At 44.7% G+C, this 72,089-nt stretch overlaps 1 protein-coding gene across 3 annotated transcripts; it reads right to left on the bottom strand.

Moving 5' to 3' along the window:
• Nucleotides 1–13,038: 13,038 nt before the first annotated feature.
• On the bottom strand, nucleotides 13,039–35,422 carry LOC142698910 (oocyte zinc finger protein XlCOF8.4-like). Of its 3 annotated transcripts, none has more exons than XM_075847933.1 (6): nucleotides 35,293–35,422; nucleotides 15,870–16,257; nucleotides 15,236–15,403; nucleotides 15,028–15,151; nucleotides 14,419–14,514; nucleotides 13,039–13,285 (listed from the first exon to the last, which is right to left on the bottom strand). In XM_075847933.1, exons 2-6 carry the CDS (start codon nucleotides 16,062–16,064, stop codon nucleotides 13,152–13,154), a joined length of 717 nt encoding a protein of 238 aa, XP_075704048.1. In that variant the 5' UTR covers nucleotides 16,065–16,257; nucleotides 35,293–35,422; the 3' UTR covers nucleotides 13,039–13,151. The 3 variants fall into 3 exon arrangements, with proteins under 3 accessions (XP_075704048.1, XP_075704047.1, XP_075704049.1); XM_075847932.1 differs by lacking the exon at nucleotides 35,293–35,422 and adding an exon at nucleotides 16,407–16,608; XM_075847934.1 differs by lacking the exons at nucleotides 14,419–14,514; nucleotides 35,293–35,422 and adding an exon at nucleotides 16,407–16,608.
• Between the last annotated feature and the right edge of the window lie 36,667 nt (nucleotides 35,423–72,089).

Raw genomic sequence — 72,089 nt, forward strand, 5'->3', positions numbered from 1 at the left:
ATATAGATATATGCCTGTGTGCTATCAGTATATAGATATATGGCTGTGTACTAATATATGCCTGTGTTCTATCAGTGTATAGATATATGCCTGTGTGCTATCAGTATATAGATATATGCCTGTGTGCTATCAGTATATAGATATATACCTGTGTACTATCAGTATATAGATATATGCCTGTGTACTATCAGTATATAGATATATGCCTGTGTACTATCAGTATATAGATATATGCCTGTGTACTATCAGTATATAGATATATGCCTGTGTACTATCAGTATATAGATATATGCCTGTGTACTATCAGTATATAGATATATGCCAGTGTACTATCAGTATATAGATATATGCCTGTGTGCTATCAGTGTATAGATATATGCCAGTGTACTATCAGTATATAGATATATGCCTGTGTACTATCAGTATATAGATATATGCCTGTGTGCTATCAGTATATAGATATAGGCCTGTGTACTATCAGTGTATAGATATATGCCTGTGTGCTATCAGTGTATAGATATATGCCTGTGTACTATCAGTATATAGATATATGCCTGTGTACTATCAGTATATAGATAAATGCCTGTGTATTATCAGTGTATAGATATATGCCTGTGTACTATCAGTATATAGATATATGCCTGTGTACTATCAGTATATAGATATATGCCTGTGTATTATCAGTGTATAGATATATGCCTGTGTGCTATCAGTATATAGATATATGCCTGTGTGCTATCAGTATATAGATATATACCTGTGTACTATCAGTATATAGATATATGCCTGTGTACTATCAGTATATAGATATATGCCTGTGTACTATCAGTATATAGATATATGCCTGTGTGCTATCAGTATATAGATATATGCCTGTGTACTATCAGTATATAGATATATGCCTGTGTACTATCAGTGTATAGATATATGCCTGTGTACTATCAGTATATAGATATATGCCTGTGTACTATCAGTATATAGATATATGCCTGTGTACTATCAGTATATAGATATATGCCTGTGTACTATCAGTATATAGATATATGCCTGTGTACTATCAGTATATAGATATATGCCTGTGTACTATCAGTATATAGATGTATGCCTGTGTACTATCAGTGTATAGATATATGCCTGTGTACTATCAGTATATAGATATATGCCTGTGTGCTATCAGTATATAGATATATGCCTGTGTGCTATCAGTATATATATATATGCCTGTGTACTATCAGTGTATAGATATATGCCTGTGTGCTATCAGTATATAGATATATGCCTGTGTGCTATCAGTATATAGATATATGCCTGTGTACTATCAGTGTATAGATATATGCCTGTGTACTATCAGTATATAGATATATGCCTCTGTACTATCAGTGTATAGATATATGCCTGTGTACTATCTGTATATAGATATACGGCTGTGTACTATCAGTATATAGATATACGCCTGTGTACTATCAGTATATAGATATACGCCTGTGTACTATCAGTATATAGATATACGCCTGTGTACTATCAGTATATAGATATATGCCTGTGTACTATTAGTATATAGATATATGCCTGTGTACTATCAGTATATAGATATATGCCTGTGTACTATCAGTATATAGATATATGCCTGTGTGCTATCAGTATATAGATATATGGCTGTGTACTAATATATGCCTGTGTTCTATCAGTGTATAGATATATGCCTGTGTGCTATCAGTATATAGATATATGCCTGTGTGCTATCAGTATATAGATATACGCCTGTGTACTATCAGTATATAGATATACGCCTGTGTACTATCAGTATATAGATATACGCCTGTGTACTATCAGTATATAGATATACGCCTGTGTACTATCAGTGTATAGATATATGCCTGTGTACTATCAGTGTATAGATATATGCCTGTGTACTATCAGTATATAGATATATGCCTGTGTACTATCAGTGTATAGATATATGCCTGTGTACTATCAGTATATAGATATATGCCTGTGTACTATCAGTATATAGATATATGGCTGTGTACTATCAGTATATAGATATATGCCTGTGTACTATCAGTGTATAGATATATGCCTGTGTACTATCAGTGTATAGATATATGCCTGTGTGCTATCAGTGTATAGATATATGCCTGTGTACTATCAGTATATAGATATATGCCTGTGTACTATCAGTATATAGATATATGCCTGTGTGCTATCAGTATATAGATATATGCCTGTGTGCTATCAGTATATAGATATATGCCTGTGTGCTATCAGTATATAGATATATGCCTGTGTACTATCAGTATATAGATATATGCCTGTGTACTATCAGTATATAGATATATGCCTGTGTGCTATCAGTATATAGATATATGCCTGTGTACTATCAGTATATAGATATATGCCTGTGTGCTATCAGTATATAGATATATGCCTGTGTGCTATCAGTATATAGATATATGCCTGTGTACTATCAGTATATAGATATATGCCTGTGTACTATCAGTATATAGATATATGCCTGTGTGCTATCAGTATATAGATATATGCCTGTGTACTATCAGTATATAGATATATGCCTGTGTACTATCAGTGTATAGATATATGCCTGTGTACTATCAGTATATAGATATATGCCTGTGTACTATCAGTATATAGATATATGCCTGTGTACTATCTGTATATAGATATATGCCTGTGTACTATCAGTATATAGATATACGCCTGTGTACTATCAGTATATAGATATACGCCTGTGTACTATCAGTATATAGATATACGCCTGTGTACTATCAGTATATAGATATATGCCTGTGTACTATTAGTATATAGATATATGCCTGTGTACTATCAGTATATAGATATATGCCTGTGTACTATCAGTATATAGATATATGCCTGTGTGCTATCAGTATATAGATATATGGCTGTGTACTAATATATGCCTGTGTTCTATCAGTGTATAGATATATGCCTGTGTGCTATCAGTATATAGATATATACCTGTGTACTATCAGTATATAGATATATGCCTGTGTACTATCAGTATATAGATATATGCCTGTGTACTATCAGTATATAGATATATGCCTGTGTACTATCAGTATATAGATATATGCCTGTGTACTATCAGTATATAGATATATGCCTGTGTATTATCAGTGTATAGATATATGCCTGTGTGCTATCAGTATATAGATATATGCCTGTGTACTATCAGTATATAGATATATGCCAGTGTACTATCAGTATATAGATATATGCCTGTGTGCTATCAGTGTATAGATATATGCCTGTGTACTATCAGTATATAGATATATGCCTGTGTACTATCAGTATATAGATATATGCCTGTGTGCTATCAGTATATAGATATAGGCCTGTGTGCTATCAGTGTATAGATATATGCCTGTGTGCTATCAGTGTATAGATATATGCCTGTGTACTATCAGTATATAGATATATGCCTGTGTACTATCAGTATATAGATATATGCCTGTGTATTATCAGTGTATAGATATATGCCTGTGTACTATCAGTATATAGATATATGCCTGTGTGCTATCAGTATATAGATATATGCCTGTGTACTATCAGTATATAGATATATGCCTGTGTATTATCAGTGTATAGATATATGCCTGTGTACTATCAGTATATAGATATATGCCTGTGTACTATCAGTATATAGATATATGCCTGTGTATTATCAGTGTATAGATATATGCCTGTGTACTATCAGTATATAGATATATGCTTGTGTGCTATCAGTATATAGATATATGCCTGTGTACTATCAGTATATAGATATATGCCTGTGTGCTATCAGTATATAGATATATGCCTGTGTGCTATCAGTATATAGATATATGCCTGTGTGCTATCAGTATATAGATATATGCCTGTGTACTATCAGTATATAGATATATGCCTGTGTACTATCAGTATATAGATATATACCTGTGTACTATCAGTATATAGATATATGCCTGTGTGCTATCAGTATATAGATATAGGCCTGTGTACTATCAGTATATAGATATATGCCTGTGTACTATCAGTATATAGATATATGCCTGTGTGCTATCAGTATATAGATATATGCCTGTGTGCTATCAGTATATAGATATATGCCTGTGTACTATCAGTATATAGATATATGCCTGTGTACTATCAGTATATAGATATATACCTGTGTACTATCAGTATATAGATATATGCCTGTGTGCTATCAGTATATAGATATAGGCCTGTGTACTATCAGTGTATAGATATATGCCTGTGTGCTATCAGTGTATAGATATATGCCTGTGTATTGTCAGTATATAGATATATGCCTGTGTACTATCAGTATATAGATATATGCCTGTGTGCTATCAGTATATAGATGTATGCCTGTGTACTATCAGTATATAGATATATGCCTGTGTACTATCAGTTTATAGATATATGCCTGTGTACTATCAGTATATAGATATATGCCTGTGTGCTATCAGTATATAGATATATGCCTGTGTGCTATCAGTATATAGATATAGGCCTGTGTACTATCAGTGTATAGATATATGCCTGTGTGCTATCAGTGTATAGATATATGCCTGTGTACTGTCAGTATATAGATATATGCCTGTGTACTATCAGTTTATAGATATATGCCTGTGTACTATCAGTATATAGATATATGCCTGTGTACTATCAGTATATAGATATATGCCTGTGTACTATCAGTATATAGATATATGTCTGTGTACTATCAGTATATAGATATATGCCTGTGTGCTATCAGTGTATAGATATATGCCTGTGTGCTATCAGTATATAGATATATGCCTGTGTACTATCAGTATATAGATATATGGCTGTGTACTATCAGTATATAGATATATGCCTGTGTGCTATCAGTATATAGATATATGCCTGTGTACTATCAGTATATAGATATATGCCTGTGTGCTATCAGTATATAGATATATGCCTGTGTACTATCAGTATATAGATATATGCCTGTGTACTATCAGTATATAGATATATGCCTGTGTACTATCAGTATATAGATATATGCCTGTGTACTATCAGTATATAGATATATGCCTGTGTACTATCAGTGTATAGATATATGCCTGTGTGCTATCAGTATATAGATATATGCCTGTGTGCTATCAGTATATAGATATATGCCTGTGTGCTATCAGTATATAGATATAGGCCTGTGTACTATCAGTGTATAGATATATGCCTGTGTACTATCAGTATATAGATATATGCCTGTGTACTATCAGTGTATAGATATATGCCTGTGTACTATCAGTATGTAGATATATGCCTGTGTACTATCAGTATATAGATATATGCCTGTGTACTATCAATATATAGATATATGCCTGTGTACTATCAGTATATAGATATATGCCTGTGTACTATCAGTATATAGATATATGCCTGTGTATTATCAGTGTATAGATATATGCCTGTGTACTATCAGTATATAGATATATGCCTGTGTACTATCAGTATATAGATATATGCCTGTGTATTATCAGTGTATAGATATATGCCTGTGTACTATCAGTATATAGATATATGCCTGTGTGCTATCAGTATATAGATATATGCTTGTGTGCTATCAGTATATAGATATAGGCCTGTGTACTATCAGTGTATAGATATATGCCTGTGTGCTATCAGTGTATAGATATATGCCTGTGTACTATCAGTATATAGATATATGCCTGTGTACTATCAGTATATAGATATATGCCTGTGTGCTATCAGTATATAGATATATGCCTGTGTGCTATCAGTATATAGATATATGCCTGTGTGCTATCAGTATATAGATATATGCCTGTGTACTATCAGTATATAGATATATGCCTGTGTACTATCAGTATATAGATATATGCCTGTGTGCTATCAGTATATAGATATATGCCTGTGTACTATCAGTATATAGATATATGCCTGTGTACTATCAGTGTATAGATATATGCCTGTGTACTATCAGTATATAGATATATGCCTGTGTACTATCAGTATATAGATATATGCCTGTGCAGGGCCGCCATCAGGGGGGTATTACTGGTACTCCCGTCAGGGGCCCGGCCACATGAATGAAGTAAAAGGGGCCCGCCGGGCTGCCGTCGCCCCCCCCCCCCCCTCGGACTGTTGCCCCCCCCTCGGACTGTTGCCCCCCCCCTCGCAACGCTCACGGGCCCCCCCCTCGCAACGCTCACGGGCCCCCCTCGCAACGCCCGCGGCACCCCCCTAGCGACACCCCCCTAGCGACACTCCCCTAGCAACACTCGCGGCAGCCCCTGCATACCTGTTGTAGCTTCACTGGAGGGGAAGATGCAGCATGTGCTGAAGCTGCGTGTGGAGATCCCGCCCCCCAGCTCCTCTACACTGCAGACCGGACCTGCAGGCTGGTGAGTATGTTCCCCTATCCATTCTGATTCCCATCCCCCTGACCCCATTTGTGGATTGTATAAAGTTGGTTAAAAAGTTTTTGGGTATTTTTTCGTTTTCCTAGCGCTTTTTTGCCGCGATTTTCGTAATCGCGGCAAAAATGGCGCAGTTTTGCCGCGATTATATAAAAATCGCGGCAAAACCGCGTGATTTGTGCCGCAATTACGAAAATTGCATAAAAAAAAGATACAAAACATGAAAAGTGCTGTTAGGCTATATTCTCACAGTGCGGTCAAGTCACGTTTTTTTTGCAAAAATTGTGGCAAAAAAATGGGATTTCACCGCACTGTGTAACTAGACTAAGGCCTTATTCAGACGGCCGCATTCGGTCCGTGACATACGGAGCGTGTATCGGCTGTATCTCACAGGCTGACCACAATTCATGGAACCGGACTCCTAGCATCATAGTTATCAGTGTTGCTGGGAGTCCCTGCCTCTCTGCGGGAATACTGTCCCATACTGTAATGATGCTTTCAGTACGGGACCGGGGACAGTATTCCCATGGGAAGGGAGGGACTATGATCATAGATAACTGTGATGCTAGAAACCCGGCTCCCTGAACTGTGGTCGGTCCGGGAAATATGGCCGATACACGGTCCTTATATCACAGACCGAACATGGACATCTGAATAAGCCACTTACTTGCCTCCTATTTTTGGTGCGGATTGTGCACCGAAAATTCACTACAAATGACAATATAAGGCCTTATTCACACGAACGTGTTATACGTCCGTGATACTTATTACGTCGCACGGACTTATGTTAGTGAATGGGGCCGTTCAGACTGTCAGTGAATTTCACGCAGCGTGTGTGCGCTGTGTAAAACTCACGACATGTCATATACTTGCCCGTGTTTCGCGCAGCACACACCCATTGAAGTCATTGGGTGCGTGCAAATCGTGCACGGCACACGGAAGCACTTCCGGGTGACGCGCGTGATTCGCGCTACACAGGGCCGCCATCAGGGGGTATTAGGGGTACTAGTGTAGGGGGCACGGCCAAACTTAATTGAAAGGGGGGTCCGGCAACTGCCGCGACTTGCCTTTGGTAGAAAAAAACAGGCCCCTGCAATGGGGCCTGTTCTTTTCACCAAAACAATGTCGTGAGCTGCGGGCCCCCCTCTCGTCAAACACCGCCGTGAGCTGCGGGCCCCCCTCTCATCACCGCCGCGAAACACCGCTTGCGCGCGCGAACGACCGCAAGCTCGCACCCGCGCGCGAACGACCGCAAGCTCGCACCCGCGCGCGTGCAGGACCGCAAGCTCGCACCCGCGCGCGTGCAGGACCGCAAGCGCGCGCCCACGCGCGAACGACCAGGCGCGCCGCCGAGAGGGAGGCGGTGCGCCCGCAACACAAGTCCGATCTACGGGGAAGGACAGCCACACAGGGACAGCGGCGCACAGTTTACTTACCTGCTGGCCTGCCTCCAACTCCGCCTCCTCGTCCGACTCCGCCTCCTCGTCGTCCGACTCCGCCTCCTCGTCGTCCTCCTCGTCCGACTCCGCCTCATCCTCCTTCTCCAGAGCGTAGCTGCGTAAGGCGAGGGGGAGGAGTCTAGTTGTTGCGCGGCGGCAGGAGTTCTACGATCCCCGCCATTTTCTGGAGCCTGGAGGTCAAGGACGACATCTGGACCGAAGACATCGCCTGAAGAGGACTGGAGTGGGAGCAGCTCTTCTGACACGGTGAGTAAAGTGTCTCAAAGTGCTGATCATGTATGGCCCTGCTCACACAGAGTATTTTGCAGGCCGAAAAAATCTGCCTCAAAATTCCTTAAAGAATTTTGAGGCAGATTTTGACCTGCCCACACTATCTTGCCGCGTTTTTTGCTGCGTTTTTTGCCCGCTGCGATTGAGGACAGCAGACAAAAAACGCAGCGAAAAATGCATTTTCTGCCTCCCATTGATTTAGATGAGAGGTCAGAGGCGGAACCGCGGCAAGAAAGGACGTGCTGCTTTTTCTTTTTTCCGCGACTGGCTCCCATTGATTTCAGATTAAATCAATGGGCGGCGGTTTTGGAAGTTGTTTGGTGCTGATTCTGACGCAGTGTCCGAGTCAATATCAAGGCCCAAAAACTCTGTGAACTGGGCCTTATTGTTAGGGCTTATTCAGACGAACGTGTAATACATCCGTGCAACGTGCGTGATTTTCACGCGCCTCACACGGACCTATGTTACTCTATGGGGCCGTGCGGACTGTCAGTGATTTTCACTCTGCTGCGACTGTGATACGCTGCGGATTTTCCACAATAAAATGTGTTGCATAAAATCCGCAGCGTTCATGCCTAGTGTGTTCCTACCCTAAGGCCGGATTTACACGAGCGTGTGCTTTTTGCGTGCGCAAAAAGGTCCATAACAGCTCCGTGTGGCAGCAGCGTATGATGCGTGGCTGTGTGATTTTCGCGCAGCCGCCATCATTATGACACTCTGTTTGTATGTTTGTAGCACGTGGTGCTTTTCTGTTTTCATTCATAGTTTATACGGCTGCGGAAGTGCTGGGCGTGATTTTCACGCACCCATTGACTTCAATGGGTGCGTGATGCGCGAACAATGCACAAATATAGGACATGTCGTGAGTTTTACGCAGCGGACACACGGACACACGCTGCGTGAAAATCACTGACAGTCGGCACGGCCCCATAGAGTAACATAGGTCCGTGCGAGGCGCGTGAAAATCACGAGCATTGCACGGATGTATTACACGTTCGTCTGAATAAGCCCTAACAATAGGCGAAGTTCACAGAGTTTTTGGGCCTTGATATTGACTCGGACACTGCGTCAGAATCAGAACCAAACAACTTCCAATACCGCCTCCCATTGATTTAATCTGAAATCAATGGGAGCCAGTCGCGGAAAAAAGAAAAAGCAGCACGTCCTTTCTTGCCGCGGTTCCGCCTCTGACCTCCCATCGAAATCAATGGGAGGTAGAAAATGCATTTTTCCCTGCGTTTTTTGTCTGCTGTCCTCAATCACCGCGGGCAAAAAACGCGGCAAGATAGTGTGGGCAGGTCAAAATCTGCCTCAAAATTCGGTGCGCGGTTCCAGGCGGTCGCGGGTGGGCATGCGCGGGAGTTTGCGGGTGCGCGCGATCGGTCGCACGGGCGGCAGTGTTTGACGGCCCCCATGACGACCCCCATGCTACCCAGGGCCGCCATGAGGGGGGTATTATGGGTACTGATGTGAGAGGCCCGGCCAAACCTAATTGAAAGGGGGGCTCGCAGCTCACGACATTCTTTTGGTGAAGAAAACAAGCCCCATTGCAGGGGTTTGTTTTTTTTTTCTACCAAAGGCAAGTCGCGGCAGTTGCCGGGCCCCCCTTTCAATTAGGTTTGGCCGGGCCTCTCACATCAGTACCCATAATACCCCCGCTGATGGCGGCCCTGGGTACCATGATATGGTGCTGGACGGAGTACCGTTAACAGGCGGTGCCACGGTAGGGGGGCCCAGAAAATTTAGCTGTAGGGGGCCCTGAAATTCCAGATGGCGGCCCTGTGCCTGTGTACTATCAGTATATAGATATATGCCTGTGTACTATCAGTATATAGATATATGCCTGTGTACTATCAGTATATAGATATATGCCTGTGTACTATCAGTATATAGATATATGCCTGTGTGCTATCAGTATATAGATATATGGCTGTGTACTAATATATGCCTGTGTTCTATCAGTGTATAGATATATGCCTGTGTGCTATCAGTATATAGATATATGCCTGTGTGCTATCAGTATATAGATATATACCTGTGTACTATCAGTATATAGATATATGCCTGTGTACTATCAGTATATAGATATATGCCTGTGTACTATCAGTATATAGATATATGCCTGTGTACTATCAGTATATAGATATATGCCTGTGTACTATCAGTATATAGATATATGCCTGTGTACTATCAGTATATAGATATATGCCAGTGTACTATCAGTATATAGATATATGCCTGTGTGCTATCAGTGTATAGATATATGCCAGTGTACTATCAGTATATAGATATATGCCTGTGTACTATCAGTATATAGATATATGCCTGTGTGCTATCAGTATATAGATATAGGCCTGTGTACTATCAGTGTATAGATATATGCCTGTGTGCTATCAGTGTATAGATATATGCCTGTGTACTATCAGTATATAGATATATGCCTGTGTACTATCAGTATATAGATATATGCCTGTGTATTATCAGTGTATAGATATATGCCTGTGTACTATCAGTATATAGATATATGCCTGTGTACTATCAGTATATAGATATATGCCTGTGTATTATCAGTGTATAGATATATGCCTGTGTGCTATCAGTATATAGATATATGCCTGTGTGCTATCAGTATATAGATATATACCTGTGTACTATCAGTATATAGATATATGCCTGTGTACTATCAGTATATAGATATATGCCTGTGTACTATCAGTATATAGATATATGCCTGTGTACTATCAGTATATAGATATATGCCTGTGTACTATCAGTATATAGATATATGCCTGTGTACTATCAGTATATAGATATATGCCAGTGTACTATCAGTATATAGATATATGCCTGTGTGCTATCAGTGTATAGATATATGCCAGTGTACTATCAGTATATAGATATATGCCTGTGTGCTATCAGTATATAGATATATGCCTGTGTGCTATCAGTATATAGATATAGGCCTGTGTACTATCAGTGTATAGATATATGCCTGTGTGCTATCAGTGTATAGATATATGCCTGTGTACTATCAGTGTATAGATATATGCCTGTGTGCTATCAGTATATAGATATATGCCTGTGTATTATCAGTGTATAGATATATGCCTGTGTACTATCAGTATATAGATATATGCCAGTGTGCTATCAGTATATAGATATATGCCTGTGTACTATCAGTATATAGATATATGCCTGTGTGCTATCAGTATATAGATATACGCCTGTGTACTATCAGTATATAGATGTATGCCTGTGTACTATCAGTATATAGATATATGCCTGTGTACTATCAGTATATAGATATACGCCTGTGTGCTATCAGTATATAGATATATGCCTGTGTACTATCAGTATATAGATATATGCCTGTGTACTATCAGTATATAGATATATGCCTGTGTACTATCAGTATATAGATATACGCCTGTGTGCTATCAGTATATAGATATATGCCTGTGTACTATCAGTATATAGATATACGCCTGTGTGCTATCAGTATATAGATATGTGCCTGTGTACTATCAGTATATAGATATATGCCTGTGTACTATCAGTATAAAGATATATGCCTGTGTACTATCAGTATATAGATATAGGCCTGTGTACTATCAGTATATAGATATATGTCTGTGTACTATCAGTGTATAGATATATGCCTGTGTGCTATCAGTATATAGATATATGCCTGTGTACTATCAGTATATAGATATATGCCTGTGTGCTATCAGTATATAGATATATGCCTGTGTGCTATCAGTATATAGATATATGCCTGTGTGCTATCAGTATATAGATATATGCCTGTGTACTATCAGTATATAGATATATGCCTGTGTACTATCAGTATATAGATATATGCCTGTTTGCTATCAGTATATAGATATATGCCTGTGTACTATCAGTATATAGATATATGCCTGTGTACTATCAGTGTATAGATATATGCCTGTGTACTATCAGTATATAGATATATGCCTGTGTACTATCAATATATAGATATATGCCTGTGTACTATCAGTATATAGATATATGCCTGTGTACTATCAGTATATAGATATATGCCTGTGTATTATCAGTATATAGATATATGCCTGTGTACTATCAGTATATAGATATATGCCTGTGTACTATCAGTATATAGATATATGCCTGTGTACTATCAGTATATAGATATATGCCTGTGTACTATCAGTGTATAGATATATGCCTGTGTACTATCAGTATATAGATATATGCCTGTGTACTATCAGTATATAGATATATGCCTGTGTACTATCAGTATATAGATATATGCCTGTGTACTATCAGTATATAGATATATGCCTGTGTACTATCAGTATATAGATATATGCCTGTGTACTATCAGTATATAGATATATGCCTGTGTGCTATCAGTGTATAGATATATGCCTGTGTACTATCAGTATATAGATATATGCCTGTGTACTATCAGTGTATAGATATATGCCTGTGTACTATCAGTATATAGATATATGCCTGTGTACTATCAGTATATAGATATATGCCTGTGTACTATCAGTATATAGATATATGCCTGTGTATTATCAGTATATAGATATATGCCTGTGTACTATCAGTATATAGATGTATGCCTGTGTACTATCAGTATATATTTCTGTCACTTATTATTGTGGGGCACGAGGCGCGATGATGAATTTGACCTCCATGTACCTCAGTAATAGTAATTAACCCCATCATGTACCTCACACATTAACCCATTATGACTGAGAAACATGATGGGGTTAATTACTATTAATGAGGTACATGGAGGTTACATTCATCATCACGCCTCGCGTCTCACATCAGAAAACGGAAGAACTTTTTTATTATTTTTTTATTACTGTTGGTAAAGTATCGTTTTGGTATCAAAATCGCAATACTACACGAAGTATCGGTATCGGAGTCCAAATTCTGGTATCGTGACATCCCTAATGACCGCAGGACCGAAAAGCTCCGCACCCCCCTATATAGACCTGGTATACGGCTCAGCTTCATCTACCTGATGATTCTCTGGGACATTGGGATTTTCCTCTGGACAGTCCTGGGAATACAGAGGACTGGGACATCTCTCTGGTGGATTTCTCCTACTGGATCCATCTGTAGGAAACACACAGGGACTGAATACATGACTACTGTATATCTGTCTATATATCAGACACTTCTCTCTACACTTCTATGTTTACTGATCAGAGCCGGAATTACAATGTTGAGGTCCTCACTACCGGTGTCGATGTTCCTGCACCTTGTAAGCCGCCGGCCTAAAGGAGACTGTGCCCTACCAGAGCGAACGGCGGGGCGTAACTGGCTCCCTGCTCCACCATAGTATTTACCTGTATCTGCCCTCTGTGGACGCGGATACACATGAAAGTGGCGGGACACAGGACGCCTCTATTTAGTTACCTGCAACCAAAAATGGTCTGGGTGTCACTTGCTTATTAGCCTCTTAAAGGCTGTGTACACCTCTGTAGGCAATATTTTCTATACATATTAATTAACCCCTTCACGACATGGCTATATACTTTCCAACTCCTGATGCCCTGGGCAGGTGTCACATAAATAAATATTGGCAGAATGGAACAGGGTTGTACTTTCCTGTCCGCCGGCTCTCTCCACAAGTGCCGGCACATCTCCCCCTTAGTTTAATCAAACTTATGCCAAACCCCTGCAGATAGCACCTCATCCCCTGTAGATAGCGCCACTGAAGCTCCCTCTAGGAGCGGAATCATTTGCCAGAGCGTTGCCGTCAACTTGGCTGGAAATTGTGCTTCTAGAGGGAGCCCCTGACGTCTCTGTCCATATATGGACAGTGATGTCAGGGACTCCTCTGGGAGTGGAATCCATGGCCTATTTTTGACCTGTTTAAGAGAACCATTTCTCAAATCTGACGTGTCACTTTAAGGGTATGTGCACACGGGGCTGATAAGATGCAGATTTTCTGCAAAGTATTTAATTGCGAGAAAATCTGCAGCGTATTACAGTAGTAGCAATGAGGGTGAGATTTTAACAAATCTCATCTACACGTCGCGCCAAAAATTAGTTTTGGACGTTCCGCCGTGTTTACGCCATGTGGAGACGTATCATAAGTGGGAATAAGATTTTACTTATCCAAGACATTGTGAGATTGTTTTTTCAGAACACGTTGTACTTTATATTAGAGGTAAATTTAGCTCCATACATTCTGTGTTACAGTTACTAAGGATGAAAAAAGACACAAGTCCATCAAGACCAACCTATAATCCGACCGTGTTGATCCAGAGGAAGATAAAACCCCCATGAGGTGGATGACAATTGTCTAATTAGGGGAAAACTCCTCCCCGACTCCAAATCTGGAAATCAGAATAAATCCCTGGATCAGCGTCCCATCTCCAGAATCTAGTACCCATAACTTGTAATATTAAAGAGAACCTCCGATTATACTGACATTATATAGGAAACTATTATACTGCCGGAGTGTGCCGATAATCGTCTTTCTACATGACTTGTATTACCAGGTTTACTTCTGACTACAGCACGACTGCCCATAGTCCTCGCTGCCGGCTGCCCATAACTCTGCATTAGGAGACAGCGCGTCCTGCTCGTCTTCATGGCTCCTGTATCCAGAACGGCCGCCAGCGCTGTACAATGTAATGTGACCTCTAATGCAGAGTTATGAGCAGCCGGCAGCACGAAACACAGGGATCTAATGTGATGTAAAAGGAGCCGAAATTGTGGAGCTCCTACATTACATGTCATTGTACACACGTGTATATGTGCTGCACATGACGGTATTAAGGCCTCAACATGACCGCCAGTCCAGCCTGTGCCCACAGTAATGCCAATATATATCTGTCTCTTCTCACCTTGTGATGTGCGTGGCCGGTAGTCCTCCATCATGACCTCCTCGTACAGATCCTTGTGTTCTTCTAGATACTCCCACTCCTCCATGGAGAGATAGACAGTGACATCCTGACACCTTATAGGAACCTGACACACACAATGATACAGTCATTACCCAGACACCTCCTGTGCTGTTACTGTAGAATTTCCCAGCATTCCCAGCAGTGTCACCTCTCCAGTCAGCAGCTCAGTCATCTTGTAGATAAGTTCTAAGATCTTCTTCTCATGTATCCCGGAGTGAGGGGGAGGCTCTGTGATGGGACTACTGCTCCATCCTCCTGACTCATGGATGATGGGACTCGTACAGTCACCCGATGTCTTCTTCACTATTGTGTACTCCTGTGTATGGAGAGAGACACTTAGAGAACTGAACACAGTATTCCCCCCTCAGTAGAAAGAGGGAGATTGTGACCCCGCTGTATAGACCTCTAGTGACCCCACATCTGTAATACTGGAGACCTCACCTACAAAAAGACATTGAGAAAATAGAACGAGGCCAAAACTAAAAAGGAAATAATATTGGGGGGACTAGATGGACCATGTGCTCTCCTCCTGCCGTCATCTCCTATGTTTCTATATAGAGGTCATCCTGATCCTCCTGGTTCCTGGTCATTCTCATTGCTCTACAACATTACTATTGCTGCATTGGTGACATGACACATAACGGACCATATTGGTGGCTGACCTTCAGCTTCTTGACGTCACTTGGAAGATCTGGACGTTGTTATACAGGACACTGGATTATTCCTATTATGTATTGTCCCTTCCCTATGTGGGACTTGTTCTATAATGTAGAAAAGTTTACCTCTCCGCTCAACAGGTAGATGATCTCCAAGGTGAAGTCTAATATTCTTCTGCTCATCTCATTCCTGTGCTTGTCCATCCTTGGTGGGTCATTCAGGAGAAGGAACGTTGTGGAGGAGAAGATGAGAAAACTGGAGGAACTGGAGGATCTAGTACTGCAGACGTCTTTATGAAGAAAGGAGAAGATGGAGATCATACAGGGGACATCATCATGTGTGACATACAGAACCTCACTTATTGATCATTGAGAGAAACATCTTCTCAGAGCCGTCACCACATGGAATAAAGGGGTATTCCCAACACGGACAACTCTCCCCAGGATATGCCAGAAATGTCTGATAGATGCGGCTCCACCTCTGGGTGGCCTTGTTAGGCGGTTTCCGTAGCTCCTATAGAAAAGAATGGAGAGACACAATCTGCTCAGGTCCTCCTGCTATATAATCTGCTGCCAACAGATCAGACTGGTGGTCAATGTGACAGATGCCCTTTATGAATGAATACACCCCTAATATAAGTTTTTACAGATATTAGAAGTTACCTCAGAGATCCTGGATCTTCAGAGACATCTAAAATTCTTAATTATTATAGTATTCCCCTTTTCCTTGTAGATTATTTTACCGGATAGTAACTTTATTCACATCTGAAAGACAGATACTAACCATGGTTATTGGGAACCAGCGGTCACGTGTGAATGTGCAGAAGGTCCCGCCAGTCCTGCGAGCATGTGCGGAAGGTCCCGCCAGTCCTGCGAGCATGTGCGGAAGGTCCCGCCAGACCAGTGGGCAGGAGCGGAAGGTCCCGCCAGACCAGTGGGCAGGCGCGGAAGGTCCCGCCAGACCAGTGGGCAGGCGCGGAAGGTCCCGCCAGACCAGTGCGCAGGCGCGGAAGGTCCCGCCAGACCAGTGCGCAGGCGCGGAAGGTCCCGCCAGACCAGTGTGCATGCGCAGTACGTCCCACCAATACAGTGTGTATGTCCTGGTAGTTTAGTGTGAGGTAGCAGCATGTATTGTGCTGGGTGTGCAGGATCTCTGCATCATCTTATCACTTAGCAGTCACATCTTACACACAGACTTCTGTAAAGCGTGACCTGTCCTCCATCGTCTACATTACTTGGTGCTTTTCCTTTTAAACCTGTTCCCCCACTTCTTCATTATTCTGTGCTCCTTCTAGACCTGTCCTCTGCTTCTACATTACTCTGTGCTCCTCCTTCTAGACCTGTCCTCTGTTTCTACATTACTCTGTGCTCCTCCTTCTAGACCTGTCCTCTGCTTCTACATTACTCTGTGCTCCTCCTTCTAGACCTGTCCTCTGCTTCTACATTACTCTGTGCTCCTCCTTCTAGACCTGTCATCTGCTTCTACATTACTCTGTGCCTCTCCTTCTAGACCTGTCCTCTGCTTCTACATTACTCTGTGCTCCTCCTTCTTCTAGACCTGTCCTCTGCTTCTACATTGCTCTGTGCTCCTCCTTCTAGACCTGTCCTCTGCTTCTACATTACTCTGTGCTTCTCCTTCTAGACCTGTCCTCTGCTTCTACATTGCTCTGTGCTCCTCCTTCTAGACCTGTCCTCTGCTTCTACATTACTCTGTGCTCCTCCTTCTTCTAGACCTGTCCTCTGCTTCTACATTACTCTGTGCTCCTCCTTCTAGACCTGTCCTCTGCTTCTACATTACTCTGTGCTCCTCCTTCTAGACCTGTCCTCTGCTTCTACATTACTCTGTGCTCCTCCTTCTTCTAGACCTGTCCTCTGCTTCTACATTACTCTGTGCTCCTCCTTCTTCTAGACCTGTCCTCTGCTTCTACATTACTCTGTGCTCCTCCTTCTAGACCTGTCCTCTGCTTCTACATTACTCTGTGCTCCTCCTTCTAGACCTGTCCTCTGCTTCTACATTACTCTGTGCTCCTCCTTCTTCTAGACCTGTCCTCTGCTTCTACATTACTCTGTGCTCCTCCTTCTTCTAGACCTGTCCTCTGCTTCTACATTACTCTGTGCTCCTCCTTCTTCTAGACCTGTCCTCTGCTTCTACATTACTCTGTGCTCCTCCTTCTAGACCTGTCCTCTGCTTCTATATTACTCTGTGCTCCTCCTTCTAGACCTGTCCACCACCTTCGGCACAGTCGATCACACCCTCCTGATCCAAATTCTCTAGTCCCTTGACATCACAGACTTGGCCCTCTCCTGGATCTCCTCATACCTTACCAACTAAAGATTTACTATCGCTCCCTCATGGGTCTCAGTGTTCTGGATCCCTTACTTTTCTCCATCTAAATCTTTGGTCAAATTTACCTCTGGTCAGGGGCGTAGCTAGAGGCTCATGGGCCCCGATGCAAAAATTCTTACTGGGCCCCCCCCGCAAACTTCTCATGGCCGACGGTCCGCTTTCAGCTGCATCGCTGGGTCTCCTAAGTGACCCAACAATGCAGCACTAGCAGCCGGGGCGTCACTAAGGCTGGGTTCACACACACACTATTTACGGACGTAATTCGGGCGTTTTAGCATTGAATTACGTCCGAAAATGCGGCTCAAAAGCGTCGGCAAACATCTGCCCACTCATTTGAATGGGTCTTACGATGTTCTGTGCCGACGGTCATTTTTTTTTACGCGCCGCTGTCAAAAGGCGGCGCGTAAAAAAGTGCCTGTCAGTTCTTCAGACGTAAATGGAGCCGTTTTCCATGGACTCCATGGAAAACCAGCTTCAATTACTTCCGTAATGGACGCAGCAAAAGACGCCTGCACATGCCATTACGGCTGAAATTACGGTTCTGTTTTCTCCTGAAAACAGCACAGTAATTTCAGCCGTAACGGACGCTGCCGTGTGAACATACCCTCAGGGCTTAAAATGTCCGGGAAATAGCCCCAATACATATGTGTCCGCCCCAAAAAAAAGTGTGTATATGAGACAGCATAGCATATCTATAGCACTACGACCCTATAAACTATGGATAGGATTAGATACAGTGGCTGAGCAGACAGTATCACACATGATAGGATTAGATACAGTGGCTCAGAAGGCAGTATCACACATGATAGGATTAGATACACAGCTCAGCAGACAGTATCACACATGATAGGATTAGATACAGTGGCCCAGCAGACAGTATCACACATGATAGGATTAGATACAGTGGCTCAGCAGACAGTACCACACATGATAGGATTAGATACAGTGGCTCAGCAGACAGTATCACACATGATAGGATTAGATACAGTGGCTCAGCAGACAGTACCACACATGATAGGATTAGATACAGTGGCTCAGCAGACAGTATCACACATGATAGGATTAGATACAGTGGCTCAGCAGACAGTATCACACATGATCGGATTAGATATAGGGCCCAGCAGACAGTATCATACATGATTGGATTAGATACACAGCTCAGCAGACTGTATCACACATGATAGGATTAGATACAGGGCCCAGCTCGCTGACATTGCGGCTCCAGCGCTGGACCCAGGATAGGTAAGAATAATAATTTTGTTTCTTTATGTGTTACTGATTATTTTTGTGTGTTTGTGTTTTTTTTTACAGGTTCGGTTGTTGGACTTCGGATACGAGGACTTCAATGACGGCGTTTCTTTTATTCTCAATAAAATGGTTAATGAGGGTTGTGTTTTTTTATTTCAATAAAATATTTTTTCTATGTGCTTGTATCTTTTTAAACTTTATTATCACCGCCTTAGTAATGGCCGCTGGCTGATTGACAATCTCCATTACTAAGGCGAGGCTTAATGTTAGCCGGTGCAGAGGCTACACTAACCTCCATTATTACCCCGGTACCCACCGCCACCAGGGGTACTGGGAAGAGCCGGGTACAAACCAGTACCCGACCATCTGTAGTGACGGGCAGGCACCGGAGTGGCCTCAGGCTGGTAGTATTAGGCTGGGGAAGGCCAAAAACAGTGGCCCTTCCCACCCTTGTAATGCTGCCTGCTGCTGCTGTGTTGTATCTGGCTGGTTATGAAAATTGGGGGGGACCCGACATCGTTCTTTCCAATAATTTTTTTTTATAAATTACGTGGGGTCCCCCCCATTTTCATAACCAGCCAGATACAATAAAGCAGCAGCAGGCAGCATTACCAGGATGGGAAGGGCCACTGTTTTTGGCCTTTCCCCTCCTGATAATACCAGCCTGCGGCCACCCCAGTGGCCGACCATCACTACAGATGGTCAGGTACTGGATCGTACCCGGCTCTTCCCAGCACCCCTGGTGGCGGTGGGTACCGGGGTAATAAAGGGGGTTAGTGTTAGCCTCTGCAGCAGCTAACACTAAGTCCCGCCTTAGCAATGGACGCTGTCAATCAGCCGGCGGCCATTACTAAGGCGGTAGTAATATAGTTTAAAAAAAAAACACAAAGACATAGAAAAAATATTTTATTGAAATAAAAAAAAAAACACACACAACCCTCATTAACCATTTTATTAATAAAAAAAAAGCTGTCATCGAAGTAGTCCTGGAATCCGCCGTAGTCCAACGACCGAACCTGTAAGAAAACACACAAAAAATGATTAGTAACACATGTGTTAGGGTATGTGCACACACACTAATTACGTCCGTAATTGACGGACGTATTTCGGCCGCAAGTACCGGACCGAACACAGTGCAGGGAGCCGGGCTCCTAGCGTCGTACTTATGTACGACGCTAGGAGTCCCTGCCTCGCTGCCGGACAACTGTCCCGTACTGAAAACATGTTTACAGTATGGGACAGTTGTCCTGCAGCGAGCCAGGGACTCCTAGCGTCGTACATAACTATAATGCTAGGAGCCCGGCTCACTGCACTGTGTTCGGTACTTGCGGCCGAAATACGTCCGTCAATTACGGACGTAATTAGTGTCTGTGCACATACCCTAAGGCTTAGATACAGGGCCCATGTGTGATACTGTCTGTGGGACCCTGTATCTAAGCCTACCACAAGGTAGGCTTAGTTACAGGGTCCAGCAGACAGTAATCTTATACAGTATAAGATTACTGTGTGCTGGGGCCCTGTATCTAAACCTACAGTGTGGTAGGCTTAGATACAGGGCCCAGCAGACAGGATCACGCATGGGCCATGTATCTAAGCCTACCATGTGATTGGCTTAGATACAGGACCCAGCAGACAGGATCACACAATCTGTGATCCTGTCTCATGGGCCCCCTAAGCCTGCTACATCGTAGGCTTAGGGGTTGTGCAGTCCCTAAACATTGATGGCCTATCCACAGGATAGGCCATCAATAGCTGATGTGTCTCCCGGGTCCCGCCAATCATCTGTTTTGAAGGGGCCGCAGCACTCGTACGAGAGCTGCTTCCCCTTCATTTCACTACTCGCCCACACTGTGAATCGCCGACACCGTTTCACAGTGTGACCGGAATGAAGTGACAGGAATGAAGGGGAGCAGCTCTCGTACGAGTGCTGCGGCCCCTTCAAAACAGCTGATTGGCGGGTCCCGGGCGTCAGACCCCGCCAGTCAGGGCTAACCTTACCTTCCTCTTCGGCCGCGGCGGGAGTTCTGTAGTCTCGATGCTGTGCGCGGCGGCATAGCGCTGTGACGTCATGCGCTGCGCACAGCGCTTGACGTCAGGACCTCCGCTGCGATCCGGAACCAGGAAGGTAAGTAAAGTATGTTACTATAGTAACAGGGGCCCGCGGCCCGAGTTACTATAGTAACTTTTTATTGATGTGGTGCGGGGGGCCGTGGGCCCCCCTGGCTTCGGGGCCCGGTCGCAATTGCGACCGCTGCAACCCCTATAGCTACGCCAGTGCCTCTGGTCTTGATGTTACCTCCCTGTTATCTAGAATGTCTAACAGTTATCTCCTCTTTCACCTCCCACTTCCTTAAGATTAACATGGAGAAAACGGAATCATCTTTTCCCCATTTCACTCAACCCCCTTACCAGAACTATCAAATCACAGTTAATGGCTCCACACATTTCCCGGTCTCACAGGTCCGCTGCATTGGGATAACCCTTAATTTCAAATAGCACAGCCAAGCGCTTACCACTTCTTGCTGCCTCAACCTCAAAAACCTCTTGAAGTCAGTCTTTCCTCGAACAGAGATAAATGCTAGTATATATGTCCTCATCATCTACTGTCTAGACTACTCCAACACCCTTCTCTGTGGCTTCCCATCTAACACTATTGCACCCCTCCTACCCATTCTCAACTCAGCTGCAAGGATAAATCTACCTTGTCCCCTCATTCCACCTCTGCGGTCACTGGCCACCCATTGCCTACTAAATTAAGTTATACATATTAAAAATGACATGCAAGGATGTCAACAAACCATCCCCTCCATACATCTCTGCCCTAATCTCCTGATACCTTCCCACACATAATCTCCGGTCCTCACAAGACCTTCTTTGTTCTCATTTTATCTGTTCCTCACATCATCATCTAGATTTCTCCCGTGCTTCCCCCACATTCTGACCTCTTTAGCCCAACTCATCAGATCTCTCCCACTATCCAAACCTTCACTAGTAACCTGAACACCCCCTATTCAGAAAAGCTTACACCCTAAAATAACCGGCTGCCACTACTCCACCGGATGACCAGCTTCTACCCTCACCTACTGTCTACTCTTGTAGTGTCTATGCGGGCAGGGTCTCTCCTATTGTAGAGTGCAGTCTATGTGGGCAAGTTCTCTCCTTCTCTTGTAGAGTGTAGTCTATGTGGGCAGGTTCTCTCCTTCTCTTGTAGAGTGCAGTCTACGCGGGCAGGGTCTCTCCTCTTGTATAGTGCAGTCTATGTGGGAAGGTTCTCTCCTTCTCTTGTAGAGTGCAGTCTATGTGGGCAGGGTCTCTCCTCTTGTAGAGTGCAGTCTACACGGGCAGGATCTCTCCTCTTGTAGAGTGCAGTCTACACGGGCAGGATCTCTCCTTTTCTTGTAGAGTGCAGTCTATGTGGGCAGGGTCTCTCCTTCTCTTGTAGAGTGTAGTCTATGTGGGCAGGATCTCTCCTTCTCTTGTAGAGTGCAGTCTACACGGGCAGGGTCTCTCCTTCTCTTGTAGAATGTAGTCTACACGGGCAGGGTCTCTCCTTCTCTTGTAGAGTGTAGTCTATGTGGGCAGGATCTCTCCTTCTCTTGTAGAGTGCAGTCTACACGGGCAGGGTCTCTCCTTCTCTTGTAGAGTATAGTCTACGAGGGCAGGGTCTCTCCTTCTCTTGTAGAGTGTAGTCTATGTGGGCAGGATCTCTCCTTCTCTTGTAGAGTGCAGTCTATGTGGGCAGGGTCTCTCCTTCTCTTGTAGAGTGCAGTCTACGCGGGCAGGATCTCTCCTCTTGTAAAGTGCAGTCTATGTGGGCAGGGTCTCTCCTTCTCTTGTAGAGTGCAGTCTACGCGGGCAAGGTCTCTCTCCTATTGTAAAGTACAGTCTACGCGGGTAGGGTCTCTCCTTCTCTTGTAGCGTGCAGTCTATGTGGCCAGGGTCTCTCCTTCTCTTGTAGAGTGCAGTCTACGCGGGCAGGGTCTCTCCTTCTCTTGTAGAGTGCAGTCTACGCGGGCAGGGTCTCTCCTTCTCTTGTAGAGTGCAGTATACGCGGGTAGGGTCTCTCCTTCTCTTGTAGAGTGCAGTCTATGTGGGCAGGGTCTCTCCTTCTCTTGTAGAGTGCAGGCCACGCGGGCAGGGTCTCTCCTCTTGTAGAGTGCAGTCTACACGGGCAGGGTCTCTCCTTCTCTTGTAGAGTGCAGTCTATGTGGGCAGGGTCTCTCCTTCTCTTGTAGAGTGCAGGCTACGCGGGCAGGGTCTCTCCTTCTCTTGTAGAGTGCAGTCTACACGGGCAGGGTCTCTCCTTCTCTTGTAGAGTGCAGTCTACGAGGGCAGGGTCTCTCTCCCTCTGGACCAGTCTGTCATTCATTAATGTTTGTCTCTTCTTATGTACTTAACCCCTTGGACACGCAGCCAATTCAAATTTTTCCTCCCTCCTTCCAAAAGCCAGAACTTTTTTGTTTTTCCGTTGGCATAGCCGTATGAGAACATGTCTTGTGCTGGACGTGAAGTAATTTTAAAAGGGGTTTTCCACGATCAGACAACGGATGACCTCCACTGGATAGGTCATCAGTATATGATGGTGGGGGTCCGACACCCGGACCCCGAACAGATCAGCTGCTCCGGCTGCCGGATGTTTTGAACGGTATGCAGTAGTTGGAGCCGGAAGCAAATGGCTCCGACCACTGCACAGCGGCCGTTCTGCAGAACTAAATGCTCTGCTCCTATTCACTTTAACACAGCAGCACGACCGCTCTATTCCGTGACCGGAGCATCTGCTTTCAGCATGGACTTCTGGTGCCCGGAGGCAGCTGGAGCAGATGATCGGTGCGGAGTCCGGGTGTCGGACCCCCACAGATCATATACTGATGACCTATCTGGTGAAGGTCATCAGTTGTCCGATCGTGGAAAACCCCTTTATTGTCCCCTATAATGTGCTGGGAAAGAGGAAACAATTGTGGGCTGGAATAGAGGAAAACGCAGTGAATCCTATTGATTTTTAGGTTTAGTTTTTGCGGCGTTCACCATGCGGTGAAAATGACTTGTTACCTTTATTCTCCGGGTCAATACGATTACGACGACACCAAATTTTGAGATTTATCTTCGACAAGGAAAGAAAAATTTGTTCAAAAAAGAAAACCGTTTTGCGTCGCTATTTTGTGAGACAGAACGTTTTATATTTCCGGTGATTGCGCGGTGTGAGGAGTTTTATATTTCTGATGATTGCGCGGTGTGAGGAGTTTTATATTTCCGGTGATTGCGCGGTGTGAGGGGTTTTATATTTCCGTTGATTGCGCGGTGTTAGGGGTTTTATATTTCCGGTGATTGCGCGGTGTGAGGGGTTTTATATTTCCGGTGATTGTGCAGTGTGAGGGGGTTTATATTTCCTGTGATTGCGGGGTGTGAGGGGTTTATATTTCCGGTGATTGCGCGGTGTGACGGGTTTATATTTCCGGTGATTGCGCGGTGTGAGGGGTTTTATATTTCCGGTGATTGCGCGGTGTGAGGGGTTTATATTTCCGGTGATTGCGCGTTGTGAGGAGTTTTATATTTCCGGTGATTGCGCGGTGTGAGGGGTTTATATTTCCGGTGATTGCGCGGTGTGAGGGGTTTTATATTTCCGGTGATTGCGCGGTGTAAGGGGTTTATATTTCCGGTGATTGCTCGGTGTGAGGGGTTTATATTTCCGGTGATTGCGCGGTGTGAAAGGTTTATATTTCCGGTGATTGTGCGGTGTGAGGGTTTTATATTTCCGGTGATTGCGCGGTGTGAGGGGTTTATATTTCCGGTGATTGCGCGGTGTGAGGGGTTTTATATTTCCGGTGATTGCACCGGTGTGGGGGGGTTATATATTTCCGGTGATTGCGCGGTGTGGGGGGTTTTATATTTCCGGTGATTGCGCGGTGTGGGGGGTTTTATATTTCCGGTGATTGCGCGGTGTGAGGGGTTTTATAATTCCGGTGATTGCGCAGTGTGAGGGGGTTTTATATTTCCGGTGATTGCGTGGTGTGAGGGGGTTTTATATTTCCGGTGATTGCGCGGTGTTAGGGGTTTTATATTTCCGGTGATTGCGCGGTGTGGGGGGGTTTATATTTCCGGTGATTGCGCGGTGTGAGGGGTTTTATATTTCCGGTGATTGCGCGGTGTGAGGGAGTTTATATTTCCGGTGATTGCGCGGTGTGAGGGGTTTATATTTCCGGTGATTGCGCGGTGTGAGGGAGTTTATATTTCCGGTGATTGCGCGGTGTGAGGGGTTTATATTTCCGGTGATTGCGCGGTGTGAGGGGTTTATATCTCCAGTGATTGCGCGGTGTGAGGGGTTTATATTTCCGGTGATTGCGCGGTGTGAGGGGTTTATATTTCCGGTGATTGCGCGGTGTGAGGGGTTTATATTTACGGTGATTGCGCGGTGTGAGTGGATTATATTTCCGGTGATTGCGCGGTGTGAGAGGTTTTATATTTCTGGTGATTGCGCGGTGTAAGGGGTTTTATATTTCCGGTGATTGCGCGGTGTGAGGGGTTTATATTTCCGGTGATTGCGCGGTGTGGGGGGTTTATATTTCCGGTGATTGCGCGGTGTGAGGGGTTTATATTTCCGGTGATTGCGCGGTGTGAGGGGTTTTATATTTCCGGTGATTGCGCGGTGTGAGGGGTTTTATATTTCCGGTGATTGCGCGGTGTGAGGGGTTTTATATTTCCGGTGATTGCGCGGTGTGAGGGGTTTATATTTCCGGTGATTGCGCAGTGTGAGGGGTTTATATTTCCGGTGATTGCGCTGTGTGGGGGGTTTATATTTCCGGTGATTGCGCGGTGTGGGGGTTTTATATTTCCGGGGATTGTGCGGTGTGAGGGGTTTATATTTCCGGTGATTGTGCGGTGTGAGGGGTTTATATTTCCGGTGATTGCGCGGTGTGAGGGGTTTTATATTTCCGGTGATTGCGCGGTGTGAGGGGGTTTTATATTTCCGGTGATTGCGTGGTGTGAGGGGTTTATATTTCCGGTGATTGCGCGGTGTGAGGGGTTTTATATTTCCGGTGATTGCGCGGTGTGGGGGGTTTATATTTCCGGTGATTGCGCGGTGTGGGGGTTTTATATTTCCGGGGATTGTGCGGTGTGAGGGGTTTATATTTCCGGTGATTGTGCGGTGTGAGGGGTTTTATATTTCCGGTGATTGCACGGTGTGGGGGGGTTTATATTTCCGGTGATTGCGCGGTGTGAGGGGTTTATATTTCCGGTGATTGCACGGTGTGAGGGGTTTTATATTTCCGGTGATTGCGTGGTGTGGGGGTTTTATATTTCCGGTGATTGCGCGGTGTGAGGGGTTTATATTTCCGGTGATTGCGCGGTGTGAGGGGTTTATATTTCCGGTGATTGCGCGGTGTGAGGGGTTTTATATTTCCGGTGATTACGCGGTGTGAGGGTTTTATATTTCCGGTGATTGAGCGGTGTAAGGGGTTTTATATTTCAGGTGATTGCGCGGTGTGAGGGGTTTATATTTCCGGTGATTGCGCGGTGTGAGGGGGTTTATATTTCCGATGATTGCGCGGTGTGAGGGGTTTATATTTCCGGTGATTGCGGGGTGTGGGGGGTTTTATATTTGCGGTGATTGCGCGGTGTGAGGGGTTTTATATTTCCGGTAATTGCGCGGTGTGGGGGGTTTATATTTCCGGTGATTGCGCGGTGTGAGGGGTTTTATATTTCCGGTGATTGCGCGGTGTGGGGGGGGGGGTTTATAGTTCCGGTGATTGCGCGGTGTGTGGGGTTTTATATTTCCGGTGATTGCGGGGTGTGAGGGGTTTATATTTCCGGTGATTGCGCGGTGTGGGGGGGGTTTTATATTTCCGGTGATTGCGCGGTGTGAGGGGTTTATATTTCCGGTGATTGCCCGGTGTGAGGGGGTTTATATTTCCGGTGATTGCGCGGTGTGAGGGGTTTTATATTTCCGGTGATTGCGCGGTGTGAGGGGATTTATATTTCCGGTGATTGCGCGGTGTGAGGGGTTTTATATTTCCGGTGATTTCGCGGTGTGCGGGGTTTATATTTCCGGTGATTGCGCGGTGTGGGGGGGTTTATATTTCCGGTGATTGCGCGGTGTGAGGGGTTTTATAATTCCGGTGATTGCGCGGTGTGGGGGGTTTATATTTCCGGTGATTGCGCGGTGTGAGGGGTTTTATATTTCCGGTGATTGCGCGGTGAGGGGGTTTATATTTCCAGTGATTGCGCGGTGTGAGAGGTTTTATATTTCCAGTGATTGCGCGGTGTGAGGGGTTTATATTTCCGGTGATTGCGCGGTGTGGGGGGTTTTATATTTCTGGTGATTGCGCGGTGTGAGGGGTTTATATTTCCGGTGATTGCGCGGTGTGAGGGGTTTTATATTTCAGGTGATTGCGCGGTGTGAGGGGGTTTATATTTCCGGTGATTGTGCGGTGTGAGGGGTTTTATATTTCCGGTGATTGTGCGGTGTGAGGGTTTTATATTTCCGGTGATTGCGCGGTGTGAGGGGGGGTTTATATTTCCGGTGATTGCGCGGTGTGAGGGGTTTATATTTCCGGTGATTGCGCGGTGTGAGGGGTTTATATTTCAGGTGATTGCGCGGTGTGAGGGGGTTTATATTTCCGGTGATTGCGCGGTGTGAGGGGGTTTATATTTCCGGTGATTGCGCGGTGTGAGCGGTTTATAGTTCCGGTGATTGCGCGGTGTGAGGGGGTTTATATTTCCGGTAATTGCGCGGTGTGAGGGGTTTTATATTTCCGGTGATTGCGCGGTGTGGGGGGTTTATATTTCCGGTGATTGCGCGGTGTAAGGGGTTTTATATTTCCGGTGATTGCGCGGTGTGAGGGGTTTTATATTTCCGGTGATTGCGCGGTGTGAGCGGTTTTATATTTCCGTGATTGCGCGCTGTGAGCGGTTTATATTTCCGGTGATTGTGCGGTGTGGGGGGGTTTATATTTCCGGTGATTGTGCGGTGTGGGGGGGTTTATATTTCCGGTGATTGCGCGGTGTGAGGGGTTTTATATTTCCGGTGATTGCGCGGTGTGAGGGGTTTTATATTTCCGGTGATTACGCGGTGTGAGGGGGTTATATTTCCGGTGATTGCGCGGTGTGAGGGGTGTTATATTTCCGGTGATTGCGCGGTGTGGGGGGGTTTTATATTTCCGGTGATTGCGCGGTGTGAGGGGTTTTATATTTCCGATGATTGCGCGGTGTGAGGGGTTTTATATTTCCGGTGTGAGGGGGTTTATATTTCCGGTGATTGCACGGTGTGAGGGGTTTTATATTTCTGATGATTGCGCGGTGTGAGGGGTTTATATTTCCGGTGATTGCGCGATGTGAGGGGTTTATATTTCCGGTGATTGCGCGGTGTGAGGGGTTTTATATTTCCGGTGATTGCGCGGTGTGAGGGGTTTTATATTTCCGGTGATTCGCGGTGTGAGGGGTTTTATATTTCCGGTGATTACGCGGTGTGAGGGGGTTATATTTCCGGTGATTGCGCGGTGTGAGGGGTGTTATATTTCCGGTGATTGCGCGGTGTGGGGGGGTTTTATATTTCCGGTGATTGCGCGGTGTGAGGGGTTTTATATTTCCGGTGATTGCGCGGTGTGAGGGGTTTTATATTTCCGGTGTGAGGGGGTTTATATTTCCGGTGATTGCACGGTGTGAGGGGTTTTATATTTCTGATGATTGCGCGGTGTGAGGGGTTTATATTTCCGGTGATTGCGCGGTGTGGGGGGTTTTATATTTCCGGTGATTGCGCAGTGTGAGGGGTTTATATTTCCGGTGATTGCGCGGTGTGGGGGGTTTATATTTCCGGTGATTGCGCGGTGTGAGGGGTTTATATTTCCGGTGATTACGCGGTGTGAGGGGTTTATATTTCCGGTGATTGCGCGGTGTGAGGGGTTTATATTTCCGGTGATTGCGCGGTGTAGGGGGGGTTTATATTTCCGGTGATTGCGCGGTGTGAGGGGTTTATATTTCCGGTGATTGCGCGGTGTGAGGGGTTTATATTTCCGGTGATTGCGCGGTGTGGGGGGGGGTTTATATTTCCGGTGATTGCGTGGTGTGGGGGGGTTTATATTTCCGGTAATTGCGCGGTGTGAGGGGGGTTTATATTTCCGGTGATTGCGCGGTGTGAGGGGTTTATATTTCCGGTGATTGCGCGGTGTGAGGTGTTTTATATTTCCGGTGATTGCGCGGTGTAAGGGGTTTATATTTCCGGTGATTGCGCGGTGTGAGGTGTTTTATATTTCCGGTGATTGCGCGGTGTAAGGGGTTTATATTTCCGGTGATTGCGCGGTGTGAGGGGTTTATATTTCCGGTGATTGCGCGGTGTGAGGGGTTTATATTTCCGGTGATTGCGCGGTGTGAGGGGTTTATATTTCCGGTGATTGTGCGGTGTGAGGGGTTTATATTTCCGGTGATTGCGCGGTGTGAGGGGTTTATATTTCCGGTGATTGCGCGGTGTGGGGGGGTTTATATTTCCGGTGATTGCGCAGTGTGAGGGGATTTATATTTCCGGTGATTGCGCGGTGTGAGGGGTTTATATTTCCGGTGATTGCGCGGTGTGAGGGGTTTTATATTTCCGGTGATTGCGCGGTGTGAGGGGTTTTATATTTCCGGTGATTGCGCGGTGTGGGGGGGTTTATATTTCCGGTGATTGCGCGGTGAAGGGGGGGGTTTATATTTCCGGTGATTGCGCGGTGTGAGGGGTTTATATTTCCGGTGATTGCGCAGTGTGAGAGGTTTATATTTCCGATGATTGCGCGGTGTGAGCGGTTTATATTTCAGGTGATTGCGCGGTGTGAGGGGTTTATATTTCCGGTGATTGCGCGGTGTGAGGGGTTTATATTTCCGGTGATTGCGCGGTGTGAGGGGTTTTATATTTCCGGTGATTGCGCGGTGTGAGGGGTTTTATATTTCCGGTGATTGCGCGGTGTGAGGGGTTTTATATTTCCGGTGATTGCGCGGTGTGAGGGGTTTATATTTCCGGTGATTGCGCAGTGTGAGGGGTTTTATATTTCCGGTGATTGCGCGGTGTGAGGGGTTTATATTTCCGGTGATTGCGCAGTGTGGGGGGGGGGGGGTTTATATTTCCGGTGATTGCGCGGTGTGGGGGGTTTTATATTTCCGGTGATTGCGCGGTGTGAGGGGTTTTATATTTCCGGTGATTGCGCGGTGTGAGGGGTTTATATTTCCGGTGATTGCGCGGTGTGAGGGGTTTATATTTCCGGTGATTGCGCGGTGTGACAGGTTTTATATTTTCGGTGATTGCGCGGTGTGAGGGGTTTATATTTCCGGTGATTGCGCGGTGTGGGGGGTTTATATTTCCGGTGATAGCGCGGTGTGAGGGGTTTATATTTCCGGTGATTGCGCGGTGTGGGGGGTTTATATTTCCGGTGATTGCGCGGTGTGAGGGGGTTTTATATTTCCGGTGATTGCGCGGTGGGAGGGGTTTTATATTTCCGGTGATTGCGCGGTGTGAGGGGGTTTATGTTTCCGGTAATTGCGCGGTGTGAGGGGTTTATATTCCCGGTGATTGCGCGGTGTGAGGGGTTTATATTTCCGGTGATTGCGCGGTGTGAGGGGGGTTTATATTTCCGGTGATTGCGCGGTGTGAGGGGTTTATATTTCCGGTGATTGTGCGGTGTGGGGGGTTTTATATTTCCGGTGATTGCGCGGTGTGAGGGGGTTTATATTTCCGGTAATTGCGCGGTGTGAGGGGTTTATATTTCCGGTGATTGCGCGGTGTGAGGGGTTTATATTTCCGGTGATTGCGCGGTGTGAGGGGGGTTTATATTTCCGGTGATTGCGCGGTGTGAGGGGTTTATATTTCCGGTGATTGCGCGGTGTGAGGGGTTTTATATTTCCGGTGATTGCGCGGTGTGAGGGGTTTATATTTCCGGTGATTGCGCGGTGTGAGGGGTTTTATATTTCCGGTGATTGCGCGATGTGAGGGGTTTATATTTCCGGTGATTGCGCGGTGTGAGGGGTTTTATATTTCCGGTGATTGCGCGGTGTGAGGGGTTTAATATTTCCGGTGATTCGCGGTGTGAGGGGGTTTATATTTCCGGTGATTACGCGGTGTGGGGGGGGGGTTATATTTCCGGTGATTGCGCGGTGTGGGGGGTTTTATATTTCCGGTGATTGCGCGGTGTGAGGGGTTTATATTTCCGGTGATTGCGCGGTGTGGGGGTTTTATATTTCCGGTGATTGCGCGGTGTGGGGGGGGTTTATATTTCCGGTGATTGCGCGGTGTGAGGGGTTTATATTTCCGGTGATTGCGCGGTGTGGGGGGGTTTATATTTCCGGTGATTGCGCGGTGTGAGGGGTTTTATATTTCCGGTGATTGCGCGGTGTGAGGGGTTTTATATTTCCGGTGTGAGGGGGTTTATATTTCCGGTGATTGCACGGTGCGAGGGGTTTTATATTTCTGATGATTGCGCGGTGTGAGGGGTTTATATTTCCGGTGATTGCGCGGTGTGGGGGGTTTTATATTTCCGGTGATTGCGCGGTGTGAGGGGTTTATATTTCCGGTGATTGGGCGGTGTGAGGGGGTTTATATTTCCGGTGATTGCGCGGTGTGGGGGGTTTTATATTTCCGGTGATTGCGCGGTGTGAGGGGTTTATATTTCCGGTGATTGGGCGGTGTGAGGGGGTTTATATTTCCGGTGATTGCGCGGTGTGGGGGGTTTTATATTTCCGGTGATTGCGCGGTGTGAGGGGTTTATATTTCCGGTGATTGCGCGGTGTGGGGGTTTTATATTTCCGGTGATTGCGCGGTGTGGGGGGGGTTTATATTTCCGGTGATTGCGCGGTGTGAGGGGTTTTATATTTCCGGTGATTGCGCGGTGTGGGGGGTTTTATATTTCCGGTGATTGCGCGGTGTGAGGGGTTTTATATTTCCGGTGATTGCGCGGTGTGAGGGGTTTTATATTTCCGGTGTGAGGGGGTTTATATTTCCGGTGATTGCACGGTGCGAGGGGTTTTATATTTCTGATGATTGCGCGGTGTGAGGGGTTTATATTTCCGGTGATTGCGCGGTGTGGGGGGTTTTATATTTCCGGTGATTGCGCGGTGTGAGGGGTTTATATTTCCGGTGATTGGGCGGTGTGAGGGGGTTTATATTTCCGGTGATTGCGGGGTGTGGGGGGTTTTATATTTCCGGTGATTGCGCGGTGTGAGGGGTTTTATATTTCCGGTGATTGCGCGGTGTGGGGGGTTTTATATTTCCGGTGATTGCGCGGTGTGAGGGGTTTATATTTCCGGTGATTGGGCGGTGTGAGGGGGTTTATATTTCCGGTGATTGCGCGGTGTGGGGGGTTTTATATTTCCGGTGATTGCGCGGTGTGAGGGGTTTATATTTCCGGTGATTGCGCGGTGTGAGGGGTTTATATTTCCAGTGATTGCGCGGTGTGAGGGGTTTATATTTCCGGTGATTGCGCGGTGGGAGGGGTTTTATATTTCAGGTGATTGCGCGGTGTGAGGGGGTTTATATTTCCGGTGATTGCGCGGTGTGAGGGGTTTATATTTCCGGTGATTGCGCGGTGTGAGGGGGTTTATATTTCCGGTGATTGTGCGGTGTGGGGGGGGGGGTTTATATTTCCGGTGATTGCGCGGTGTGGGGGGTTTATATTTCCGGTGATTGCGCGGTGTGAGGGGGTTTATATTTCTGATGATTGCGCGGTGTGAGGGGTTTATATTTCCGGTGATTGCGTGGTGTGAGGGGTTTTATATTTCCGGTGATTGCGCGGTGTGGGGGGTTTATATTTCCGGTGATTGCGCGGTGTGAGGTGTTTTATATTTCCGGTGATTGCGCGGTGTGAGGGGTTTTATATTTCCGGTGATTGCGCGGTGTGAGGGGTTTATATTTCCGGTGATTGCGCGGTGTGAGGGGTTTATATTTCCAGTGATTGCGCGGTGTGAGGGGTTTTATATTTCCGGTGATTGCGCGGTGTGAGGGGTTTATATTTCCGGTGATTGCGCGGTGTGAGGGGTTTTATATTTCCGGTGATTGCGGGGTGTGAGGGGATTTATATTTCCGGTGATTGCGCGGTGTGAGGGGTTTTATATTTCCGGTGATTGCGCGGTGTGGGGGGGGTTTATATTTCTGGTGATTGCGCGGTGTGAGGGGTTTATATTTCCGGTGATTGCGCGGTGTGAGGGGTTTTATATTTACGGTGATTGCGCTGTGTGGGGGGTTTTATATTTCCGGTGATTGCGCGGTGTGAGGGGTTTATATTTCCGGTGATTGCGCGGTGTGGGGGGTTTATATATTCGGTGATTGCGCGGTGTGAGTGTTTTATATTTCCGGTGATTGCGCGGTGTGAGGGGTTTATATTTCCGGTGATTGCGCGGTGTGAGGGGGTTTATATTTCCGGTGATTGTGCGGTGTGAGGGGTTTATATTTCCGGTGATTGCGCGGTGTGAGGGGGTTTATATTTCCGGTTATTGCGCGGTGTGGGGGGTTTATATTTCCGGTGATTGCGCGGTGAGAGGGGGTTTATATTCCCGGTGATTGCGGGGTGTGAGGGGTTTTATATTTCGGGGGATTGCGCGGTGTGAGGGGTTTATATTTCCGGTGATTGTGCGGTGTGAGGGGTTTATATTTCCGGTGATTGCGCGGTGTGAGGGGTTTATATTTCCGGTGATTGCGCGGTGTGGGGGGTTTATATTTCCGGTGATTGCGCGGTGAGAGGGGGTTTATATTCCCGGTGATTGCGGGGTGTGAGGGGTTTATATTTCCGGTGATTGCGCGGTGTGAGGGGGTTTATATTTCCGGTGATTGCGCGGTGTGAGAGGTTTTATATTTCGGGGGATTGCGCGGTGTGAGGGGTTTATATTTCCGGTGATTGTGCGGTGTGAGGGGTTTATATTTCCGGTGATTGCGCGGTGTGAGGGGTTTATATTTCCGGTGATTGCGCGGTGTGGGGGGTTTATATTTCCGGTGATTGCGCGGTGAGAGGGGGTTTATATTCCCGGTGATTGCGGGGTGTGAGGGGTTTATATTTCCGGTGATTGCGCGGTGTGAGGGGGTTTATATTTCCGGTGATTGCGCGGTGTGGGGGGTTTTATATTTCCGGTGATTGCGCGGTGTGAGGGGTTTATATTTCCAGTGATTGCGCGGTGTGAGGGGTTTATATTTCCGGTGATTGCGCGGTGTGGGGGGTTTATATTTCCGGTGATTGCGCGGTGTGAGGGGTTTATATTTCCGGTGATTGCGCGGTGTGGGGGGTTTATATTTCCGGTGATTGCGCGGTGTGAGGGGTTTTATATTTCCAGTGATTGCGCGGTGTGAGGGGGTTTATATTTCCGGTGATTGCGCGGTGTGGGGGGTTTATATTTCCGGTGATTGCGCGGTGTGGGGGGGTTTATATTTCCGGTGATTGCGCGGTGTGAGGGGTTTATATTTCCGGTAATTGCGCGGTGTGGGGGGTTTATATTTCCGGTGATTGCCCGGTGTGAGGGGTTTATATTTCCGGTGATTGCGCGGTGTGAGGGGTTTATATTTCCGGTGATTGCGCGGTGTGAGGGGTTTTATATTTCCGGTGATTGCGCGGTGTGAGGGGGTTTATATTTCCGGTAATTGCGCGGTGTGAGGGGGGTTTATATAACCGGTCGGCATCGCGCAGTTTCTTCGGAGGACAGAGGAAGCCGCGATCTCTAACTGATCAGACGCCGCCATCACTATTAATCACGAGGGGTTAAGCGGCCGGGATTGCGCTGTCTCTGATCTTGGCGGTTGCAGGTGGCTGTCAGTAGCCGTGTACGGTGCAGGCTCCGCTCCTTCTAGTGTGACGGCGCACGTACAGCATAATACTATAGATCTGATGTCACCAAGGGGTTAATCCCTCCTGTATTTTATATTTACACCACTTAAAATAAATAATAATAATTACCAACACTGTGCCGGACAAAAACGCACCAAAACCGGACAGAAATGACCTCATGTAACCTTACTACTGCATCATGGGAAATCTCCTGACTGATAACAGAGAGAACACTAAACAACAGCGGTGACCGGAAGTCACGTACACCCGACCAGCGCTGCTCTCTACATCATACACGGCAACAGCTGAAGGACCAGTAATGACGTCACCACCATGTGACCGGGAGAAGAGAGGCGGAGCTTATAACTGGAGAGGAGGCATAGCCCCACCCCTCATGTGACGTAATCATGAACGCTTCTCAACATAGCACAGGAGACCGGACCACTCACAGAGCTCCGCCCCCCACATGTCACGTGATCAGCTTCATAGGTCTCCTCCACCACTTTTCTCAAATGATAAGCTCCACCCGTCCCAGTCACGTGGTGGTGATGTCATCACAGGTCCTTTTACCACAACACATTATATTTTGCACTGTTATGACCGATATATGATGCTCAGGACCCCTCATGTCACTTGATCATCACACAGGTCCTTCATACATCGCTCAAACGTCTAAGCTCCCCGCCCCTGATGCCGCGGTCACGTGACCTTGATATCCAAGGTCCTTCCACCTCCGCCTCTCTCCACTAATAGGCTCCGCCTTTTTCCTGTCACTTGGTGGTGACGTCATCACAGGTCCTTCCGCTGTTACGTGATGAGGTAAAGAGCAGCGCTGGTCGGGTGTTCTCTCTGTTGTCAATCATTGAGTGACCCCGCCCACTGGACTCCTAGCCCGGATTTAACCCCTCCAGTGCCGGCCTCTTTGGGGTAAGTGGTTATTTCTGGTCTTTGTAGTGGTCGGATGTTTTGTGGGACGAGTCGTGTTTTGTAATGACATAATATTCGGGACATACAACTTATTCACTGACTTTTATACATTTCTTGTTAATGTCGTTCACCGTGCGGTTTAAGGGAATGTTCACACGTAGCGAATACGACCCACAACACGCACGGAAATCACCCCGAATATTCACCGCAAATGGTGGACGTATAATCCCCCCGAATATCTACTACAGAAATACAACCAGGCCGATCCCCACCTCTCCCAGCGTTACCATAGCAACACGCCCCTGCTCTTCCGGCTGTGTCCAGGTGACCCCTATAATGACATGTGACCTCTCCGGCCTGTGATTGGCTGCAGGGGTCACATGACGCCTTCTTTTTTATAGATGTGTAACCTGCAGCGTTGCTGTGAACACGCGGTGGAGCCGCAGAGGATTCTGGGAACAATGGCGGTTGTTGCGGAACTTGACTTTCCATTTCACTTAATGGGGAAATTCTGCAACAAATGCGCAGCGAATCCGCGGTATAAATGCGATATCCTGCGTGTCTATAATCCGCACCACAGGTTAACCCCTTCATCACCAGGACGGGTTTAGTTGTTCCCTCAGATCTATTTCTTGGTTATTTTTCTGCCGGTCCCGCGGTGCGAGGATTACATTCTGCCGGACGATACCAAATTTCTATGGTTTTTTTCATGATGTGCGATATTTACATAGAAATAACTTTTTGTTAGAAAACAATGTTATTTAGTGTCGCCATATTCTCATAGTTGCCAACAGTCCTGAATTTGCCGGGACTGTCCCAAATTTACAGAGACAGTCCCGGCAAATAACTGTCCCGGCCATTTTCAATTGTATTTGCATCCTCAGGACGCAGGTACTACTGAATACTGTGGCGGAGCAGGAAACTCTCCGCTCCCTGCTCTGCCATTCACTCCTCCGGGAGCGGAATACCCGGCCAGAGCGTCGGCAACCCTCTGACTGGGGATTCTACACTTAGCCTGGGCTCAGTCACTTACACATTAACGTTACTGAAGTGTTTAGACAGTGAATAGACATTCCTTCCAGCCAGGACGCGATGTCTATTCACAATCCCGACACTTCGGTAACGTTTCTGTGGTACTTACAGCAGAGCAAAGTGTAATCTCGCGAGATCTCGCTGTTAATGACCGGTTACAGGGAGATTACGCTTTGCTCTGCTGTAAACGTTAGTGAAGTGTCGGGATTGTGAATAGACATCGCGTCCTGGCTGGAAGGAATGTCTATTCACTGTCTAAACACTTCAGTAACGTTAATGTGTCAGTATAAGACAGCAGATCGTGAACAACGCAGTGTCACTATGCACTGACTAAATGAATGGAGAGGAGTGCATGACGCTGATTGGTCAGTGATTGGTCAGCGTCATACACTCCTCTGTACAACGCCCACTTGGTCTAAAGTAAAAACACGCCCACTTGGGCATTAACAACCTCATTAGCATAAATGTAAAATCGCTCCTAACGTGTTAAATATAGAACGTTTTTCTAAATATAAAGCATTACTGTCACCGACATTACAGCGCCGATCACATCATGTAGGAAATGGGGCACTTCTGCCAATTAACCCTAAGCCCAGAAAATGGCAAAAAGGCATCTAACAAGCGGACAGCGTGACCAAAAGACTCATGAGGGCTGCGCAGGAAAAGGACCTTCTCGTCAGCGTACAGGCCCACCACAGCAGACCCTCCCTCCCACTGCACACCAGTTACCATAGGGGTGGATCTCAATCTAATAGCTATAGCTTCAATGGCAATAGCAAATAAAACCGGTGAGAGGGGACATCCCTGCCGCGTACCCCGTGCCAGAGGAGAAGAATCAGAGGGGATGCCATTGACCACCACAATAGCCATAAGGGATTTATAGAGAAGTTGGATCCATGAGATAAATGTAGGACCAAAGCTGTGAAGGCCGGCCAGAAGGAAGGAGCACTCAACAGAGTCGAACGCTTTCATAGTATCTAATGAAGCGACAGCCCAAGGCAAATGACGCATTCTACCCATCTGCATAAGTGTCTGTACACGTGTAATGTTTATAGATGTAGATTTACCGCGCATGAATTCAGTTTGGTCAGGGTGAATAATTGTTAGAACAACTTGATTCAGTCGCTTTGCCAGGATCTTAGGTAGGATTTTATAGTCCACGTTAACTAGGGAAATTGGTCTATAAGAACCTCAATCAACAGGGTCTTTATCCGGCTTCAGTAGCACAATGATAGAAGCATCATCAAATGTAGAGGGAAGTGAGTGGCTGAGTAAAGCCTGGTTAAGAGTATCTAACAACATGGGGCCCATATGTTCCCGATACCTCCTATAACCTTCAATAGGGAGCCCATCAGGACCTGGGGATTTATGGAGAGACATTTCCTGAATAGCCTCTTGAAGTTCCGCCATCATCATAGGGGAGTCAAGCAATGTAACCTGCGATGAAGAGAGAGTAGGAAAAGTCAGATCACTCAGATAAACTACAACGTCTGCGATGGTATGATTAGAGGTGGAACTATATAAAATGGTATAGTCCTTTCTAAATCTGGTAGCAATGGCATCCCCCTCTGTTAATAGACCACCCTCATTATCCTGAATTGGAGGAGTTATTGTGTCTAATTAAGTGGGCCAATAACTGACTGGATTGATTCTCCATCTCAAAATAATATTGACGTGTAATAAAACAATTTGCGCTTAGTCTTAAGGTGAAGCACATGTTTATATAAACGAGTGAAATGTAACTGTTATGGAATAAATATATGTATAATGTATCTGGGGCCCCAAGGAGTGCAATGCTGAAGAGAAGAACATGTATTAGAATATATGTTGGGTATGTGATGGTATAGAACAACCTATAATCAATGATATAAGTGTAATGTATGTACTACTTCAAGGTAGAAGGATAAACGAGTCTATATTTTGGGTATTATTGAAAGGTTATGGAATGTAATAATCTGCAGATGTTCTGCAGAAACTGGAAATTGCGAATTCATTATGTTATGAGGGTACTACCAGGAACTAGGGGGTTTGTTTGCAGGATGGTTTGTTTCTGGGCGTACAGCCAAGATAGATATGGGTAGAACACCGGATTAAAAACTAGATGTAAGGAATAAGAATAATGTACGTAGAGATAAGAATAATGAGGAAAGAAACCACAAGAATGTATATGTGTCTGCACGTAATTATATGATATTTTTACTATATAAACTCTGTGTCTCTGCAAATAAAGTCAGAAGTATTTTTGCCTTGAGAAACGTCTCAGTGTGTCTTTGCTTCTCCGAGCTCGCACCCCCCCCCCACCTGATTTGAACCTGCATGGAGATCAAGGCGTAACGTGACCTCATTGCGATCACAGAAATTGGCGCCCGAAACAGGGACTTGACCAGAAGGACGGCACCCCACCTAGGGGATCTCCCGGGACTAGAGTGGCGACTCTCCAGACTAAGGAACGTGCAGACCACTGCTGCAGCAAGGTAAGAAGACTTAATTCTTACAAACTCTGCTCTGCACCTTCCTGTCTGGTAGGTCACCTTCCCGGTAGTACTCCTGAGGAATAGAGGGGCCACATGAGGGTATTTTTAGTGTAAAAATCTGGTCAAGTCTATATGTAATCCTACCCTCAGGATAAAGTGCCTGATCTCCATGACAGTATTTGTATGAATGTTGTAGAAACCCAGTTTTGTGTCACAAATGCATTTTAGAATAAGGAAATTGTTTTTGGAAAAAACTTCCGATAATCCGGCAAATTACCAGAAACATGTGTACATGCTTCAGGTGACTACGGGGATTATGATAGGCTAAATTTAAGCCCGGAAATCGAAAATTTTGTGCAATCTGATAATCCGGAAAAATGCCGAAAATGTGTGTACAGCATTGAGGTACTTGCGGGGATTATCATGCACTGATTTTCAGCTCAAAATTCCAGAATTTTCTGCAATCCGATAATCCGGCATGTCAAATGAACAGCTTGATTTTACGTTTGCCTTATTATTTGGATCAGGAATATTTGTCATATTACTGTTATGGTGTGGAGGATATCTCCTTGAGTGGTGCTTAAAGTGAATAAGAAGAAAGTAAGCTAGTTATAAAAGGAATTTAATTCTCTGGCCAGAGTAGAAGAAGGTTTAAAAGGGTTTTGAGGGGATAAGTAACTGTATAAAATAGGTGAGAAAGGTAGTGTGGGACTTTCCCTAACAGCCAATAGCCATAGTGTTTGTTAGTGAAGATAAAAACTGAGAGAGAAGGGTAAGAGTCCCCTCCATCATAGCAGGGCTATGGGAAACAGTCACGGCAAACGAGAGTTTGAGGTATGGCATATGGGTGAGCAAGCACCTGTTAAAAGGGTGTAAGCTTACTAGGGGATCGTAAATCCAGAAATTCACCTATCAGGAAAACTACCCCCTACATAACTTAGGGTCTGCCTATAGGCGACCACTTATAACTAGACAATGGGGAACTGGTGTCCCTATTAAGTACGGAAATTAGAAACTGTCTAAAACAGATGAGAATGGAATTCGTCTGTCAGCTAAAATCTGTAACAAGAGTAAGTACGGAAGCTAGAAACTGTCTAAAATAGATGAGAATGGAATTCATCTGTCAGTAGCTAGAATCTGTAACAAGAATATGAGATGAGCACCCCAAAGGACAAACCGCCAAACAGGTAGTAGCAGAAAGAGAAGGTAAAAAGGCAACGCAGGGAACGAAGAAAAAATAAATAAAAAAAAAATAAATAATGAAAGCATGTGGTCTAGAATCCCATGGACGGTTAGACGCAGAAAAATGGAATGAATGTTGTGACACAAAACGTGGATGGTTGAAAGATAAAAAGTTACAGGGGAAAGCAGAAGCATGGAGAAAAGTGTCAGAAGTAGTAGTTGTTTTAATGTTGCAAATGACCTTATAGTAAATTCCCATACGATATAATTTAGAATCAACTAGTGTGACAAGAGAAGGGGGAGGTGAAGAACAGCTGCTAGTGAGATAAGAAATGTCATCTTGTTCTTGAAATGAATGGACACAACATTAAATGCTGATATAGATATTTTGTATGACTTTGTGTCATTTTGTAGATTGAATCAGGAAAAGTGATAAATGTAATAATGTATAAGCAGTCCTTCACAGCCAAACCACCAGACACCTCTGTCTTATATTATGAGACCCTTGATCCTGTCATACATTCTGCACAGAGTGCAGAGTTGCTTGCCCTGATCAAGGCATGAAAACTGGCAGAGGGAAAAAGAGGAGGGCGGCTCCAAGCCGCAGATTGGGCAAAAGGTATTCTGGAGAACAAAGGGAAGTTGGAAGGTAGAAAGTTGATGAAAAGTGCTTTAGAGAGATTTGCAGAAGAGGAAGTTAGGAATAAGAAATGTATTGTATGTATTAGAGAACAGGACCAGCAGACGCCCGGTAATGGCGTCCGTACCTCATGTTGAGTGTGTCCTCATTGTTGGTGGGAAACCCCCTGCGCACTGTTTCTAATGGGAGAGGCTGCCCCCCCCTGCCCCTGATGTGGCCACGCCCGGCCCAACCAAATCAGTATGAAATAATCACCTTGTTAATTTTGTCATTTGTAGTGTCTTTTCTATTTACAGAAGTTCCAGTTTTAGTTCACTGATGAAACAACACGTCATCATAATATAGAGATGGTGGCCGTCAGATTGTACTGTTAAACATTAACGTAGATAATTCTTATACAATGGTGTGATGAATGATTGCAGATACGTATGTTGTTTTGCCGGCATTGAAAGTGTTAAGATTGTGAGAAGTTGTGAGAAATGAGTTTGTGACCCCCCTCCCTCCCCCCTAAAGTGTGCTGTGTTTGGGAGGAGGAGGAGGGGGGCTGACTGGGTGCAGTCTGCAGGGCTGATGAGACCAAGGGATCTCAATATGCACTGCTGAGATATATATATATCAGTAATGTGTACAAACCGAAATACATTTCTTCTCTTTTGCGCAAGCGCTGTTGGTTATAAAAGTTACGATATTTATGTGTTATGATGTGATCAGATTTCATGTGTTTTGATGTTAATTCAGATGTATTAAACTACAGATACGGTGAGACACGGGGGTTTGAAAATGTATGTGCCCCCACCGTTATACTGTTTATTGGTTTGCAGTAATTAATGTTATCAGAGATAATATTTTCTGTTTTATTGAATAACTAACTACAATTGTTCTATTTTTGATTTCACATAGAAATTATGTCATTGTAAAGATCAAATGTTTGTCAGGAAAAAGTTATTTTTGTTTCAGGCTGTTGTACATTACAAGGGGTTAAATTAGTGTTATGTTGAGATGTAGTTTTGAACTCTGCTACATCACTCTCGCAGAGTCCACAAAGGGGGGAAGGGTGAAGGAACTGATCAGGTACAATTTTGGTTTATGTGTAAGAGACCATCCCCCTCCAGCAAAGTTACACAGGAGGCGATGTGACGTCACTCACACGAGTTTTTATGGATTTAGATGAGGGAGAAGGCAAAACAAAACTTGTCTGGACATTGTTAATTTGATGTAAAGTTTTTGGGAATGTTTTATTTTTATTTGTTTTTGTATTAATCAAGTATTTGCAGAACCTGATAAAAGTGAGATTCTCAAAGTATTCTGGATTATCAGCTGAATGAGGAGGAGTTGTGTTTGGTAGCGGCTTGTGACACCAATCCATGGAGTACCTCTACGCAAGCATATACTTTGTACTGTATTGAACAAAATGGACATGACACTGCGGTTCTCACACAAAGTCATGGACCACAGCAGCGCCCGGTAGCATATTATTCAGCTAGACTAGACCCTGTGGCCCGAGGTTCCCCATCATGTGTGAGAGCTATCATTGCTGTAAATTCAATGTTAAACAAGGCCTCAGATTTGGTCCTGGCATTTCCACCACATGATATTACTGCTATTCTAACTCAAGTACAACCTAAGCATTTGTCCACTGCAAGACATTTGAGATTAACCTGTGCTCTTCTTCTTCCTGAGCAGGTTACTTTACACCGCTGTACTACATTGAACCCAGCTACCTTACTGCCTTTGGAGCAAGGGGGAGAAGACGTAGGTAAAGTATGGTCACAATTTTTGCCTGAAACTGATGAACATGATTGTATGGCCCTTATGGCCCAGGAAACAGTGGGCTTTGCACATATGAAAGATACCCCACTCCAAAACCCAGACCTAATACTCTTTGTGGATGGTTCAAGGTATTGTGTAGAAGGATCTTTTCTTACAGGATATGCAGTAACCACCGAAGATGTAGTCCTAGAAGCAGCCTCCTTACCAGCGTCCCGCTCAGCACAAGAAGCGGAGCTTAAGGCCCTGGCAGCAGCATGCCAACATGCAGAAGGAAAGACAGCAAATATATACACTGACTCTCGATATGCATTTGGGATTGCACACGATTATGGCCCCATATGGAGGGCAAGACAATTTTTGACCTCTGCAGGTACACCTGTAAAGAATGCAGACTTTGTAAAATATTTGATGGCGACCCTGATGTTACCCACAGAAGTAGCAGTAGTAAACATTAAAAGCTCACACTAAGGTGAGTTCACCAGAGACAAAAGGAAATGCTTTGGCAGACCAAGCCGCAAAAGCAAGCAGCACAGAAGCTACCCGTGTTAGCAGCCGTATGTCAGATAAAAGATCCAGAGGAAACAAGACCAGCTGTAAGCCCGGAACTACTGCAAAAACTTCAAGGACAAGCAACAAAAGAAGAAAAAGACAAGTGGACGGCCCAAGGAGCAACGCTACGAAAAGATGGCTTCTGGCAATGCCAGAATAAACTGTGCCTGCCTAAGACAATGTTCCCAATGATGGCCCAAATAACACATGGAGAGACACACCAGTCAAAAATGGCAATGATGGACTTGGTAAACAAGGTGTGGTATGCCCCAGGGTTTAGTGTGATGGCCAGCAGTTTTACACAAGGATGCATGATCTGTGCAACACATAATATTGGAAGAACTGTAAAAGTACCACAGAAGCACACACCCAGACCTATATATCCGTTCCAGAGACTGCAGATAGACTATATTCAATTACCAAAAGTCGGTACCTAGGAGTATGTGCTTGTTTGTATTGATCTCTTTTCAGGATGGCCAGAAGCTTTTCCAGTCACCAAAGCTACAGCCGTAGCCACAACAAAGAAACTGATCAACGAGGTGGTGTGCAGATATGGAGTTCCAGAGATGATCAAGAGCGACAGAGGAACTCATTTTACGGGTGAAATCATGAACCATGTGTTGTCAGCTCTAGGCATAAGTCAAGCCCTACATACACCATACCATCCACAAAGCAGTGGGAAGGTTGAGAGACTAAATGGGACTCTCAAATTGAAAATCCAAAAAGCAATGGTAGAAACCGGGAAACCATGGACCGAGTGTCTACCATTAGCCTTGTTCTCAGTAAGATACACGCCCACAAAAAGAACAGGTCTCAGCCCATATGAGATCTTATTTGGGTCGGCTCCCAGATTAGGATGTTATTTTCCACAGGTGCTCCAAATGCAGTATGGTAGACTAACAGATTATGTATCAACGTTGAACAAACAATTGACCAAGGTGCATGCACAAGTTTTTGTTTCCATTCCAGATCCTGATTCAGTTGAAGGGACGCATAAGCTAGAACCAGGAGATTGGGTCGTTGTCAAAAGACACGTGAGGAAAAGTCTAGACCCAAGATTTGACGGACCGTTTCAAGTCCTTTTCAAGTTTTACTCGTTACAAGCACCTCAGTGAAGCTCGAAGGAAAGGCAAGCTGGATTCACGCCAGTCATTGTAAAAAGGTTCTTCAGCCAGAAGAATGAAGATCTTTGCGGTTGTTGCGGCGGTTGTTGCGTGTGCTCTTATACAAAAAGGCAGAACTGCTACTCCTGTACACGTAATCAGTACAGAATCACTGGAACAGTTCAGGACAGGGTGGGCGAATGCCACAGTGGATAGAAAGCAGGGTAACTACACCTGTAAGGCCAATGCCCCGTGTTATACTACAAATGTGACTACAACCGAAGGGACTTGGAAAAAAGGACCACATGGAGGGACTGTGTACCTTCACATAGACAAAACAGCCAACATTAGCATACAAGAAGAGACGGCTGTTGTTTTGTTGTTATGAACCAGATTTACAGTATCTACAGAAATATACAACCAGTAAAAATAGAAACGAAATGATAAATAAGATTTATGAAAGATGCAACAAGGAGAGGCTCAACTCTACGATTGTAATAAAAGAAACTGATGGGATGATATTATGTATGAATAATAGCCAAATAAGAAATAGAATATATTTTGTATTCTTGATAACAATTTTAAGAGATAGTTTTAAGCCACATATAAGAGTCATGTTAGGTAATGGACAGACATTCTGCCCATAGGAAAGAGAAATGATACGTGGTTATTGTTCCAGCCTGAGTATACTGAGTGTCCACCTAGATGGTGCGCAGGAAGACTAATAGCATTTCATGTGAAAAATCCTACTCTATTATGCAAATTTATTGTTATGCCAATGGTAATGATTGATCCGGTGACATTATTAGGACAATATTGTATCCTGGAAATGAAAGGAATACACATAGATTCTCAAAATAAGACAAGGAATATAGATTTGTGCCAGTTTACAGAGCAAGGATATGTATGTAATGAACAGTCAGGGATATATGAACCCTGTCTAATGCAGCACCAGGATAATGTATGCGCACTCACTATAATCCCAGAAGCTAACCTACAGGTATATATTGAAGTAGGTCCACAGCATGTATGCTTAATAACTAACGACAAGCAGACCCTTAGCCAGTTTAATCTCACAGGACCATTTTCAGGATGTCTATACAATGTGACGCATTTGACTTGGGGGAACCAAACTATAGTGTTCCTGCCTATTTTTGAAGAAATAATGTCCACTGTATGGGTACCTGAACCTTTGCCCTATGGAAATTTTAGTTTGCCACTGGAAGAGTTAAAACAAGTGTTACAAAAGTCTAAAGACGTAAAGAAATTGATAGCAGCCCATAATGTAACTCTAAGTAAAGTGAAAATATTGGCTACAATAGCAGCTAGGGAAGTAATAAATTTATCGTCAGCAATAAAAGATGCTAGTGCCCATCACTGGTATGACATATTTACAGGATTTTCCCCCACTGCCACTAAGATACTGCATGTGTTATTCCAACCCTTGATATGTTTCATAATATTGTTTATATTGCTTACATGTTTCAATTGTTATACATTTTGCAAAATAAGGGAAGCATTCAATCAGAGGCCTATACATTATGATGAAAGAGTGTTGTGAGATTACCCCACCTACATACCTGTGTGAATCAAGTGAAGAAATGGATCGAAGCCTTGCTATCAGGAGATAGAAGTAGCATTGGAATTTAGGTGTTGGTAAAATCACAAAAGGAGGGATTGTTATGGAATAAATATATGTATAATGTATCTGGGGCCCCAAGGAGTGCAATGCTGAAGAGAAGAACATGTATTAGAATATATGTTGGGTATGTGATGGTATAGAACAACCTATAATCAATGATATAAGTGTAATGTATGTACTACTTCAAGGTAGAAGGATAAACGAGTCTATATTTTGGGTATTATTGAAAGGTTATGGAATGTAATAATCTGCAGATGTTCTGCAGAAACTGGAAATTGCGAATTCATTATGTTATGAGGGTACTACCAGGAACTAGGGGGTTTGTTTGCAGGATGGTTTGTTTCTGGGCGTACAGCCAAGATAGATATGGGTAGAACACCGGATTAAAAACTAGATGTAAGGAATAAGAATAATGTACGTAGAGATAAGAATAATGAGGAAAGAAACCACAAGAATGTATATGTGTCTGCACGTAATTATATGATATTTTTACTATATAAACTCTGTGTCTCTGCAAATAAAGTCAGAAGTATTTTTGCCTTGAGAAACGTCTCAGTGTGTCTTTGCTTCTCCGAGCTCGCACCCCCCCCCCACCTGATTTGAACCTGCATGGAGATCAAGGCGTAACGTGACCTCATTGCGATCACATAACCAACTAGCCTTGTGCGCGTCCGTGGGATCCGAAATATACAGCAACTCTGCGGAGGCCACACATTCCCCCGCCTCCCTCTCAGAGTGAGCCGTGGACTTTATAATACAAGAAATTGTAGATCGCAAACAACCACGCAAGTACGCCTTAAAGGTATCCCACTTCAGGGTATGAGAAATAGGTGCATCATGTACTTGTAAACATTGTATAATTTGGTCTGGGATGCGATCAGAGGGTCCAATAAGTGTCAACCAGAAAGGATGCAACTTCCAAGTAGGTAACAATCGCTGTCCAGGAAATTCCGACCTGACCAGTATCGCACCGTGGTCCGAAATCCCCCTGGAAGAGAGTGATCTGGAGGACACATAAAGAGATAAGGCAGGAGAACCAAAATCATAATCAATCCTGGAGAGAGCCTGTCTCCCAGGAGAATGACAAGTGTATTCCAGAACCTGTGGGTGACAATGTCTTCATAGATCAATCCTGGAGAGAGCCTGTCTCCCAGGAGAATGACAAGTGTATTCCAGAACCTGTGGGTGACAATGTCTTCATAGATCAATCCTGGAGAGAGCCTGTCTCCCAGGAGAATGACAAGTGTATTCCAGAACCTGTGGGTGACAATGTCTTCATAGATCAATCCTGGAGAGAGCCTGTCTCCCAGGAGAATGACAAGTGTATTCCAGAACCTGTGGGTGACAATGTCTTCATAGATCAATCCTGGAGAGAGCCTGTCCCCCAGGAGAATGACAAGTGTATTCCAGAACCTGTGGGTGACAATGTCTTCATAGATCAATCCTGGAGAGAGCCTGTCTCCCAGAAGAATGACAAGTGTATTCCAGAACCTGTGGGTGACAATGTCTTCATAGATCAATCCTGGAGAGAGCCTGTCTCCCAGGAGAATGACAAGTGTATTCCAGAACCTGTGGGTGACAATGTCTTCATAGATCAATCCTGGAGAGAGCCTGTCTCCCGGGAGAATGACAAGTGTATTCCAGAACCTGTGGGTGACAATGTCTTCATAGATCAATCCTGGAGAGAGCCTGTCTCCCAGGAGAATGACAAGTGTATTCCAGAACCTGTGGGTGACAATGTCTTCATAGATCAATCCTGGAGAGAGCCTGTCTCCCAGGAGAATGACAAGTGTATTCCAGAACCTGTGGGTGACAATGTCTTCATAGATCAATCCTGGAGAGAGCCTGTCTCCCAGGAGAATGACAAGTGTATTCCAGAACCTGTGGGTGACAATGTCTTCATAGATCAATCCTGGAGAGAGCCTGTCTCCCAGGAGAATGACAAGTGTATTCCAGAACCTGTGGGTGACAATGTCTTCATAGATCAATCCTGGAGAGAGCCTGTCTCCCAGGAGAATGACAAGTGTATTCCAGAACCTGTGGGTGACAATGTCTTCATAGATCAATCCTGGAGAGAGCCTGTCTCCCAGGAGAATGACAAGTGTATTCCAGAACCTGTGGGTGACAATGTCTTCATAGATCAATCCTGGAGAGAGTCTGTCTCCCAGGAGAATGACAAGTGTATTCCAGAACCTGTGGGTGACAATGTCTTCATAGATCAATCCTGGAGAGAGCCTGTCTCCCAGGAGAATGACAAGTGTATTCCAGAACCTGTGGGTGACAATGTCTTCATAGATCAATCCTGGAGAGAGCCTGTCTCCCAGGAGAATGACAAGTGTATTCCAGAACCTGTGGGTGACAATGTCTTCATAGATCAATCCTGGAGAGAGCCTGTCTCCCAGGAGAATGACAAGTGTATTCCAGAACCTGTGGGTGACAATGTCTTCATAGATCAATCCTGGAGAGAGCCTGTCTCCCAGGAGAATGACAAGTATATTCCAAAACCTGTGGGTGACAATGTCTTCATAGATCAATCCTGGAGAGAGCCTGTCTCCCAGGAGAATGACAAGTGTATTCCAGAACCTGTGGGTGACAATGTCTTCATAGATCAATCCTGGAGAGAGCCTGTCTCCCAGGAGAATGACAAGTGTATTCCAGAACCTGTGGGTGACAATGTCTTCATAGATCAATCCTGGAGAGAGCCTGTCTCCCAGGAGAATGACAAGTGTATTCCAGAACCTGTGGGTGACAATGTCTTCATAGATCAATCCTGGAGAGGGCCTGTCTCCCAGGAGAATGACAAGTGTATTCCAGAACCTGTGGGTGACAATGTCTTCATAGATCAATCCTGGAGAGAGCCTGTCTCCCAGGAGAATGACCAGTGTATTCCAGAACCTGTGGGTGACAATGTCTTCATAGATCAATCCTGGAGAGAGCCTGTCTCCCAGGAGAATGACAAGTGTATTCCAGAACCTGTGGGTGACAATGTCTTCATAGATCAATCCTGGAGAGAGCCTGTCTCCCAGGAGAATGACAAGTGTATTCCAGAACCTGTGGGTGACAATGTCTTCATAGATCAATCCTGGAGAGAGTCTGTCTCCCAGGAGAATGACAAGTGTATTCCAGAACCTGTGGGTGACAATGTCTTCATAGATCAATCCTGGAGAGAGTCTGTCTCCCAGGAGAATGACAAGTGTATTCCAGAACCTGTGGGTGACAATGTCTTCATAGATCAATCCTGGAGAGAGCCTGTCTCCCAGGAGAATGACAAGTGTATTCCAGAACCTGTGGGTGACAATGTCTTCATAGATCAATCCTGGAGAGAGCCTGTCTCCCAGGAGAATGACAAGTGTATTCCAGAACCTGTGGGTGACAATGTCTTCATAGATCAATCCAGCCCAAACCTTCTATCAGCTGACACAAAGGAGTAGTGGGTGTTAAATTATGGGCGGGATCTTGTGAGAAACGGTCTATAGCCGGAGACATTACCTAATTTGATGTACAAAATCAATAGCTGCCTGAAGGACGGAGGTGTTAGCCTGTGGTGGATTATATATACACAGAATAACATATGGCTTCGTGTCTATTTCAGCATAAACAAAAACGAAATCTCCAGCTGGGTCTCTTCGCGTCTGTATTGGATTCCATCGTACAGTGCGATGTATCAGCAGGGAAACCCCTCTAGAATAAAAAGTGTGAAAGGAGTGGCACGCCCATTGTATCCAAGGTTTCTTAAGGTAACTAGATCTTTCACTAATGAGGTGAATCTCCTGTAAACAGATTAGGTGGGGACGGGATCGCCTAATATGAGGGAACACCGAGGCCCGTCATCAAGGATCAATTGCCAGTCCTGGGCAGTACAGCAGCATACAATGGATGAGCAGAAAAAGGTATGGACAGAGTTATCAGAGTCAGTGGCATAGACATACACATGAACAACAATCAAACATAACAAAGTAACCGAGGAAAAGAACCCAGAAATGTCCCCACCAAGAACCATAGGTAGGGCAGACATTTGGGGTAGAAAAATTAGAATGGGGAATACTCGACTACGTCTTGGTCAGGCATCCATCCTGGCATCAGTAAGCATATAAGAAAAATGTTCTGGGTCTTTTTGTTTGTTTTTTACCAGTGAATCAGATGAGAACAATATATAGAAAGGAGAGAGATCCCCCTCTGGATCAACTGACCTGAATAGCCAATGGTAGATATAGCGACATAAGGTACGGTATAACATAAAATATACAACATATCACCCAGTAACGTTCATCATGTGAAGAATGTCAGGCTGATCAACGGAGCATTCTCGAAGGGCCCACAGGTGAATGCTGAAGAGTCACTCAAGCCACCGGAGGATGCATCTGGAGCCACTCTCTCGCCGGGCTATGCAAGAAGACCACTTTGTCATCATAGGCAATTCGGAGACGAGCAGGGTATGCCATTGAGTATGGAATGTTTCACTCCTTAAACTTTCTTTTGAGCTCCATAGAGATGGCACGCTGCTTCTGGAGGTCTGCAGAAAAGTCAGGAAATATGGAAATAGTGGAATTGTTGAATTTGAATGGAGCTTTCAACCTGGACTGACGCAAAGACGTGTCTCGATCTCTGTAATTTAGAATCCCAACCAGGAATAGCCGAGGGGCTGCACCTTGAGGCGGCGGCTTAGCCGGAACACGATGTGCCCTCTCAACCACAAAGCAAGTGGAAAAGGCTGGCGCCTCTAAGTTACTCTTGAGCCATTGTTCAATAAACGGTTCAGGAGTTTTGCCCTCAGATTTTTCCGGTAAGCCAATTATACGTAAATTATTACGACGCAGTCTATTTTCAAGGTCATCAGTTTTGGATTGACAAGCATCCGCCTTCCGTGTAGTAGCAGCCAGGGTAGTAGCAAGAGGACCAATCCTGTCCTCTACTTGAGAAAGTCGCCCCTCCATCTCTCCCATACAGCCTTTCAGGTTCTGCATGTTGTGACGGAGCAAACTGACATCAAGGTTTATCTCATCAATCTGGCCTGTTAAAGAAGTTTTGCAAGCATCAATGGCCGATAGAAGTTGCAATGAAACCTGACGTAACGTAGGTTTAGTCTCCGTGTCGGAATCCATGCCGCCACTCGGTCGGGCATCGTCCTCTTTATTTTTGAGGTGAGTAGATCTCGTTTTACGTGGAGAGGAATTATCTTCGTCCTGATCAGTACGAGCAAAATCTTTTAGCTTATCCACTGCAGACTGAGGTTTAGATTTACACATGGTGCACAGTATAGCTGAAATAGGTAGGTCTCACCCCACCAATAGTGTAGCAGGAAAAGTAAGGCAGCAGATACAGTCTCCTTTTAACAGAGTATGGCACACTGGTATGAAGTTATATATGGTAAGTAAGCTCTATAGACAAAGGACCGGGTAGGCAGGCAGTCCCAGAATGTATAGTGAGCAGGTGAGCCAAATCAGTGACATAGATGTATAACAGGCATATATGCAAAATGGCTCCGTTAGGCCGCAACTCACCACCCAGATACTGGTAACAATGGAATCTCAGGGTCTGCCCTGAGAGAAATCAAAACTGTCGTCCCCAACTGAGCCTGAGGTCTGTACCTTCACCGGCTGTCAGGGGAGACAGATAAAGAATGTTTCACCATGCGTGCCTTGCAGACACAGACAGGCCGCCATTAACCACCAGCCGCCACGAGGAACAGAAGCCCATGCAACCAGGACCACGGAGTCTGACAGAGAGGACCAAAAGACACCTGGGAGAAGCAAGAGATGTCGGGCATAAACAGTGTACCTCCGATGCAAGTGGATGCAAGTCCTTCGTTGTCTCCTGGGCTGGGTTAATATCAAGTGGAAGTGCGTCGAGTGCAGGCTGCAGCAGAATACCAGGCCGTCGTGCACTGTTTCCATCCGCAGGGCCGACGAAGTCACCGAAGAATGTCCCTGGGTAGCCTGCGAGGGGGAGAGGTATGCCCAGAGTTTGTCTGGTCCCAGTAAAAAGATTTACCAGCCAGGATGACAGGATAATCAGCAGGAGAAGTTACGGTCCCCGGGAGCTCAGCTCAGATACGACTATCCATGCTGCTTGCTGGCCACGCCCCAAAAATAATAATAATATTTAATAATATAATATATTATTACCCCTTTAAGGACACAGTATTTTGTCCTCTAATTGTGCCCACACAGTGTTTTGCCCCCTAAGTGCCATACACAGTAGATTTCCCCCTGTAGTGCCCTTACACAGAATAATGTCTGCTTAGTGGCCTTCACACAGTATAATGCCCCCCTCCCCTCGCTGGCACACACACAGCCCCCCTTGTAGATAGTGCCCCCTGTAGATTGTGCCATACAGCCTCCCTGTAGACTGTGCCATAATCCGCCACCCCTCCTTGTTGACAGTGTCATACAGCCCACCACCTCCCCCTTGTAGACAGTGCTGTTCATTCCCCCACCTCCCCCTTGTAGATCGTGACATACAACCCCCCACCTCCCCCATGTAGACAGTGCTATACAGAGCCGCAACTCCCCCTTGTAGATCATGCCATATAGCCCCCCACCTCCCCCATGTAGACAGTGCCATACAGCCCCTCACCTCCCCCTTGTAGACAGTGCCATACAGCCCCCCACCTCCCGATGTAGACAGTGCCATACTCCCCCCAACCCCCCACCTGCTCCTTGTAGACAGTGCCCCAAACACAAAAAAATTGTACTCCTCTAGGCCCCGTTCCCAAGAGGAACTGAGCTGCTCCGCGACGGGATCCTTGCGTAGGCCGGCGTGATCCTGTAGCCTAGTGCAGAGTTTCCCAACCTTTTCGGACTCGAGGCACCACTGGAGAAATAAAATTTCCTCAGGGCACCCCTACCAAAAATTGTTTCGAGAAAGACAGAAAACAGCTAAAAACAAGCACTACACTGAGAATATGTTCACACAGCGTTTTTTGTAAGGCAGAAAATATCTTCCTCAAAATTCCTTCAGGAATTTTATAATGCCCCCCTCCCCTCGCTGGCACACACACAGCCCCCCTTGTAGATAGTGCCCCCTGTAGATTGTGCCATACAGCCCCTCACCTCCCCCTTGTAGACAGTGCCATACAGCCCCCCACCTCCCAATGTAGACAGTGCCATACTCCCCCCAAAATTCCTTCAGGAATTTTAACGCAGATTTTAAATTGACAGCGTTGTTTGACTTTTTTTTTAAGCCGTTGAAGCTAACGGAAAAGACGTAGGCAAAGAAAGCTCCAAACGAACGCCACAGGTATTTTCTGCCTCCTATTAACTTTAATTGGAGGTCAGAGGTGAAAACCACTTGAAGACCATCAGCCTGCCACTCTCACTTAAATGACCATCAGCCCACCACTCACAGATTCCCCTGTAGATAGTGCCACACAGCCCAATTGTAGATGATAGAACCCCCCCCCCCCTTCCTGTACATAGCGCTACTGTAGCTCCCTGAAAGAGCGGAATCCCCCTGTGGCTGGAGATTCCGCTCCTGGACGGAGCGCTTGATGACTCTGTCTATTTATGGACAGTGACGTCAAGGGCCTCTACTGAAGTGGAATCCCCGGTCACTGCATCGGCAACGCTGTGGACGGGGATTACGCTTCAGGAGTTGCCCCTGATGTCACTGTCCATATATGGACAGTTACATCAAGCGCTTCATCCAGGAGCGGAATCCCCAGCCACACAGTGGCGCTAGCAGATAGCAGAGCTGGGAGATACCTTCCTGCTTTGCTATAGTATTTAATAGTACCTGTGTACTGATCACGCAGACACTATTGAATGTGGCGTTGCTACAGCTGTAGCAGCTGCTAGTGGTGCCGCCGGCCATGGGGGGCCGATCCCGACTGGCAGCATGGGCGTCCTCATTCCCGGTGTCGCCGCTATGGCTGCTATGGGCGGAAAGGCGGATGCTGAGTCACCGGGCGCGGGCGCTTCTGAAACAAGCAGGGGAAAGGTAGCCAGTGCAGCGCCCCCTTCCACCTGCTAGAGTGATGCACCCAGTGCAATGGCACACCGTTCTGGCCGGCCCTTTGTGGCACTATGTACAAGGGGGGTGTGGCGCTTTCTACAAGGGGATGTTTGTGGCGCTATCTACAAGGGGGGTATGTGGCGTTATCTACAAGGGGATGTGTGTGGCATTATCCACAAGGTGATGTGTGTGGCTCTCCCTACAAGGGGGCTGTGTGTGGCGCAATCTACTGAAGGGCTGTGTGTGGCGCAATCTACAGGAGGGCTGTGTGTGGAGCAATCTACAAGGGGGTGTGGTGCTTTCTACAAGGGGGGGGGTGTGGTGCTATCTACAGGGGGGCTGTTTGTGGCGCTATCCACAGTAGGACTGTTTGTGGCGCGATCTACAGGGGGCTGTGTGTGGCACTATCTACAGGGGGGCTGTGTGTGGCGCTATCTACAGGTGGGCTGTGTGTGGCGCTATCTACAAGTAGGCTGTGTGTGTCCCTATCTACAGGTGCGATGTGTGTGGCCATATCTACAGGGGGGCTGTATGTGGCCCTATCTACAGGGGGGCTGTATGTGGCCCTATCTACAGGGGGGCTGTATGTGGCCCTATCTACAGGGGGGCTGTATGTGGCCCTATCTACAGGGGGGCTGTATGTGGCCCTATCTACAGGGGGGCTGTATGTGGCCCTATCTACAGGGGGGCTGTATGTGGCCCTATCTACAGGGGGGCTGTATGTGGCCCTATCTACAGGGGGCTGTGTGTGGCGCTATCTACAGTAGGGTTGTTTTTGGCGCTATCTACAGGGGGGCTGTGTGTGGCGCTATCTACAGGGGCAGTGTTGAGTGCCATCTACAAGGGGCACTGAGTGTGGCGCTATCTACAGGGGGCTGTGTGTGGCGCTATCTACAGGGGGGCTGTGTGGCACTATCTACAAGGGGCAGTGTGTGGCATTCCCTACAGGGAGCAGTGTGTGGCATTCCCTACAGGGAGCAGTGTGTGGCATTAGCGCCGAAACGCGCGTTGGGGTGGACCTTGGCTGCATTCATTCTGTTCATTCATTATGGGTATGTGAGACCTCATCTATTTTGTGTACTTTACTTACCTTATTACGGAATCTCTGCATGTTTGATCCCATTGCATTTATAAATGACATGTGTGTTGTTACGTTTATTGTACCATAGTACTGCTAACTTATTTTTTGACTATAGGGTGTGATTCTATTTAGTCTACAGTACTTTGCATTCACATATGCACATAGCTGACCTATTTACTTTAATAGACTATACTCTCAAAGACGCTCACACACTCATGTCATATTATTTTCCATCAAGGGATACACATGTGTCTCACTAACCGTTCATATATAGATACATGGTTTGGTTAATGCTCCAGTCAAGGATCCGTGTTTTTACTGTGGGTTTATGGATTCTTTTTACATGTCTTATTATATGTTAATAAAATATTTTTGTATTTTCATTACTTCTTTGTTTCTCAGCATTTATTTTCTCTTTTGGTCTCACTATCTACAGGGGGCTGTGTGTGGCGCTATGTACAGGTGGGCTGTGTGTGGCCCTATCTACAAGGTGGCTGTGTGTGGCGCTATCTACAGGGTGGCTGTGTGTGGCGCTATCTACAGGGGGGCTGTGTGTGGCCCTATGTACAGGTGGGCTGTGTGTGGCCCTATCTACAGGGGGGCTGTGTGTGGCCCTATCTACAAGGGGGCTGTGTGTGGCCCTATCTACAGGGGGGCTGTGTGTGGCCCTATCTACAGGGGGGCTGTGTGTGGCCCTATCTACAGGGGGGCTGTGTGTGGCCCTATCTACAGGGGGGCTGTGTGTGGCCCTATCTACAGGGGGGCTGTGTGTGGCCCTATCTACAGGGGGGCTGTGTGTGGCCCTATCTACAGGGGGGCTGTGTGTGGCCCTATCTACAGGGGGGCTGTGTGTGGCCCTATCTACAGGGGGGCTGTGTGTGGCCCTATCTACAGGGGGGCTGTGTGTGGCCCTATCTACAGGGGGGCTGTGTGTGGCCCTATCTACAGGGGGGCTGTGTGTGGCCCTATCTACAAGGGGCAGTGTGTGGCATTCCCTACAGGGAGCAGTGTGTGGCATTCCCTACAGGGAGCAGTGTGTGTGGTAATATCTACAGGGAGCAGTGTGTGTGGTAATATCTACAGGGAGCAGTGTGTGTGGTAATATCTACAGGGAGCAGTGTGTGTGGTAATATCTACAGGGAGCAGTGTGTGGTAATATCTACAGGGAACAGTGTGTGTGGTAATATCTACAGGGAGCAGTGTGTGTGGTAATATCTACAGCGAGCAGTGTGTGTGGTAATATCTACAAGGAGCAGTGTGTGTGGTAATATCTACAGGGAGCAGTGTGTGGTAATATCTACAGCGAGCAGTGTGTGTGGTAATATCTACAGGGAGCAGTGTGTGTGGTAATATCTACAGGAAGCAGTGTGTGTGGTAATATCTACAGGAAGCAGTGTGTGTGGTAATATCTACAGGGAGCAGTGTGTGGTAATATCTACAGGGAGCAGTGTGTGGTAATATCTACAGGGAGCAGTGTGTGTGTGTGGTAATATCTACAGGGAGCAGTGTGTGGTAATATCTACAGGGAGCAGTGTGTGTGGTAATATCTACAGGGAGCAGTGTGTGGTAATATGTACAGGGAGCAGTGTCTGTGGTAATATATACAGGGAGCAGTGTGTGGTAATATATACAGGGAGCAGTGTGTGTGTGGTAATATCTACAGGGAGCAGTGTGTGTGGTAATATCTACAGGGAGCAGTGTGTGGTAATATCTACAGGGAGAAGTGTGTAGTAATATCTACAGGGAGCAGTGTGTGTGGTAATATCTACAGGGAGCAGTGTGTGTGGTAATATCTACAGGGGGCAGTGTGTGTGGTAATATCTACAGGGGGCAGTGTGTGTGGTAATATCTACAGGGTGCAGTGTGTGTGTGGTAATATCTACAGGGAGCAGTGTGTGGTAATATTTACAGGGAGCAGTGTGTGTGGTAATATCTACAGGGAGCAGTGTGTGTGGTAATATCTACAGGGAGCAGTGTGTGGTAATATCTACAGGGAGCAGTGTGTGGTAATATCTACAGGGAGCAGTGTGTGGTAATATCTACAGGGAGCAGTGTGTGGTAATCTCTACAGGGAGCAGTGTGTGTGGTAATATCTACAGGGAGCAGTGTGTGTGGTAATATCTACAGGGGGCAGTGTGTGTGGTAATATCTACAGGGAGCAGTGTGTGTGGTAATATCTACAGGGGGCAGTGTGTGTGGTAATATCTACAGGGGGCAGTGTGTGTGGTAATATCTACAGGGAGCAGTGTGTGTGTGGTAATATCTACAGGGAGCAGTGTGTGGTAATATCTACAGGGAGCAGTGTGTGTGGTAATATCTACAGGGAGCAGTGTATGTGGTAATATCTACAGGGGGCAGTGTGTGTGGTAATATCTACAGGGAGCAGTGTGTGTGTGGTAATATCTACAGGGAGCAGTGTGTGTGGTAATATCTACAGGGAGCAGTGTGTGGTAATATTTACAGGGAGCAGTGTGTGTGGTAATATCTACAGGGAGCAGTGTGTGGTAATATGTACAGCGAGCAGTGTGTGTGGTAATATCTACAGGGAGCAGTGTATGGTAATATCTACAGGGAGCAGTGTGTGGTAATATCTACAGGGAGCAGTGTCTGTGGTAATATCTACAGGGAGCAGTGTGTGTGGTAATATCTACAGGGAGCAGTGTGTGTGGTAATATTTACAGGGAGCAGTGTGTGTGTGGTAATATCTACAGGGAGCAGTGTGTGTGGTAATATCTACAGGGAGCAGTGTGTGTGGTAATATCTACAGAGAGCAGTGTGTGTGGTAATATCTACAGGGAGCAGTGTGTGGTAATATCTACAGGGAGCAGTGTGTGGTAATATCTACAGGGAGCAGTGTGTGTGGTAATATCTACAGGGAGCAGTGTGTGGTATTATCTACAGGGAGCAGTGTGTGTGGTAATATCTACAGGGAGCAGTGTGTGGTAATATCTACAGGGAGCAGTGTGTGTGGTAATATCTACAGGGAGCAGTGTGTGTGGTAATATATACAGGGAGCAGTGTGTGTGTGGTAATATCTACAGGGAGCAGTATGTGTGGTAATATCTACAGGGAGCAGTGTGTGGTAATATCTACAGGGGGGGCTGTGTGTGGCCCTATCTATAGTGGGCTGTGTGTGGTAATATATACAGGGAGCAGTGTGTGTGTGTGGTAATATCTACAGGGAGCAGTGTGTGGTAATATCTACAGGGAGCAGTGTCTGTGGTAATATATACAGGGAGCAGTGTGTGGTAATATCTACAGAGAGCAGTGTGTGTGGTAATATCTACAGGGAGCAGTGTGGTAATATCTACAGGGAGCAGTGTGTGTGGTAATATCTACAGAGAGCAGTGTGTGTGGTAATATCTACAGGGAGCAGTGTGTGTGGTAATATCTACAGGGAGCAGTGTGTGGTAATATCTACAGGGAGCAGTGTGTGTGGTAATATCTACAGGGAGCAGTGTGTGTGGTAATATCTACAGGGAGCAGTGTGTGTGGTAATATCTACAGGGAGCAGTGTGTGTGGTAATATCTACAGGGAGCAGTGTGGTAATATCTACAGGGAGCAGTGTGTGTGGTAATATCTACAGAGAGCAGTGTGTGTGGTAATATCTACAGGGAGCAGTGTGTGTGGTAATATCTACAGGGAGCAGTGTGTGTGGTAATATCTACAGGGAGCAGTGTGTGTGGTAATATCTACAGGGAGCAGTGTGTGTGTGGTAAGATCTACAGGGAGCAGTGTGTGGTAATATCTACAGGGAGCAGTGTGTGGTAATATCTACAGGGAGCAGTGTGTGGTAATATCTACAGGGAGCAGTGTGTGTGGTAATATCTACAGGGAGCAGTGTGTGGTAATATCTACAGGGAGCAGTGTGTGGTAATATCTACAGGGGGGGCTGTGTGTGGTAATATCTACAGAGAGCAGTGTGTGGTAATATCTACAGGGAGCAGTGTGTGTGGTAATATCTACAGGGAGCAGTGTGTGTGGTAATATCTACAGGGAGCAGTGTGTGGTAATATGTACAGGGAGCAGTGTCTGTGGTAATATATACAGGGAGCAGTGTGTGTGGTAATATCTACAGAGAGCAGTTTGTGTGGTAATATCTACAGGGAGCAGTGTGTGTGGTAATATATACAGGGAGCAGTGTGTGGTAATATGTACAGGGAGCAGTGTCTGTGGTAATATATACAGGGAGCAGTGTGTGTGGTATTATCTACAGGGGGCAGTGTGTGGTAATATGTACAGGGAGCAGTGTGTGTGGTAATATATACAGGGAGCAGTGTGTGGTAATATGTACAGGGAGCAGTGTGTGGTAATATCTACAGGGAGCAGTGTGGTAATATCTACAGGGAGCAGTGTGTGTGGTAATATCTACAGGGAGCAGTGTGTGGTAATATCTACAGGGAGCAGTGTGTGGTAATATCTACAAGGAGCAGTGTCTGTGGTAATATATACAGGGAGCAGTGTGTGTGGTAATATCTACAGAGAGCAGTGTGTGTGGTAATATCTACAGAGAGCAGTGTGTGTGGTAATATCTACAGGGAGCAGTGTGTGGTAATATCTACAGGGAGCAGTGTGTGTGGTAATATCTACAGAGAGCAGTGTGTGTGGTAATATCTACAGGGAGCAGTGTGTCTGGTAATATCTACAAGGAGCAGTGTGTGTGGTAATATCTACAGGGAGCAGTGTGTGTGGTAATATCTACAGGGAGCAGTGTGTGTGGTAATCTCTACAGGGAGCAGTGTGTGTGGTAATATCTACAGGGAGCAGTGTGTGTGGTAATATCTACAGGGAGCAGTGTGTGTGTGGTAATATCTACAGGGAGCAGTATGTGGTAATATCTACAGGGAGCAGTATGTGGTAATATCTACAGGTAGCAGTGTGTGTGTGGTAATATGTACAGGGAGCAGCGTGTGTGGTAATATCTACAGGGAGCAGTGTGTGTGGTAATATCTACAGGGAGCAGTGTGTGGTAATATCTACAGGGAGCAGTGTGTGTGGTAATATCTACAGAGAGCAGTGTGTGGTAATATCTACAGGGAGCAGTGTGTGTGTGGTAATATGTACAGGGAGCAGCGTGTGTGGTAATATCTACAGGGAGCAGCGTGTGTGGTAATATCTACAGAGAGCAGTGTGTGGTAATATCTACAGGGAGCAGTGTGTGTGGTAATATCTACAGAGAGCAGTGTGTGGTAATATCTACAGGGAGCAGTGTGTGTGTGGTAATATGTACAGGGAGCAGCGTGTGTGGTAATATCTACAGGGAGCAGTGTGGTAATATCTACAGGGAGCAGTGTGTGTGTGGTAATATCTACAGGGAGCAGTGTGGTAATATCTACAGGGAGCAGTGTGTGTGGTAATATCTACAGGGAGCAGTGTGTGTGGTAATATCTACAGGGAGCAGTGTGTGTGGTAATATCTACAGGGGGCAGTGTGTGTGGTAATATCTACAGGGAGCAGTGTGTGTGGTAATATCTACAGGGAGCAGTGTGTGTGGTAATATCTACAGGGAGCAGTGTATGGTAATATCTACAGGGAGCAGTGTGTGTGGTAATATCTACAGGGAGCAGTGTGTGGTAATATCTACAGGGAGCAGTGTGTGGTAATATCTACAGGGAGCAGTGTGTGTGGTAATATCTACAGGGAGCAGTGTGTGGTAATATCTACAGGGAGCAGTGTGTTGTAATATCTACAGGGAGCAGTGTGTGTGGTAATATCTACAGGGAGCAGTGTGTGGTAATATATACAGGGAGCAGTGTGTGTGGTAATATATACAGGGTGCAGTGTGTGTGGTAATATCTACAGGGAGCAGTGTGTGTGGTAATATCTACAGGGAGCAGTGTGTGGTAATATCTACAGGGGGGCTGTGTGTGTGGTATCTACAGGGAGCAGTGTGTGTGGTAATATCTACAGGGAGCAGTGTGTGTGGTAATATCTACAGGGAGCAGTGTGTGTGGTAATATCTACAGGGAGCAGTGTGTGTGGTAATATCTACAGGGAGCAGTGTGTGGTAATATCTACAGGGAGCAGTGTGTGTGGTATATATATACAGGGAGCAGTGTGTCTGGTAATATCTACAGGGAGCAGTGTGTGTGGTAATATAGCAGTGTGTGTGGTAATATCTACAGGGAGCAGTGTGTGTGGTAATATCTACAGGGAGCAGTGTGTGGTAATATCTACAGGGAGCAGTGTGTGGTAATATCTACAGGGAGCAGTGTGTGGTAATATCTACAGGGAGCAGTGTGTGTGGTAATATCTACAGGGGGCAATGTGTGTGGTAATATCTACAGGGAGCAGTGTGTGTGTGTGTGTGTGGTAATATCTACAGGGAGCAAAACCCCCCCACACTGTGCAAACACCGGAAATATAAAACCCCCTCACACCGCGCAATCACCGGAAATATAAAACCCCTCACACCGCGCAATCACCGGAAATATAAAACCCCTCACACTGCGAAATCACCGGAAATATAAACCCCCTCACACCGCGCAATCACCGGAAATATAAAACCCCTCACACCGCACAATCACCGTAAATATAAACCCCCTCACACCGCGCAATCACCGGAAATATAAAACCCCTCACACCGCGCACTCACAGGAAATATAAAACCCCCTCACACCGCGCAATCACCGGAAATATAAACCCCTCACACCGCGCAATCACCGGAAATATAAAACCCCCCCACACCGCGCAATCACCGGAAATATAAAACCCCTCACACCGCGCAATCACCGGAAATATAAACCCCTCACACCGCGCAATCACCGGAAATATAAACCCCCTCACACCGCGCAATCACCGGGAATATAAACCCCTCACACCGCGCAATCACCGGAAATATAAAACCCCCTCACACCGCGCAATCACCGGAAATATAAACCCCTCACACCGCGCAATCACCGGAAATATAAACCCCTCACACCGCGCAATCACCGGAAATATAAACCCCTCACACCTCGCAATCACCGGAAATATAAACCCCTCACACCGCGCAATCACCGGAAATATAAAACCCCACACACCGCGCAATCACCGGAAATATAAAACCCCTCACACCGCGCAATCACCGGAAATATAAAACCCCTCACACCGCGCAATCACCGGAAATATAAACCCTTCACACCGCGCAATCACCGGAAATATAAACCCCCCCCACATCGCGCAATCACCGGAAATATAAAAGCCCTCACACCGCGCAATCACCGGAAATATAAACCCCCCCCACACCGCGCAATCACCGGAAATATAAAACCCTCACACCGCGCAATCACCGGAAATATAAACCCCTCCACACCGCGCAATCACTGGAAATATAACCCCCCCCCACCCCGCGCAATCACCGGAAATATAAACCCCCTCACACCGCGCAATCACCGGAAATATGAAATTATAACTTCTAATATCTGTAAAAACTTATATTAGGGGTGTATTCATTCATAAAGGGCATCTGTCACATTGACCACCAGTCTGATCTGTTGGCAGCAGATTATATAGCAGGAGGACCTGAGCAGATTGTGTCTCTCCATTCACTTCTATAGGAGCTACGGAAACCGCCTAACAAGGCCACCCAGAGGTGGAGCCGCATCTATCAGACATTTCTGGCATATCCTGGGGAGAAATGTCCGTGTTGGGAATACCCCTTTATTCCATGTGGTGACGGCTCTGAGAAGATGTTTCTCTCAATGATGAATAAGTGAGGTTCTGTATGTCACACATGATGATGTCCCCTGTATGATCTCCATCTTCTCCTTTCTTCATAAAGACTTCTGCAGTACTAGATCCTCCAGTTCCTCCAGTTTTCTCATCTTCTCCTCCACAACGTTCCTTCTCCTGAATGACCCACCAAGGATGGACAAGCACAGGAATGAGATGAGCAGAAGAATATTAGACTTCACCTTGGAGATCATCTACCTGCTGAGCGGAGAGGTAAACTTTTCTACATTATAGAACAAGTCACACATAGGGAAGGGACAATACATAATAGGAAGAATCCAGTGTCCTGTATAACAACGTCCAGATCTTCCAAGTGACGTCAAGAAGCTGAAGATCAGCCACCAATATGGTCAGTTATGTGTCATGTCACCAATGCAGCAATAGTAATGTTGTAGAGCAATGAGAATGACCAGGAACCAGGAGGATCAGGATGACCTCTATATAGAAACATAGGAGATGATGGCAGGAGGGGAGCACGTGGTCCATCTAGTCCCCCCAATATTATTTCCTTTTTAGTTTTGGCCTCGTTCTATTTTCTCAATGTCTTTTTGTAGGTGAGGTCTCCAGTATTACAGATGTGGGGTCACTAGAGCTCTATACAGCGGGGTCACAATCTCCCTCTTTCTACTGAGGGGGGAATACTGTGTTCAGTCTCTAAGTGTCTCTCTCCATACAAAGGAGTACACCATAGTGAAGAAGACATCGGGTGACTGTACGACTCCCATCATCCATGAGTCAGGAGGATGGAGCAGTAGTCCCATCACAGAGCCTCCCCCTCACTCCCGGATACATGAGAAGAAGATCTTAGAACTGATCTACAAGATGACGGAGCTGCAGACTGGAGAGGTGACACTGCTGGGAATGCTGGGAAATTCTACAGTAACAGCACTGGAGGTGTCTGGGTAATGACTGTATCATTGTGTGTGTCAGGTTCCTATAAGGTGTCAGGATGTCACTGTCTATCTCTCCATGGAGGAGTGGGAGTATCTAGAAGGACACAAGGATCTGTACGAGGAGGTCATGATGGAGGACTACCGGCCGCGCACATCACAAGGTGAGAAGAGACAGATCTATATTGGCATTACTGTGGGCACAGGCTGGACTGGCGGTCATGTTGAGGCCTTAATACCGTCATGTGCAGCACATATACACGTGTGTACAATGACATGTAATGTAGGAGCTCCACAATTTCGGCTCCTTTTACATCACATTAGATCCCTGTGTTTCGTGCTGCCGGCTGCTCATAACTCTGCATTAGAGGTCACATTACATTGTACAGCGCTGGCGGCCGTTCTGGATACGGGAGCCATGAAGACGAGCAGGACGCGCTGTCTCCTAATGCAGAGTTATGGGCAGCCGGCAGCGTGGACTATGGGCAGTCCGTGCTGTAGTCAGAAGTAAACCTGGTAATACAAGTCATGTAGAAAGATGATTATCGGCACACTCCGGCAGTATAATAGTTTCCTATATAATGTCAGTATAATCGGAGGTTCTCTTTAATATTACAAGTTATGGGCACTAGATTCTGGAGATGGGACGGTGATCCAGGGATTTATTCTGATTTCCAGATTTGGAGTCGGGGAGGAGTTTTCCCCTAATTAGACAATTGTCATCCACCTCATGGGGGTTTTATCTTCCTCTGGATCAACACGGTCGGATTATAGGTTGGTCTTGATGGACTTGTGTCTTTTTTCATCCTTAGTAACTGTAACACAGAATGTATGGAGCTAAATTTACCTCTAATATAAAGTACAACGTGTTCTGAAAAAACAATCTCACAATGTCTTGGATAAGTAAAATCTTATTCCCACTTATGATACGTCTCCACATGGCGTAAACACGGCGGAACGTCCAAAACTCATTTTTGGCGCGACGTGTAGATGAGATTTGTTAAAATCTCATCCTCATTTCTACTACTGTAATACGCTGCAGATTTCCTCGCAATTAAATACTTTGCAGAAAATCTGCATCTTATCAGCCCCGTGTGCACATACCCTTAAAGTAACACGTCAGATTTGAGAAATGGTTCTCTTAAACAGGTCAAAAATAGGCCATGGATTCCACTCCCAGAGGAGTCCCTGACATCACTGTCCATATATGGACAGAGACGTCAGGGGCTCCCTCTAGAAGCACAATTTCCAGCCAAGTTGACGGCAACGCTCTGGCAAATGATTCCGCTCCTAGAGGGAGCTTCAGTGGCGCTATCTACAGGGGATGAGGTGCTATCTGCAGGGGTTTGGCATAAGTTTGATTAAACTAAGGGGGAGATGTGCCGGCACTTGTGGAGAGAGCCGGCGGACAGGAAAGTACAACCCTGTTCCATTCTGCCAATATTTATTTATGTGACACCTGCCCAGGGCATCAGGAGTTGGAAAGTATATAGCCATGTCGTGAAGGGGTTAATTAATATGTATAGAAAATATTGCCTACAGAGGTGTACACAGCCTTTAAGAGGCTAATAAGCAAGTGACACCCAGACCATTTTTGGTTGCAGGTAACTAAATAGAGGCGTCCTGTGTCCCGCCACGTTCATGTGTATCCGCGTCCACAGAGGGCAGATACAGGTAAATACTATGGCGGAGCAGGGAGCCAGTTACGCCCCGCCGTTCGCTCTGGTAGGGCACAGTCTACTTTAGGCCTGCGTCTTACAAGGTGCAGGAACATCGACACCGGTAGTGAGGACCTCAATGTTGTAACGTCGGCTCTGATCAGTAAACATAGAAGTGTAGAGAGAAGTGTCTGATATATAGACAGATATACAGTAGTCATGTATTCAGTCCCTGTGTGTTTCCTACAGATGGATCCAGTAGGAGAAATCCACCAGAGAGATGTCCCAGTCCTCTGTATTCCCAGGACTGTCCAGAGGAAAATCCCAATGTCCCAGAGAATCATCAGGTAGATGAAGCTGAGCCGTATACCAGATCTATATAGGGGGGTGCGGAGCTTTTCGGTCCTGCGGTCATTAGGGATGTCACGATACCAGAATTTGGACTCCGATACCGATACTTCGTGTAGTATTGCGATTTCGATATCAAAACGATACTTTATCAGCAGTAATAAAAAAATAATAAAAAAGTTCTTCCGTTTTCTGATGTGAGACGCGAGGTGTGATGATGAATGTAACCTCCATGTACCTCATTAATAGTAATTAACCCCATCATGTTTCTCAGTCATAATGGGTTAATGTGTGAGGTACATGATGGGGTTAATTACTATTACTGAGGCACATGGAGGTTAAATTCATCATCACGCCTCGTGCCCCACAATAATAAGTGACAGAAATATATACTGATAGTACACAGGCATATATCTATATACTGATAGTACACAGGCATATATCTATATACTGATAGTACACAGGCATACATCTATATACTGATAGTACACAGGCCTATATCTATATACTGATAGTACACAGGCATATATCTATATACTGATAGCACACAGGCATATATCTATATACTGATAGTACACAGGCATATATCTATATACTGATAGTACACAGGCATATATCTATATACTGATAGTACAGAGGCATATATCTATATACTGATAGCACACAGGCATATATCTATATACTGATAGTACACAGCCATATATCTATATACTGATAGTACACAGGCATATATCTATATACTGATAGCACACAGGCATATATCTATATACTGATAGTACACAGGCATATATCTATATACTGATAGTACACAGGCATATATCTATATACTGATAGTACACAGGCATATATCTATATACTGATAGCACACAGGTATATATCTATATACTGATAGCACACAGGTATATATCTATATACTGATAGTACACAGGCATATATCTATATACTGATAGCACACAGGCATATATCTATATACTGATAGTACACAGGCATATATCTATACACTGATAGTACACAGGCCTATATCCATATACTGATAGCACACAGGCATATATCTATATACTGATAGTACACAGGCATATATCTATATACTGATAGCACACAGGCATATATCTATATACTGATAGTACACAGGCATATATCTATACACTGATAGTACACAGGCCTATATCTATATACTGATAGCACACAGGCATATATCTATATACTGATAGTACACAGGCATATATCTATACACTGATAGTACACAGGCATATATCTATATACTGATAGCACACAGGCATATATCTATATACTGATAGTACACAGGCATATATCTATATACTGATAGTACACAGGCATATATCTATATACTGATAGTACACAGGCATATATCTATATACTGATAGTACACAGGCATATATCTATATACTGATAGTACACAGGCATATATCTATATACTGATAGTACACAGGCATATATCTATATACTGATAGTACACAGGCATATATCTATATACTGATAGTACACAGGCATATATCTATATACTGATAGTACACAGGCATATATCTATATACTGATAGTACACAGGCATATATCTATACACTGATAGCACACAGGCATATATCTATACACTGATAGCACACAGCCATATATCTATATACTGATAGTACACAGGCATATATCTATATACTGATAGTACACAGGCATATATCTATATACTGATAGTACACAGGCATATATCTATATACTGATAGTACACAGCCATATATCTATATACTGATAGTACACAGGCATATATCTATATACTGATAGTACACAGGCATATATCTATACACTGATAGTACACAGGCATATATCTATACACTGATAGCACACAGGCATATATCTATATACTGATAGCACACAGGCATATATCTATATACTGATAGTACACAGGCATATATCTATATACTGATAGTACACAGGCATATATCTATATACTGATAGTACACAGGCATATATCTATACACTGATAGTACAGAGGCGTATATCTATATACTGATAGCACACAGGCATATATCTATATACTGATAGTACACAGGCATATATCTATATACTGATAGTACACAGCCATATATCTATATACTGATAGTACACAGGCATATATCTATATACTGATAGCACACAGGCATATATCTATATACTGATAGCACACAGGCATATATCTATATACTGATAGTACACAGGCATATATCTATATACTGATAGTACACAGGCATATATCTATATACTGATAGTACACAGGCATATATCTATATACTGATAGTACACAGGCATATATCTATATACTGATAGTACACAGCCATATATCTATATACTGATAGTACACAGGCATATATCTATATACTGATAGTACACAGGCATATATCTATACACTGATAGTACCAAGGCATATATCTATATACTGATAGTACACAGGCATATATCTATATACTGATAGCACACAGGCATATATCTATACACCGATAGTACACAGACATATATCTATATACTGATAGTACACAGGCATATATCTATATACTGATAGTACACAGGCATATATCTATATACTGATAGCACACAGGCATATATCTATATACTGATAGTACACAGGCATACATGTATATACTGATAGTACACAGGCATATATCTATATACTGATAGTACACAGGCATATATCTATACACTGATAGCACACAGGCATACATCTATATACTGATAGTACACAGTCATATATATACTGATAGTACACAGGCATATATCTATATACTGATAGCACACAGGCATACATCTATATACTGATAGTACACAGGCGTATATCTATATACTGATAGCACACAGGCATATATCTATATACTAATAGTACACAGGCATATATCTATATACTGATAGTACACAGGCATATATCTATATACTGATAGTACACAGGCATACATCTATATACTGATAGCACAGAGGCATATATCTATATACTGATAGTACACAGGCACATATCTATATACTGATAGCACACAGGCACATATCTATATACTGATAGTACACAGCCATATATCTATATACTGATAGTACACAGGCATATATCTATATACTGATAGTACACAGGCATATATCTATATACTGATAATACACAGGCATATATCTATATACTGATAGCACACAGGCATATATCTATATACTGATAATACACAGGCATATATCTATATACTGATAGTACACAGGCATATATCTATATACTGATAGTACACAGGCATATATCTATATACTGATAGTACACAGGCATATATCTATATACTGATAGTACACAGGCATATATCTATATACTGATAGTACACAGGCATATATCTATATACTGATAGTACACAGGCATATATCTATACACTGATAGCACACAGGCATATATCTATATACTGATAGCACACAGGCATATATCTATATACTGATAGCACACAGGCATATATCTATATACTGATAGTACACAGGCATATATCTATACACTGATAGCACACAGCCATATATCTATATACTGATAGTACACAGGCATATATCTATATACTGATAGTACACAGGCATATATCTATATACTGATAGTACACAGGCATATATCTATATACTGATAGCACACAGGTATATATCTATATACTGATAGTACACAGGCCTATATCTATATACTGATAGCACACAGCCATATATCTATATACTGATAGTACACAGGCATATATCTATATACTGATAGCACTCAGCCATATATCTATATACTGATAGTACACAGGCATATATCTATATACTGATAGTACACAGGCATATATCTATATACTGATAGTACACAGGCATATATCTATATACTGATAGTACACAGGCATATATCTATATACTGATAGTACACAGGCCTATATCTATATACTGATAGTACACAGGCACATATCTATATACTGATAGTACACAGGCATATATCTATATACTGATAGTACACAGGCGTATATCTATACACTGATAGTACACAGGCATATATCTATATACTGATAGCACACAGGCATATATCTATATACTGATAGTACACAGGCATATATCTATACACTGATAGTACACAGGCATATATCTATATACTGATAGCACACAGGCATATATCTATACACTGATAGTACACAGGCGTATATCTATATACTGATAGTACACAGGCGTATATCTATATACTGATAGTATACAGGCGTATATCTATATACTGATAGTACACAGGCGTATATCTATATACTGACAGTACACAGGCATATATCTATACACTGATAGTACACAGGCATATATCTATATACTGATAGTACACAGGCATATATCTATATACTGATAGCACACAGGCATATATCTATATACTGATAGTACACAGACATATATCGATATACTGATAGTACACAGGCATATATCTATATACTGATAGTACACAGGCATATATCTATATACTGATAGTACACAGGCATACATCTATATACTGATAGTACACAGGCATACATCTATATACTGATAGTACACAGGCATATATCTATATACTGATAGTACACAGGCATATATCTATATACTGATAGTACACAGGCATATATCTATATACTGATAGTACACAGGCATATATCTATATACTGATAGTACACAGGCATATATCTATATACTGATAGTACACAGGCATATATCTATATACTGATAGCACACAGGCATATATCTATATACTGATAGTACACAGGCATACATCTATATACTGATAGTACACAGGCATATATCTATATACTGATAGTACACAGGCATATATCTATATACTGATAGTACACAGGCATATATCTATATACTTATAGTACACAGGCATATATCTATATACTGATAGTACACAGGTATATATCTATATACTGATAGCACACAGGCATATATCTATACACTGATAGAACACAGGCATATATTAGTACACAGCCATATATCTATATACTGATAGCTCACAGGCATATATCTATATACTGATAGTACACAGGCATATATCTATATACTGATAGCACACAGCCATATATCTATATACTGATAGTACACAGGCATATATCTATATACTGATAATACACAGGCATATATCTATATACTGATAGTACACAGGCATACATCTATATACTGATAGCACTCAGCCATATATCTATATACTGATAGTACACAGGCATATATCTATATACTGATAGTACACAGGCATATATCTATATACTGATAGCACACAGGCATATATCTATATACTGATAGTACACAGGCACATATCTATATACTGATAGTACACAGGCATATATCTATATACTGATAGTACACAGGCGAATATCTATATACTGATAGTACACAGGCGTATATCTATATACTGATAGCACACAGGCGTATATCTATACATTGATAGTACACAGGCATATATCTATATACTGATAGTACACAGGTATATATCTATATACTGATAGTACACAGGTATATATCTATATACTGATAGTACACAGGTATATATCTATATACTGATAGTACACAGGCATATATCTATATACTGATAGTACACAGGCATATATCTATATACTGATAGCACACAGGTATATATCTATATACTGATAGCACACAGGCATATATCTATATACTGATAGTACACAGGCATATATCTATATACTGATAGCACACAGGCATATATCTATATACTGATAGTACACAGGCATATATCTATACATTGATAATACACAGGCATATATTTATATACTGATAGTACACAGGCATATATTTATATACTGATAGTACACAGGCATATATCTATATACTGATAGTACACAGGCATATATCTATATACTGATAGTACACAGGCATATATCTACATACTGATAGTACACAGGCATATATCTATATACTGATAGTACACAGGCATATATCTATATACTGATAGTACACAGGCATATATCTATATACTGATAGTACACAGGCATATATCTATATACTGATAGTACACAGGCATATATCTATACACTGATAGTACACAGGCATATA

This window comes from Rhinoderma darwinii, unplaced genomic scaffold, assembly GCF_050947455.1.
Source record: "Rhinoderma darwinii isolate aRhiDar2 unplaced genomic scaffold, aRhiDar2.hap1 Scaffold_1052, whole genome shotgun sequence".
NCBI classification, from domain to species: Eukaryota; Metazoa; Chordata; class Amphibia; order Anura; family Rhinodermatidae; genus Rhinoderma; species Rhinoderma darwinii.

What these genes read in the sequence shown, in the direction of transcription:
- LOC142698910 (XM_075847933.1), bottom strand. Translation starts at nt 16,064, where the DNA reads ATGATCTCCATCTTCTCCTTTCTTCATAAAGACGTCTGCAGTACTAGA. An exon ending in TCTACCTGTTGAGCGGAGAG is followed by an intron (nt 15,404 to 15,869) that starts GTAAACTTTTCT and finishes CTCCATACACAG; the next exon opens with GAGTACACAATAGTGAAGAA. An exon ending in TCAACACGGTCGGATTATAG is followed by an intron (nt 13,286 to 14,418) that starts GTTGGTCTTGAT and finishes TGTTTCCTACAG; the next exon opens with ATGGATCCAGTAGGAGAAAT.